Raw genomic sequence first — 72,089 nt, 5'->3', positions numbered from 1 at the left:
CTCTACCATGTATTAGTATGTCACAACAAGAAGCCTCCAACGCAAACTCACCAAACATTAAAGATGCTAGCTTGTCGGTCGTTGGAAGGCTAAAGTGTGGACTATCAGATTCTCCAGGGGCAACTAAACGAACGCCTATCTCAGCATGATTATTGGCTTCTAGTATTTCTCTAGATCATCGAAATGTTTTGACAAAAAGAACTATGTGTATCAAGCATGTGCATCAAGCCTTCAACACTAGATTCATCTAAAGCACCATTACCATTTTCACCCTTGTCTAAATCCTAAATCTTGTTCTTTATCTCATTCTGGGTAACATATATATAGAGTTTAGCATAGTTTGGGGTGTTTCCTTCCTTAGGCATAAGAGACTCCATTCGATGACAAACCTCACAATTTATTTTGTATATATTTGGGTCATTTACATCATTCACCGAACAGTCAACGGTAGTTCCCATGGAAATAAATGCAAAGAGGCAGTTGTATTGGTGTAATTTTTTATAAACTCTTTGCTACGTGGGAGGCCATTGTATCTCAGCAACTCAAATAGAAACAAGGGCAACTTTTTAGAAGGTGTAATATACACCTTACCACCCTTGCAACATGTGTTGTAAACTACCCGCCTTAGTGTGATTGCGGACTCCGACTTCACCCACTCATCGAACTAGAAGACTGTACCACACCTGGGACATCTGTAGTCTAGAAAGATCTCTTTTGGTACCCAACTGCAAATTTATTTTGCCTCGGTAACAATAGTGGATAAGCAACGCATCATAGGAGAATTTGCATGCATATCGGTAGGGGGCATACCTTTCAGCATCTTGGACTCCTCGGGCGTGAATACAATCCAGTCAGTGCCTAAGGGTGATCCAATGGCAGGCTCATTTCCCCTAAGTCTATCGACAATCGCCCTGCATCTCTTTCTATTACAGGCCATAATTTCTGGAGTAAGAACGGGCAAGAAACCATCGTCTACAAAAATAGAGGCCATGTCATAGGCAGGAATAGGAATCACGAGCGCATAAGAGGCACATCCATAAAACAAAAGAAACCTATTTCAGAAGAGGATCTCGTACATTTTATTTTGGGTAGGCCTAAGGATATGTAAGGCGACAACGGGTCAAAGAAAGATTGTTTCCGCCGAACAAAAGGTGGATGATGGCTACTTGAAGCAGCATTAAGACTAACAGAACGATGCAGAGGCATGATAGTCAGAGGAACGACATGAAGAATAACCACAGCACACTGCAACAGAAATATAAAACCATGAATGAAACAAAGAAGCGAAGTCAAACAGTGGCAGACACATAGAAGGAAAAAACAAAGAAGAAGCGCGGCAGGATGCACATTCCACCTTCTAAAAATACCTGATCTAAAACCGAGAAATATCTTTTTATCCACAGAGCTAGTAAAAAGCATCTGAAAAAACCAAACTGAGAAACAAAACCTAAGATGTGAAACCTTGGATTTTGGAAAACCGATAAAAACAACACTTTATTTTCTAACAGAAGGAGACACAATCTAATCAGGTAGACAAAATAGCAAGAGGACATAGAACCAGACCAAAAAGCAAAATCCAAGAAACAATATCCTATAAAGGGCATGGAATTGACATTTTTGACTACAATGAAAGGAAGAGGCAACCCAAAAATACACCTACGGGAAAAGAACAAGAATCATTTTTTGACTGCAATGAAAGAAAGGGGCATCCCAAAAATACACCTAAGACAAAAGCACAAGAATCATTTTTTGGGAGAAGTTTAAGAAAAGAAGGGGGAAATACAAAGGAGGTAGAAAAGGCCCATCAAGCAAAATCGAAGAAACATGCTTTTAAAAGCCCAAGAAGAATCAAACCATAACACCAAAGGCATAAGTTCCTATGAAGCCCATGCTAGTTTTTTTCTATAAGACAGGGGGAAGCCCAAAGGCCGAAGACCCAACCGAAGAAGAACTGATAAACAAGCAAGGCATCTATTATAGGGGCACGTGTGGGAAGGACGTTGAATTTGAAGTGGAAGGTTGACCTTTTTAATTCCGTAAAATGTAGAAGGTAGCAAGGCCCAAAGGCCAGGTATATGAACTATAAAAAGACTAAAGGTATCATCCCATCCAATACAAAGCATGCATGCAGACCTAAATAAGAAACCAAGAAAAGATAGCTAAAGAGACCGAAGAGAGGAAAACACATGCGAGTGTAGTAGGCCCCAATCATTTATCTCTGTGTTCGTAGAGGGATAGCCCAAGCGAAATAGCTCCCTCTCCAAGTGTCCAACGTGTCGAGTGGCAGAGACTGCAACTATTATGGAAGAACAAAGTGAGCTCCTATAGGACAAAATACAGTCATAATTATAGCCTAGAACTACAAACACATACAGACGCTGCAAAAAACTTATGGCCTCAAGGGAAGCCTATTCATAGGCATGGACAAAACTATTAGATTGATCTCTGACCGCGTGGGCCCAACGGCCCACCGGGCCTTGATCTATGCGCCCTGATCGGGGGCGCCCAACCCATTATGGTTGGTGGGCCCCTGTGACCCGCGCTATATAAAGGAAGGTGGGATGCCGGGGCACGAACTACGAGATTCGCTGCTGTCACACCCCTACCGACATACCTATCCGATCTAGGTTAAGCGCGGTGCTCACGGAAAGCTCCACCCACGCCTAACCCTCTTTCTCCGTCATCGCCGTCGCTACCGCACCGATGGAGACCGTGGGAGCTCATCCAGCTCAGGACAAGGTAAACCTACGGGCACTACTGTTGGCAATAAGCCACGGTGAGCGCAGCCTGCATGCTTGCGGGCGTGAGCTGGCCGCGTCGGGTCCGTGGCAGGTGTCCCTGTGTGTGTGTCTGGGCATAGGCTGGTTAGTGTACGACTTGCCGGATGGTCTGGCCATAGTCCGTGTATAGTCCGGCTAATTTACAGGCTGTGTGCGTGCGTGAGTGTGTGTGTCTGTTAGCTAGATAGCCAAGGATGTGACCGCGTCGCCCGCACTGGAAACGGCCGCGTTGTTCGCGTTGGAGCGCGACGGGTGCGCTGGCTGGGAGTGCGAGACGTGGAGAGCGAGTCTCGTGGTGGAGTTCGTGGCTCCATGCACGAGGGCGGACAACTCGGCAGGAGAACGCGTACGTGCGCGTAGAGCTCGCTGGAGTTGGTTTCGTAGGTGTTGCGTCTCTGTGAGGCTATAAGTGATGATGTACTGCTCTTGTGTGTGATGTGGGTTGAGTTCGAGCTCAAAGAAAAACGTTGTTGTTGCGGCAGGCGTTCGTGCGCCAAGGAAAACCACCGTGTCCTGTTCCTTCTTCTTCCCTCCTTCCTCCTCGGTACGAGCCAGAGAGAGAGAAGTGTGCAGAGAGACAGAGAGAGGTAGAGCTAGGACAAGGGCTCGGTTCCAACAACTACCGTGACTCATCTACCCTAGTCGATCCGCAGGATCTATCAATGGTATCTTGAGCCACTAGGGTAAGATGTGTTTCGGTCAAAGAAACCAAAGAGAAAAAAATTCCCTCCCCAGAAGCACCGAAGATGGCCTCGGGCCTCATCGGAAAAGAAGCGCCGCCGCAAGGCCGCGCCTGTTCCTCTCGATCCCCACACGCATCGGCAAGCCGAGGTGTGGGGAAGAAGAACCTACCTCCTCGGAGGCTAAAGAACGGATCAAGATCCAACAAGAAAACAAAGAAAGTAAACGGATCCGATCCGGAAAAGGCAAAAAAGGGGAGAGGAACATGCAAAGACACGGCATAGGCCGAAGGAAAAAGAAAAGGGCGCCGCAAACACGTCGTTCGACGGCGGTGCGCTTCCGCCAAGGGAAACGCACCACCGGCGAAGGGGTGGTCACGGCGCCATAGGCCTAAGGCCGCGGGACAAAGCAACATGGCCATGGAGCACCCTCTTGGCAGGGACAAAGGCACCCCTAACACACCACTTGACGGCGGCGCGCTCTCCCTCGGGAGAGGGCGCGCACCGGCAAGGGGAGTGAAGGGGGCCACCGCTGAAATGAAAAGACAATCGGCCGTGTGGGAGCTTAGCCCCACGCCGGCGGCCAGATCTAGCCACTCCCCGGGGGGCTGCAAGCCGCCGCGCGAGGGAAGGAAGGCGGGGCCCCAGAGAGGCATCCTCGGCGGGGCATCGATGCAGCCGCGCGTGGGAAGCCCTCGGCCGCCCCAAGAATCTTTTCGGCCTGCACCGGCCGCAAGGAAGAGGCCGAAGGCCAGAGGCGAGCGACGTGAGCTCCCCCCCCCCTCCAAAGCAACTCGCGGGAGGGAGGACCTTCGCCGCGCTCGACAGGAGGGTGTTAGACCTCACCGCCGGCGGCCGGCTCCTTTCCTGGCCACGGGCTGCTCGGGAGAGAAGGGGCGGGCGCCAGAGAAACGAGAAGCGAGCGGCTGAGGGGGCAAATGGAGTTAGGGTTTCGGCAGGGGATGGGCTCTAGCCCTTTTTGTTTCGCCGAAAGCTATGCCTGACCGTAGGATCTCATCCGACGGCCGAGGCTGAAACCCTAGGCCATGGCGGGCCTTCGGGCCGCAAGTGAGCGCCGCCAGCGCTAGGCCGGCCCAGGACGCCAGGAGGGGCGCCAGCGCCTGGCCGCTAGGACCGTTCGGCCGCTGGGGGTAGTGGGCCTCAGGCCGGCGGGAGGCGTCAAGGCGCCTGGTGGCGGGCCGAGGCCACAGGCCGGCCCGGCCGGCCATTTATTCATTTTGAAGGGTTTTTTAGTTTCTGTCTATTAAGGCAGATTCAAAGTTTTTTTTTCTAGGAATTTTTTCCTACGAAAACATGATTAGAAAAAGAAAAAGGAAATGTTGAAAGTTTCTGACAATTTACACAGAATTGTAATATTATTTTTCTGAAAAGAAAAATAAAAGGGTTTCTGAAAATAAAATAGTTTTTCAGAAAAAGAACGTTCATGATCTTTATAAAAGCATTAATAAAGATCACGAGTTTTATATAAAATAACAGAATTATTTTCTGTAAAATTAAAAGGCATATGAAATTTTAAACTCACGTTTTCCGCTGCTAAGTAAAATATGAAATGTGGTCATGCTATTATTCTCACCAACGTTGTTTAGTAACATGATCATGTTGCATATTGCAAAAGATGCATTTATTTCTATCAGTTGCCCAACGGTAATGTACATTAATTTGCATAGGCAATTGTATGATTACTTTAACCAACGTTATTTAATTCATATAATTGTCGTACTGACTTTGCTTATATGGTGATTTCAGGAGGTTTTCATCTGATGAGTTGCCTCAAGGACGTTCCTACACTCATAGGGGATAATTACTCTGAGTGGAGGAAGAAGGTTGACATGGCTTTGTGCATTGCTGAGGTGGACTGGGTTCTGGAGGAACCACAGCCAGCTGCTCCCTCAGAACCAGACAGAGATGCTGACGAGGATGATGAGAGTTGGGAGAAAAAGCAATGGGATTGTGGCAAAGAGGAGATGTCCTACTTCATACGTAACAGGTTATGGATAAATGCCAACAACAAATGTTTGGCATTTATTAAGAACACCATTGAGACCACCATTGTGGGCTCAATAGCAGAGTGCCCTACTGCAAAGGAGATGTTCAACAAGATAAAGAGTCAGTTTACTGGCTCTTCTAAGACCTATGTCATCCAGTTGATCAAACAACTGGTGACAGAGAGCTACAATGGAGGTGGCCATGGCATAAGGGAGCACATCCTTAGGATGAGCAACACGGCAGCCAAGCTTAAGCCCATGATGTGAATCTGGAGATCAAACCAGCTCTCCTTGTCCACCTGGTCATGGCTTCGCTGCCTAAAGAATTTGAGACCTTTGTAGTAAACTACAACATGCAACCTGAGACATGGGATATAGAAAAGGTCATCGCAATGTGCTCACAAGAAGAGGAGAGGATCAAGGCTTCACATGGTGGCTCCCTTAACTATGTAAAGAAAAAGAAAAAGGTTTTCCCACCTAACAAAGGTTCTCCCTCAAAGCCACAGGGCAAAGTTCAAGGCAAGACTCCCGCTCATTATCAGCCAAAGCCAATAACAGTAGACAAGGACACTTGTATGTACTGCAAGGAAAAAGGGCACTACAAGAAGGATTGTGCTGCTTGGCTAAAGATCTTCATGGTAAAGAGAGGTAAATATATTGTTTCCCTAGTAAATGAATCTCTGTATGTAAAGTTTTGAAAATCTACTTGGTGGATTGACGCAGGTGCAACATTTCATGTTGCAAACTCTTTACAGGGGTTCAGTTCGATGAGGACCATGTGCCAAAAAGAAAGAAGTATTGAAGTCGCAAATGGTGTCCAAGCAGAAGTTGAAGCTGTAGATGACGTCTCCTTGGAGCTAACCGAAGGATTCAAGCTTTTGCTTAGAGATGTACTTTTTGTGCCTTCATGTAATAGGAACTTAATAAGTGTTTCATGCTTAGACAAAGACAATTATCAATGTGTTTTTGGACATGGTAAATGTACCGTTTGGTACAATAATGATTATGTAGGCAATGGCTTTCTTCATGATGTGCTTTATTTGTTATCAATTCATGACAAAGTGAATTATGCAAATAATGTGAATGTTCAAAGTTCTTCGTCGAACAATGAACAAAAGAAAAGAAAGAGAACTCACGACCTCTCGAAACTATGGCACTGTCGATTGGGCCATATTTCCAGGGGGAGAATAGAAAGATTAATCAAAAGCGAAATTCTTCCAAAATTGGAGTTCTCTGACTTAGAACAATGCGTAGATAGCATTAAAGGAAAAAATGTAAAACAGATAAAGAAAGGTGCAAACCGAAGCACAGGAACACTGGAAATTATCCACACTGATATTTGTGGACCGTTTCCGGTGAAAAGTGTGGATGGTTATGATTCATTCATAACATTCACAGACGATTACTCCCGCTTAGGTTACATTTATCCAATCAAAGAAATAAATGAGGCATTGGATAAATCCAAGATATTCAAAGTTGAAGTTGAAAATCAGCTTGACAAAAAGATTAAGATTGTGAGGTCAGACCGTGGGGGGAGTACTATGGTCGACACACACCATATGGCCAAGTCCCTGGACCTTTTGCAAAGTTCTTGAAGGAGACTGGCATTGTCGCCCAGTATTCAATGCCGGGCGAGCCTCAGCAAAATGGAGTAGCTGAAAGGCGCAACCGTACCCTCATGGATATGGTGTGCAGCATGATGAGCTACTCCGACATGCCATTGGGATTGTGGATGGAGGCGCTTAAAACCGCCATTCACATTCTCAACGGAGTACCAAGCAAGTCGGTGCCCAAAACAGCGCACGAGCTATGGACAGGAAGAGTGCCATCCCTGCAACACTTCAGGGTGTGGGGATGTCCAGCTGAGGCCAAAATGTTTAATCCAAACATTGGAAAGTTAGATCCAAAGACAGTGAGTTGCCATTTCATTGGCTACCCTGATAGATCAAAAGGTTTTCGTTTCTACTGTCCTGACAGATACACAAAGTTTGTGGAAACGAGACATGTTGTCTTCTTAGAGGACGAAATGATGAGGGGGAGCATGGTAGCTCGAAAAATTGATCTTGAGGAGAAAAGGGTGCATGCACCCATTCCAATGATTCAAGAGCCATTTTTCTCGCTACCCGTTGTAACTCCAACGATGACAACTATGGGAGAAGACCCGGAACCTGTCCTTCAGGAGCCGACTGAACCCGTTGTTGATCATGAAAGGGAAGTGCAGCAAGAAATAGTAGAAAGTGTGCCAGATAATGAGGCACTTAGAAGGTCTAACAGAACAAGAAGACCTGCTATTTCTACTGATTATAAAGTCTATAACACAGAAATGGTTCATATGGAAGGTGATCCCACCACATACGAAGAAGCCATTAAAGCCCTCACTCATCAAAATGGCTAGAGGCAATGGAAGATGAGATGAAACCGATGAGTTCCAATAATGTTTGGGACTTAGAGATAATTCCTAAAGGAGCAAAGACAGTAGGCTGCAAATGGGTCTACAAAACAAAGTATGACTCTAATGGGAATGTAGATAAGTATAAAGCCCGACTTGTGGCAAAAGGATTCACGCAAAGAGAAGTGATAGACTACAATGAGACTTTTTCTCCAGTCTCTTGTAAGGATTCCTTCCGAATCATAATGGCACCAGTTGCTCATTTTGATTTAGAGCTGCATCAAATGGATGTAAGGACCGCATTTCTAAACGGAGATTTAGAAGAAGATGTCTACATGAAACAACCCAAGGGTTTTATCATGGAAGGCAAGGAAAATATGGGATGCCGCCTAAGGGAATCCATTTATGGGCTAAGGCAAGCCTCTAGACAGTGGTACATAAAGTTTAATGATACTATTAAAAGGTTTGGATTTCAAGAAAATGTCGAGGATAACTGCATTTATGCAAAGTTTAAACATGGGAAATATATTTTCCTAATCTTGTATGTGGATGATATCTTGCTTGCAAGCAATGGTATTAGTCTACTACAAGAGACAAAGAAGTTTTTATCCTCGAACTTCGACATGAAAGACCTTGGTGATGCATCATATGTTTTGGGCATTGAAATTCACCGAGACAGGAAAAATGGAGTCTTAGGACTCTCACAGAAAGCATATTTAGAGAAAGTTCTCCAAAAGTATAATATGCATAAGTGTAAAGCCACACCTGCTCCAATAGTCAAGGGCGATAGTTTTGGGAATCACCAATGTCCCAAGAATAAGTACGAGCTCGATGAAATGAAAACAATACTGTATACTTCGGCTGTTGGAAGTTTACAGTATGCACAAGTGTGCACATGCCCTGACTTGGCGTTTATCACCGGGGTACTCGGTAGATATCAAGCAAATCCAGGCCAAGAGCACTGGAAGATGGCAAAGAAAGCTTTGCGTTATGTGCAAGGCACAAAAGAAATCATGCTAACATACAGGAGATCTGAGTCCCTAGAGATAAAAGGGTACTCAGACGCAGATTTTGCGGGAGATAGAGATGATAGAAAATCCACGTCTGGGTACGTGTTCACTCTCGCAGGGGGAGCTATTTCATGGAAAAGCTCCAAATTACAGACCATAGTTGCATCGTCCACGATGCAAGCAGAGTTCATAGCATGCTTTGAAGCCACCGGGCAGGTGATATGGTTAAAGAAGTTTATACCCGACTTGAAAGTGGTAGATTGTATTCACAAGCCACTAAAGATATACTATGACAACCAGCCCGCAGTATTCTATGCTCACAACAACAAGTCTAGTAATGCTTCCAAGACAATAGATATAAAGTATTACGTTGTGAAAGATAAAATCCAGGATCAAACTATAAGTCTCGAGCATATAAGTACGAAGTATATGCTTGCGGATCCGCTAACGAAAGGCTTACCACCCAGTGTGTTCAAGGAACACTTAGCCGGCATGGGTTTGATGGAAAGCCTATGATTCCTGGATCATAAGAGGCCCAAAAGTAAATGAATTTGTTTCAAAACAAAAGTGTGTTGTAGCTGTATGATTCTATCGCCAATTAAGCTGTGACGATGAGACATGCTCTACATGCCTATATGTGATGGACCAAATAAAAGGTATAAAGTCAAAAGTAAAAGTCGAGATCAAGGGGGAGAATGTTAGATTCATCTCTCACTGCGTGGGCCCAACGGCCCACCGGGCCTTGATCTATGCGCCCTGATCGGGGGCGCCCAACCCATTATGGTTGGTGGGCCCCTGTGACCTGCGCTATATAAAGGAAGGTGGGGTGCCAGAGCACGAACTACGAGATTCGCTGCTGTCACACCCCTACCGACATACCTATCCGATCTAGGTTAAGCGCGGTGCTCACGGGAAGCTCCACCCACGCCTAAGCCTCTTTCTCCGTCACCGCCGTTGCTACCGCACCGATGGAGACCGGTGGGAGCTCATCCAGCTCAGGACAAGGTAAACCTACGGGCACTACCGTGACTCATCTACCCTAGTCGATCCGCAGGATCTATCAAAAACCACACGAGGCCGAGTTCCAAAAAAATCTCTTCGTGGAACTGGACTAGAACCATCCCCTAGAAGCTACAGTTCTACCCCGGCACAACGGACCCATCCTCAGCGATCTCAAAAAGATACGAAAGCATCGGAAAAGCACATTGAGCCTCCACGGCTTCCAATATGGGTATAACAACTGAAATAAGAGCACACATTCTGCTCACACGCAACAGAAGTCAAACAAGACTGGAAAATAACACGACCTCGAGAACGGCGAGACCATCAGTACATCAACAACCATGACAACATGCAAAAAGATAAATACATCTGAAGCCACAAACAATGTACATGGAGTGGAAAATGAGAGCAAACCTTGAGCAGCAGCAGCAGGTTGAAGATCTAGAAACAGAGCACTACTTCCAACCTATAAAAAAACACAAACATAATCATCAGAACATAGCAGGAAAAACAAAGCAGGTCCAGAGCACACCTATTCCATCAATGGCACTAAACAAATGCCGACCAACATAACGGCATCATAACAATTCTTTTAACCAAAGGAAATAACACTACTCACTATACTAAAACACCATCTACTTAGACATGCAGCAACAGAAGAAAAAACTCATCAATCAACCTCACACGGTGCGCTTTCACGCAAAGCAACAAACAAAAGCAACATAAACCCTCTACATAGATCCAAGGCAGTCTAGAAGAGAAAGTGGAGCACAAGACATGGTAGATATAGACAACTAAACATTGGAGAAAAGCAACACGCTATATTAGCAAGGAAAAGAAAGCCCGGACATGAACTGCAGAGGCAGCAAGCAAGTAAAATGGACAAATCATCTATCTTCTCAAACCTAATCTTTTGGGCTATCACTAAGTACCGCATCTCCCCACCATCCACAAATAGAAAGAAAGAGGCTAAGGAGCAGCACATTACCAAAATGACGAAGCGGAACTAGAACAGCAGCGAGCAAGCAAACGCGGAGGAACAGTCGACCAACCTGAGAACAACCCAAAACACAAATTGCACTCATATAATACGCTCACGAACAACATGAACCATACACAACTAACAAGAGGCAAAAATGCTAAATCAGAACAAACGACAGCAGACAACCATCCTTTCGAGCATTTCTCCAAATACCTTGACGGCATGTACCACACAAAAGCAGAAGAGTTGAGCACTAACCTGGAAAGCAACAACGGAATGACCCACGCTCCCAGGAAGGAGCCAACGGAAACATCTAGCAAACTGTGCATGAATGGAGAAAACGCAAACAGACCACTTCAGTGAAGAAGAGAAGGAACGACCGGAAAGAACCGAAAAAGGAGAGGAGGAAGAACCTCAACTAACACCATCCATGGTACAACGGGCGGCCATGGCGACAAGCCACAACACGAGTCATTCGAACTGGATGAAGCGGGGTGAAGAGGAAAGGACACAACAGTGTGGAAGGAGGACGACATCGAGCGAACGAAGCGAGCGTGCAGAGAATGAGAGACGGAAGAAGAAGGAAAGGGTCAAATCGAAGACAACAGGACCCCCATCCACCGCGACAGCACGGACAACTCTCACACACTGGCATCGGAACCCACCACATATGCATCGACACACGTCCTATCTGGGGCCAGGGGCCACTGTCAGCCCAACATGAGAGACAACGACAAACACACGCAGGGCACCCACCAGCGTGGGCACGACCGATGCACACGCCGCACCCACCCGCACGGTGGGCACATTAAAAACCCACATCCATTGGCCCTCACCTGTGTGGTGGGAACAGTAAAAAGCCACTAATGCACCCAGAAACAATAATAGGGATGGACTATGCAGCGGCGCCGCACCTTGACCGCTCCCGTGCAGCGGCTGGTGTACACATGCATACACATGCATTGCAAATCCATGATCCATTAGTATTACTATAAGTTAAGTATTGTCATCATTTAAAAAAATAAGTTAAGTATTGCCATAACGCGGCTACTCCCCTCTCTCTCTCCTATGCATGCATTCTCCTATGCATGCATGGGATGAAATCAACAAAGATTTCCATTAATATTTGAAATTTAAAAAGTTTTATCTACAAAACTGTTAATTCAATCGATGATCCGCTTTCACCATTGACTTTCTCGCGATGAGTTCTTCGAAACTAGATCACATGTCGACATGTTTCGTCAACTTTTTTTTCATTTATACTTGCCACATTTTTTGACTCACTTGCCATATTATTAACCACTTACTTGTGTGAGAAAAATAACTTGATTGACACTTTTTAATATTGTTTCGTACAAAGCCTTGTAGCAGTTTTCATCATACATGATATAAAAAAAATGTCATGGGTTGTGTTTGCCAATTTAAATATGCCAACTTGTCATGTTTACATACAACTTTGCCAGAAAACTATTTTGTGTGCTTGTTAGTTTAACTATGCCGAGTTGTCATATTTAGAAACGATGATCAAAAAAGATTTCTTTTGATCACCGGTTCTAAATATGTTGAGTTGTCATATTTTTGCCCGTAATCGCTTAAAAAAAAGTTGTTTGTGCTTGTCATTTTGATTATGTCGAGATGTAATATTTATACGCAATTTTAAAAAAATTGGCGTTAAGTTATTTTTATCAGACAAGTAAGTACTTACTAATATGATAAGTAAGTGTAACAAATGTGGTAAGTACGAGCAAAAAAAAGTTGTCAAAACATATCAAGATGGGATCTAGTTTTGAAGATTTCGTCGAAACAAAGTCAACGGCGAAAACGGATCATTGATCGAATTAACGGTTTAAGAGATAAAAGTTTTTGAATTCCGATCATTTAGAATAAACATGATGACATCATGTATGCATGCATGCATGACCCGCCGCACGGTATGTTGAGAATGTGACGCTTCTGGATAGAATTTTCCAACAATAATATGCAGACGGGCAACAGACCGGTGGCCCCAGTCCCACCATTTGGTCCACTGTCAGCATCATGTGCCATAGCACACGAGCGGCTGAGGAAATCCAACACGAACAGAGCAGGCACCCACCCCGGTCAAACCGCGGATGGATCGACGATGGGTCAAAGCCAGCGCACGCAAACAGGCTAGCCCAGTGACGCACGGGGCCAGTGAACGCGGTACCCAAGCAGCAGTGAGCAACGCTGAAAGGACCGCTATGTCGCCTAGAGGGGGGTGCATAGGCGTTTTAAAAACTTCTACCGATTTGGCTTTATACTAATGCGGAAATAAACTAAGAGGATACTTTTCAAGCACAAATCCTAAATATACTAGACTCAACTAGGTGCATCAACAGCTTATTCTACTAATATGAGCACAACAAGATTACTCACAAGCACAAGTAAGTTACACAAACTTAATTGAGCAATATCACAAGATATGTAAGAGTATGACACAAGTTAGCAATACACACTAAACACAAGATATATCAATAGTAGAAAGTATGAATTGCGGGATATAATGTGTAGGCCTAAATAATTAATCTTTACAGGGAAATAGCAACACAATATAATGAGGACGACAATATGTATTGAATATATGTTCAAGTAACCAAAGTAAACCACAAGTAAGAAGTTAGGATTAGGGATAACCGAAGTCACACAGATGATGATGTATCCCGATGTTCACTTCCTTGGAGGGAAGCTAGTCACCGTTAGAGAGGTGGATGTTAGCACGAAGGCTCACCCTATTCTCCTTGAGATATCACCACGAAGGAGATTCCCAACCACTAGTGGTAGACCTTGAGGCGGACTAAAAACCTTCACAAACTTTTCAGGAGACAAATCACAAGTTGATTCCTCACCGAAGAACACCTACCGCCTAGGAGTCTCCAACCTCCAAGCGTGACAATATCAAAGGGAAAATGCTCATGGGTTGCTCAAATCACATATTGCTTTGGTCAAAAGAGAGAGGAGTAGTGGATGTATGCTTGGATGAAATCTCTCTCAAGAACTCTCAGAAATCTCTTCGGGATTTATCACAAGAATGCTCATATCCCTCTCTCTCAAATCCCACCAAAAGCAACTAATGCTATGGAGGGATGGAAGAGGAGAGGAACAATGGAGGAGGTCAACAAATGAACCCTAGATCCATGGGATAGTGAAAAGAACGTGGATGTCGCCTAGAGGGGGGTGAATAGGCGCTTTAAAATAGTTAAGGTTTAGGCTTGAACAAATGCGGAATAAAACTAACGCTTAATATGTCAAGCACAAAACCTACAAACAACTAGGCTCACCTATGTGCACCAACAACTTATGCTAAGCAAGATAAACAACTAAGTGATAGCAAGATATATTATAATAAACAAAATGTCTATCACAAAGTAAAGTGCATAAGTAAAGGGTTCGGGTAAGAGATAACCGAGGCACGGGGAGACGATGATGTATCCCGAAGTTCACACCCTTGCGGATGCTAATCTCCGTTAGAGCGGTGTGGAGGCACAATGCTCCCCAAGATGCCACTAAGGCCACCGTAATCTCCTCACGCCCTCGCACAATGCAAGATGTCGTGATTCCACTAAGGGACCCTTGAGGGCGGTCACGGAACCCGTACAAATGGCAACCCTTGGGGGCGGTCACCGAACCCGTACAAATGGCAACCCTTGGGGGCGGTCACCGAACCCGTACACGTGGCAACCCTTGGGGGCGGTTACCGGTACCCGTACAAATTGCTCGGGGCAATCTCCACAACCTAATTGGAGACCCCGACGCTTCCCGGAGCTTCACACCACAATGATTGAGCTCCGAGACACCACCAAGCTTCTAGGACGCCAAAGCATCCACGAAGAACAATATCAAGGGTACTAAGTACCAAAGGTAGTAAGCTTCTCAACTTCTCACTTCCACGTATCACCGTGGAGAACTCGAACCGATGCAACTAATGCAATGGCAAGAACACACGAAGTGGTCAAGTCCCTCACACTCAAATCCCTCCGCAACAACAAAAGCTATGGAGAAATATGAGAGGAAGAACAAGGAGCTCACAAAGAACTCCAAGATCAAGATCCAAGGGGTTCCCCTCACATAGAGGAGAAAGTGATTGGTGGAGATGTGGATCTAGATCTCCTCTCTCTTTTCCCTCAAGAACAAGCAAGAATCATTGGAGGGATAGAGAGTAATCAAGCTCTAAGAATGTCAACAATGGAGATAGAACAAGAGCTCAACGGATGGATAAGACCAAGGGGGAAGAAGACCCCCTTTATATAGTGGGGGAAGGAATCAGACCGTTACCCCCACTTTCTGCCCGAGCTCCAGCGGTACTACCGCTGGCTGCAGCGGTACTACCGCTGGCACTCCAGCGGTACTACCGCTGGCTGCAGCGGTACTACCGCTGGCCCGAGCGGTACTACCGCTGGGCCCCTGGTAGTGCAACGGCACTACCACCGCCAAGAAAGTCTTCGCAAAAAGGTCCGTCCACGAACAACCGCTAGGCAGGCGGTACTAAGCTCCTGGAGCGGTACTACCGCTGACCAGGGGCGGTACTACCGCCAGCCAGCGATACTACCGCTAGGTCGAGCGGTACTACCGCTCGCCACTGAAACAGCCATAACTTTCGCATACGAGCTCCGAATCGAGCAAACCCAAGGTTGTTGGATTCAGGACGACAAGGGCTATCCAAAACATGCGGTTATGAATATGCCAAAGATATAGAGATGTGAGATCTCTATGAATGAAGAACCGGCAAAAACTCTAACATCGAAAACATCATAGTAGATGCATATGGACTCCGTTTTCGATGAACTCGAGCTTGTCACGAAGATGACCATAAGCTCTAAAACTCATAAAGAGAAACACCAAACAAGAACCAAGAAGTATGATGCAAGGATGCAAATGGTTTGAGCTCTCAACGAACGATACGATCAAGCTACTCACTTGAGAGCCCCCTTGATAGAACAGCAATCTATCCTAACCAGAAAACCTATCAAGGGCAAACCTATACCTTGCACCTCGTCCTCTTGAGCTAGATGATGATGATCTTGGCTTCCTCAAGATGGACCAACTTTCTTGATTGTGTTGGCTTGATGAAGACTAGTTGATTGCTCCCCCATACTCACTATGGGTGAGCCACTCTTCAGCATATCTTCACAAGTCCATTGCCACCACAATGGACGGCAAGCTTCAAGCATGCTATCTTCGTGCTGATCCACTTGAACTTGCACATCGCAATCTTGATGACGATCACAACTTGACGTCATACTCCATGGGTTGTATGAGATCTTCCCTTTGACGCAAGCCCATGGAAACACACCTAACCCCCACATAGAACTCTCACGAAGACCATGGGTTAGTACACAAACACGTAATGGACAATGCTTACCATACCATGGGATCACTTGATCCCTCTCGGTACATCTTGTACGCTTTGTGTGTTGATCATCTTGATTTACTCTTTGTCTGAGATCTTGATCAACCATTGATGATGATCACAACTTGATGTCATACTCCATGGGTTGTATGAGATCTTCCCTTTGACGCAAGCCCATGTAAACACACCTAACCCCCACATAGAACTCTCACGAAGACCATGGGTTAGTACACAAACACGTAATGGACAATGCTTACCATACCATGGGATCACTTGATCCCTCTCGGTACATCTTGTACGCTTTGTGTGTTGATCATCTTGATTTACTCTTTGTTTGAGATCTTGATCAACCATGTGTCTCTATGACCATTCTTTGGATAATACCTTGAATACCATCTTGGTCATCATATAAACTCCTTGAACCCAACAGATGGACTTCAAGAAGTGCCTATGGACAAATCCATACCATGGGATCACTTGATCCCTCTCGGTACATCTTGTACGCTTTGTGTGTTGATCATCTTGATTTACTCTTTGTCTGAGATCTTGATCAACCATGTGTCTCTATGACCATTCTTTGGATAATACCTTGAATACCATCTTGGTCATCATATAAACTCCTTGAACCCAACAGATGGACTTCAAGAAGTGCCTATGGACAAATCCTATAAATGTAACTTAAGGCAACCATTAGTCCATAGGAATTGTCATCAAGTACCAAAACCACATATGGAGATATATGCTCCAACAGATAGTTTTCCCCCAAATGGATTGGAGTTTTGAGGCTTGGCGGCAGAGGAGAGAGCTCAAAACAATGGGGAAATCTCAGATCCAAAGGCTCTGTCTCGTTGGGGAAGAAGGGGTACCTTATATAGTGCCCCACCAAATTTTCCCATTACGCATAGAAAAATGTAGCCCAGAACTTCCGCGCTCCCTATTGAGGCAGACAATGTAAAGTTTTTAGTTAGCCCGGAACTTTCCCCGGAACCTGCCCGGAACTTCTGGCCCCCGGAACTTTCGGGCTCCCTTTGGGTCAGATTTTTGCGAACTTTCTGTTTAGCCCAAAAAATTCCTGGAACCTTCCCGGAACTTCCAGCCCCCCAATAAATAGCCAGCATACCAATAGTGAAACATACGTAACTTTTACATACAAACTCCGATTTTGATGATCTTTGGCTCGTTTTATAGCTATTGGAAAGCTCCAGGTCCGCCCAAAGAGAAAAAACCCAATATCAAACAAAATGGATGATGCAATCAATGCAAATTTTTGATTATAGAATTTGGGGAGCCCTTTTTGGCTAACGGTTTTACTATGGAATATATGATAGGAGTGAAATTGTGTATAGAAGATGTTGTCTTGAGAAAGTGCATTACGAAACCCTTTTATCCCCTCTTAATAGTGCAGAATCCCTAAAAATTAAGAATCATAAAAGAGCTACACTACATAGTTACCGATAATCCATTCTTGAGTGCATATGTTTATTCGGTGATCATCACTCCACACCACTAACGTCAAAGGAACTAATACCTTTGAGTCGAGCCTTTCACTTGAGCTTGATGTTATTGTTTCTTCTTGGCTCAAGCTAAAGGCAAGACATTGATGGAGTCTTCAAGTAGCTCTCCCATACACGATGTGGAAAGCCTTGCTTTGTATTCATCTTCACTTGTCCATCATATGAACATCCACAAGCTTCAAGCATGTAATCCTTAGGGATGGTTATCTTGAACTTGCCCTTGTCAAACATGATCATGAACACTTGATGTCATCCTCTCATGGACACTTGGAATCTCTCTCTTGATGCGAGCCCATGAGAATTAGCTAACTCTCATAGACATAGACATCACATAGTATGGGTTAGTACACAAAGTGCAATTGACAATTACTTACCATACCACAAGATCACATGTGGTACATCATTTGCGCTTGTGTGATGACCAACTTTGAGTTAACTCTTTGATCCTCATCTTGTTCAACATTTATCTTTGATCCATGATTAATCTTGATGTCTTCAAGGCCCTATTGATTTCTTATTAGGCTTCATTGCTTTAAGAAATGATGACCAATATCTCAATTCACCATGACCATATCAAGTTTCTCCATGAATATCATATTGGATATAACTTGCTCGTCTTCACGATACAACATAGTTTCTTGAGAGGCACAATGAATTCTTTACTTGAATTACTTGCTTCAAGACATAATCATCCACGAGTCAACATATGAGCTCGTCATGATCCTATTTTCAATACATATGTAGAATTCTTCTCTTCAATTATTCTCTCAAGATCTTGATCCATCATGGTTCAAACCATAAGACAAAGCATGAGAATGTCTTAGATCCTCAATGAACTCCACATCGATCACATCTTGTTCATCACATGGAATTCATCTTGATCGTATCATATTTGATTCAATCATTGATCTCATCCTTGATGCATGCACAACAATATGTATATGACATTCATTTAGAATTCATTTGAACTCCTTCTTGCATATTAATGGAACAAACATACTTCAATTCATCCAATATTCTTCATGTATTGCAAATAGAACATTCCTTCAAATGTACTCCCTCCGTCCCAAAATAAGAGACTCAAAAATGACTCGGTTTTGACTAACTTTACTATAAAGTAGCATCCCTTTTGAGTCACTTATTTTGGGACGGAGGGAGTATAAATCAATGCAAACATTAGTCCATTAGGATTGTCATCAATTACCAAAACTACACATGGGGACTACATGCACTTTCAAACGCATGCGCGAAATACGGTAACGAACAACCCGCGGATAAAGAAATAGGTAGTGTGACCCGAGACACGATGCGGTATGGTTTTTTCATTCACCCCTCTCCGCACCCACCCTCCATACGTGGGACGGGACGCGGTCAAATCATGACGTAACCTAAGCCAACCCAGAAGCGGCAGGAATGCGGTCACGAAAGAGCGATACGACGAGGTCCAACCACAGCCATACCAGAAGTCCAGCTACACGAAAGAGCGAGGGGCAGAGGCCACACAACGCCCATGAAACGCTCAACGAGTGCACGCGGCGCGTCAGGACAAGCTGCCCGCGCACCCAAAAGAGGAAACCTAGCCAACTGGATCATGCCCGAGCCCACACGGCATCCCTGTCCACTATTCACCACACGGTCAAAACAGTTCCAGCGACGACCCAACGACCATCAGTGAAAGAAAGAACTCGTTGACCACGAACGGAAAAAATCAAAGCAAGACGTGGGAGCCTCAAGTGGCAAAGCCACATAGAGAGGAGTGTGGTCAATTGACCACACAGGTTTTTGGAAAATCCTTCGTACACAAGAAGAAATCATGTACTTTTTTATAAATTTAGAAAAAAACACATGTATATGACATCGTAGAATTGAAATGACATCACACACTTCTCATCCTGGCACCGCCACTCGGAGCCTCCTAGATGCGAGTTGGGCAATCTTATAGGTTTAAATTGTTGGATGCCCTAAAATCCACTCCATATTTCACGAGCAACACAAATGCTAAAACCAGCAACAGTTGGAGTTGTGAGCGGGGAGCAACCATGCTACCATCATGCACAATTCCGCGATGAGCGACGGTGATATCGGTGGAGCTGCTGCACTATAGCAGCGAGCGTCATCCTCGGCGGACAACCATGACGATTGCAGCTCAAGACGAAGCGACGTCGTAGCTGCGATTTTGCACGAGCTCACGAGGCGGCGCGAATCATGTAGCCGATAGTTATGTGTATGTGCCACCCGAGAGTATGTTTTTTTAATAAACCATAACTTTATTCATTAGAAATAATCAATACACCGTCCGTGAGGATAGGTACAATTTCACATAAAGGTTCCTCAAACCAATGTGAGGTCAAAGAAAATCTAGCTAATTCATGAGCTGCTTTATTTGCTTCTCTATTACAATGTTTGAATCTTGAAATAGTGAAGTCACAGGCGTAATGAAAACAATCATCAAAGATCATTATCATCACTCCCGTCGAGTGTCCTCCATCCTGCATTGTTTCAATCACCTATAGATTATCTGGGTTAATAATGAGGCGGTTACATCCCTCCCTTTGCACTAATGTGAGACCAAATTTGAGAGCTAGAGCCTCCGCAGTTAAAACATCCATGCAATAATCAATCTTCTTGTTTCCTCCAGCGATAAACATGCCTTTGTCATCTTGTAGCGACCCGACTCAAAACGAGTAAAGCCTCTGTGTATCTGTGCCATCCCTGGATCAGTATGCTGGCACACACAGTACATCAATGTATATATCAAAGTGCAATCACATGTAAATAACGTAAAATTGATATATACCTCAGAATCTCAGCGGAAACAGTCAAGGGAGTGGAGTCCCAATAAACACCAACGACAGGTTGAGTGCGGACCGTAACCCTGAATCATACTCTTACTCGTCGAAGAAAATATCTGCAACATAAGACGTTGCAGCCGTGTAGGTCAGCATATTGAATATGCCGGCAAGTCACAAAAAAGAGGGGTAAAAATATCATCTGTACTATATGCATATATGGCAGGTGGGGCTTGTAAGTTTTGAGCGAAAAGCCAGTTTTCTCCTACACATCAAGAGAGGGTTAAAGCAAAATATTACTACATTGTTGGTTGTTAACGAGATGGTTCCGCCGACCAATTCTCGTACCCGAGTTGTCAATAATTCCCACATCATTATTAAATTATGTTGAGAGTTTAGGAAAATTTCAATGCCTTCGGCTCAAGTTGTCCATGGCCGTGGACACTGCTAATCGATTAGGTTTGGGTACTCTGCAGAGTTTTGCACACGTTCCCCACAAGATTTGATCGCCTCCGTGTATGTCCTCGCACTTCAGGGTGTTTGAAGACCGGATGATCAAAACATGGTCTTTCAACGGGTCCCTCTGATCCTCTGTCGGTGCCCATCCAATCCTACCGTTCTTCTACATCTGCTAGCACCGCCTGTCCAGAGTCGCCACATTGTCCAACCAAGCCAGAGCCCATAATGACTTGTGGTTGTGCAGGTAAGCCTTGGGTCTTGAAAATATTCGTCCGTCTCTTTGAGCCTGGGTGAAGCTTTCCGCAAGATGTCATGGCGCTTCCCCATGCATCCCGGGTCGTCCACTGGTTTCTCCAGGGAGCCCATCTAAACCATCCTTCACCCAGAGGTATATTTCATTCTGAGGTCTTGCAAGTCTTGGAGTTCTTCAGGTCTTGATTATTAAGTTCTCACAACACTCATGGTAAACACTCAACCAAAACCCCGTCTACTAGGAGCATAGCATAATAACATCCCGACCAAAGTAACAAGGGGGTGGGTGCCTACCACATGATACTACATCAAGATTCCAAAATTTCCAAGTACCTACTTTGCATGCAATTGGGTGAAGAAAGGTAGAACTACAATGCATGTAAAAACGTAGGTAATGATATGATCAACGTGACTTGCCTGGTGAGGTTGATGAAGAAGAATTATCACTCTCGGAAAATACGTGATAGACCTATTCGTCACTCTCCGATGAAATCAAATAACAAACAACAATGAAAGTTGATGCAATCAAAACCATAAGAAAGATCGAATAAGAATCCAAAGAAAATTTCAAAGAAAACTAGGGAGTCTTCTACTACATCAAACACTAAATAGTTTTTGTTCTAACTGAAAAATAAAACACTAAAATAGTAAAATAACAGAGAATGAAATATAAATTTAACTAAGATAAAATAAAGTATTTTTCATAAAATTATTTTGAAATTATTTTCAAATGGGAGTAAACTAGTAGGGAAATCAATTGCAAGTTATTAGAGAACTTGAATTGATTTCATGATAACAAATAAAAATAAAATTTTATTTTTGTTGAAAACCTACTGTTATCTAACAGAAAACAGAATATAAACTTTCGCAAATATAAAAGAAACTAATTTAAAAACAAATATAGAAAAAGAAATAGCTATAATAAAATTGAAACTTAAACTACTAAAGATATGATCAATAGGAAACAGTAGCAAAAAGAATTAATTTAAAAGCTATTTTTAAACTCCCAGTATAAGCAAAACAAGCTTTAAATCAAATCTGTTCTAATTCAAATTTTATAAATACAAACAGAGACAAATTATATATTTTCGCAAACTACAAGAAAATTATGATCTAACACAAAAAGAATCAGCTTCATTGGACTCCTAGATTAAAAGATATAAGGGAAACAAAATTGAAATTGGTTCTGTTACGGAAATAAAAACAGAAAAAGAGAAAAACTATTCTAACGAACAGGGTACGTGGCAATCTCTGGTTGGCTTAGACATGTGCGTGATCAGACTTGTGCGTGATCAGTGAAATCTAACAAACGTCCGCACATTAGAAGAAAACGGTTCGGGCTCTAAGTGATCTATTAGTGGCCCTAGGATCAAGATCTAATGGTGCAAAAACAAAAATAAAAAAAACAAAGGAAGAGGGGTCTCCTCACCGTGGCTGACAGGGGCTGGGGAGCTCCGGTGGCTGCTCCGGTGAGGGGAGGGTGGTCGCCGGCGTGGGTGAGAGCGGCGGAGGAGGGGGTGGCGGAGGAGGGTGAGGTCGACTCCTGGAGGGGGGTGTGGTGCTCTTGTGGCGATGGGGAGCTCCTGGAGCGATGGCTTCCTGGCTTCGGCGTCCCTCGCACGAGAGTTTCAGCGGGGTGGGGAGAGGTGCAGGGGCGAGGGGGCGATGGGGTAGGGGTGGGGCGCCGTGGGGGTGAGGAGTGTGGTGGGGGTGGCGCTAGGTGCGACAAGGGCTCGGCAGGGGCGATCCAGGAGAGCTCCTGGTGGCTGTTCTTGACAGGGAAGAGGAAGATGGTGGGGAGGAGGCTACGGGCAGGGAGAGGGCGTGGTGATGGGGAAAATGGAACGAGGAGGATCGGGGCTTTAAATAGAGGGGCTCGGGAGGCGCCGGGATGGAAGGGAGAGGGAGATCGGGAAGGTGGAGGTTCTGTGTCTCCATTGTTATGGAAGTTCCTCGAGGTAGTACGTGAGGAAGAAGAAGGTCCTGTTGGGCCAGATTTGGAAAGGCTTTAATGGGCCAGGGCAAACTTTCCAATTAATAGAGATTTCTTTCCTATTTTCAAAAACCGGAAAGTAAACGATAAAAGGGAAACTAAATAAATTCGGAATATAGAGTTTCTATATACTAAAATTATCAGAAAAATAAAATCTAAATGATGGACATTTTTCCACGACCAAAATAAAAACTTTTAAAAAAATGTTTTTTCAGAAAAAACCCTAAAAGATTTATTTCTTTTTGCAAATATTTTCTCAATTAAATTTTGGTTTTCTTGGCTCAAAATATTTCAATAAATGCCCCTGGTTTTGGAGGGTCATGTTCCCCCTCTCTTTTTTGTTTGACGGAATATTATTTCCCGGCATTTCTTAAGTGGAGGAAAAATAGATTTGCAAATCAAAATCAAAAGAAATTCAAATGCCATCTACATTCAAATTATTTATAGTTGAAGAAGTCCTGCCATCTTCTCTCATTGATTTTAAATGGATGAATTTGAATTCAAAAGAAAAATGGAAAAGTCATTTTATTCCCTCTCATTCAAAAGTTTTAAAAAGTTTTATATTTCACTCAAGTTTCAATCACTCAAACAAACAAACAATCAATCTAATAATTATATTAACATTCCAAAATTTATAATTTTGGGATGTTACACATCTCTTAGAACCGCCCCCATCGTGCACTTAAGAAAGTCATGATCAAAAGAAGCGTCAACATTAAATTTAACAAACCCCGTGGGGGACATGACCAATCCCCCTTTTTCATCGAAGCCTTTGTGGACGATGCATTAACGTAGTTTGACATATGGGCTAGAACCCTCATTGAAATCTGTTGTGAATTCTGTGTTGTCTCCTTATACACCATTTTCCGTCTTTCCAACCATAGATACCATGCTGCAAAGAAATCCTTTCACGCACACTGTAATGACCCAAAATGCACAGTTCTTGATCTGGCAAAAGGAGCAAGTATGCCAACACCTCTTCTCCCTCACGATCTATCTTGCATGCTTTATTAATAATATCATCCATCCCTAACCTTTTCCAAACCTCCTTGGCTTTACTGCACAGGAAAAGTGTATGCTTTGTGTCTTCTAGACCCTCTGAACAAACAAGAGAAATGGGCGAGATCTTCATATGTCTATTTGCAAGCGTAGTCCGACATGGAAGTGTGCCATGAAGCGTACGCCATATAAAGATCTTGAATTTTGCATGACATGATCATTTCCATATAATACTCCAAATAGGGTTTTTTGTGGTTTGTCCCATCCCATTTGAATATTTTAATTTACTTCCACACTGGTGATCCCACTCCACAGAGTAGGCAGACCGAACCGAGAACATACCATTTTTAGTATAACTCCAATCCATGAAATTTGCATATCATATTGTGGGATTGGAGTCAAAAGAATCCTTGTGCATCAATGGGCCACAATGTTTGTCTCATGAGGTCTTCATCCCAACTATTCGAGAGAGGATTAATCCGGTCACCTACCTTAGACAATAGTTGTCCCCCCTTAGGCGTCACAATTTTCCTTGTGGCACAATTGGGAATTCATGCGTCTTCCCAAAATTAATATTATGCCCATTCCTCACATGCCAAATATATCCATGTTTTAAAGATTATGTACCTACCATAATACTTTGCGAGGTAAAAGACCATTCAACTCTATCGTAAGATTTGTGCTATCGAGTTTGATAGCACATAAGCCCTCTCTAACTTCTCTCTTATTCTTGATAGTATGAAAACACTCATAAGCCACTAAAATGTTATCCGTGATCAGTCTACCAGGCACGAATGCATTCTGCGTTGGGCTAATAATTTCTGGAAGAAAAGCTTTTAAACGAGAAGCCACCATTTTTGCAATACTTTTATACACCACATTACATATAATGATCGGCCTAAATTGGGTAACCTTCGTTGGATTATTAACCTTTGGGGTCATCATGATCGCAGTGTCAGTCCATCCCGCTGGAATCATGCATGTATTGATTGCTTGAAGGACCTCCTCAATTAGATCATCCCCTAACATCGGCCAAAACCTTTTATTGAAAATAGCGTGGAGACCATCTGGCCCTGGAGCTTTTTAAGTCCCTAATATCAAATGCTGCCTTACGAAAATCTCCAGCTGTATAAAGGGCACAAAGTGCATTGTTCATTTCAGTAGACACCTTCCTATGGACAAGGGACAAGACTTCTTGATTCGGATGTTGCACTTCCGAAGTGTAGAGCTGAGAGAAATGATTAGACACATGATCTTTTAACTCCTGATCTTCTTTCGAGACCCCCAAATGATCAAGTAGTTTCTTTATAATATTTCTTTTTTTTCCTAGACGTGGTTGCGTTATGGAAAAAGGAGGTATCACGATCCCCGTGCATCAACTAGTTTGCCCGCCCTCTTTGTAGCCAGAAAGTTTCCTCTTGATCCAGCGGGTTCTCAATTAGCACAATAATTTCCTTCCGACGACAACGGGATTACGGACTCAAAGGGCAACACCTTAATCCCTCTAATTCCTTTAATTTATCTGCTCTCCGCTTGGGGACTTTGAGGGTTTCCTAGTCCCACGAATGCAGATCGGCATGCACAACTCTCGTACGATCAGCAAGAGAGGGACCAATACCTGCTAGCTTTGCTTTCTCCCAAGACGCCTTGACAATTTCAGTTATTGTCTCTTCCTTTAGCCACCTAGCTTCAAATTGTTTCACACGCCCTTTTGGTCAACTGAAGATGTTGGCATCCATGTAATCCATGTCCAGGACCAGCGGACGATGATCAGAATGAATATGTTCTTCTTTAATTACCGCCACTCAAGGAAATTTATGTGCTCAACCTATATTGCAAACTGCACGATCAAGACGCTCACGAATATCACCACTTCTCCACGTGAAGGGGCCACCGATGTAACCTAGATCCTCCAACCCACAATCCATGAGACACTCATAGAACTCTCTCATCATTCCATTTGGTCTCAACATTCACGCCGTGCTTTTCTGAAGAATATAAAATTTCATTAAAATCCCCCAAAATCACCCACTGGTGATCGCCCTTGCTATGCAAATTGCGAATATCATTCCAACATAAATTGCATTCATTCCAATTCGGAGGACCGTAAAAACCCGTGAAGATCCATTATACAATATCTTCATGCATAAACAAAATATTGATAAAATGAGACGATAGATAGTTCAACTCAATTTTATTCAAAGTTTGTTAAAATAGAATAAGGCCACCGGCCCAACCATCACTTTCCACTACAAGCATAGACTCAAAGTTTAAGACACGACATAACTCACCAGCTTTACATTTATTCAAGTGAGACTCTGAAAAAAAAACTAAATCTACCCTTGTGCGTTCTTGAAGCTCCAAAAGCTCACGAACTGCCGTGTGGGAGAGCATACCACGGCAGTTCCACCCTAAGATTTTCATTTGTCCCCGCGGTCCTCCTCCTCGAAGGCCGCTAATGCGCCGTTATCATCTTTCTTCTCACCAACCGATTTCACCCCTTGCTGAACATATACTTCTTCTTTCTCCTCAGTCTCCTTTGGCACATTCTTCACGCCTCCCTTCACGTCCTACACTACTTCAACTCTATCCGTGCACACCGGTTTAGATCAAACAATTACATCTCCATATAGAATACGCTCATAGCTATAAGGGATTTCTCAAAAGAAAATTCTACGTCGCTTCCCGTTGGCCTAGCTTCAGGAAGGCGTCCCCTTTTTTTACCTAGGACCAGCTTGCTTGCATCCTCGTATTTCTCCGTTGTCCCTCTCTTACTCTCTTTCCTCCCTTTTTCCTTGGGTAGCTCTATACAGTTTTCTTCGCAGCACTAAACTGAAAATCCGTTACATAATTAGTGGTCTCACCACCTCCAGTTGCGAATCTGGCAGCCACTGCTCCACGCAGTGCCTCCACCACCCCACGATGGAAGAGGAGTTGGTCGGCACCAGTAGCAGCCATGGGCTTAAAAGTATGCCCAGCCAGCGACTGCTCCCCCTAGTACCGCTGGCCAGCCTTCGGCACGTGCGTCAAAGAAACACCAGCAATAGCATGCGTTGTGGGAGGAACCACCCCCGGGTGTTGCACGTCCTCCTAACCTTGCACCCGGCTGGCATCCGCTAGAGTCCTCAGGCCGAGGCCCTCCTGGCCTGCAAACTTGACAAATTGACCCGCGGACTGTTGAAGTATTTCATAAACTGGACCGCGTTTAAAAAAATTTTATGCAATTGATTTTTTTATGTGACGTCTGACAGTCAAGCATCACATTACAATGTGTGACGTCTTTGTCTTAGAGCATGATTAATAGTATAGCCAACTGCTGGATATAAGCCATCTTATAATCCATCTCAGAGCAAGTACAATAGAGCTGAGTCAGCTGGCTATAAGGAATAAACTAATATATTTTTATTTAGTTAGAGAAAAGAAAAGAGGAGAGAGAAAGTAAGCGGACTCTTAGCTAAGAGCCAACTCTAACACGTGTTCCTATGACTTTTGTGAGTATGAAAGGTGGACCATATAATAAAAAAGTAATACACTTTTGCAATGAACTATTGTATATGTTGACTATAAGATGGGCTATAGATGACATGACAATGGCTTATACCAGCAGCTGGCTATACTATTATACTTGCTCTTATAGCTAATTTGTACAATAGTTAGCTTTAAAAGAATACTACTTTATCATATATGGCTCACATTTCATTCTCATAAAGCACCTAAGAGCACGTGCTAGAGCTAGCTTTTCATGAAAAGTCCGCTTCTCTTCTCTCTTATCCAACTCAATAAAAATATAGTATTTTAATCCTTACAATCCGCTGACTATACCTTATTATACTTGCTCTTAGACGCCACATGGTATAGTATGGCGTTTATGCCTTAGGCGCCACACGATATATTGTGACGCCTATGCCTTAGGTGTCACTAGATCTTGAACGCCACACAACGTAGTATCGGAAGTGTAGTATGACGTTTAAGATAAAGGCGCTAAAAAAAGGATGAGATGGATGATTTTTTTTCACGAACTGTTTATTCTATGAATGAGTTTTATTCTTGGATCATTTTTTTTTTCATTTTGCCCACCTGGCTTAGCCAGCCGAGAGTATGTTCTCTGTTGTCTAAGCAAGGGACATAGACATTCGCTCTTTCCATGCGGGCGTGCGAGCCGAGATATGTGTATGTGCTATCCAAGATCCAACGGACAAAGGAAAACAAAGCATCGGCCATTGATGGTGAGATGTGGACCTTCCTTTAAAGATAACGGTGGAGTGGAGCTGTGCACACAACCACGGTGGAGTGTCGCAAGTACTCCTTCCATAAAGAAATACTTCCTTCGTCCCAAATTTTTTGTTTTAAATTTGTTTAAATATGAATATATCTAGTCACGTTTTAATATTTTGATACATTCATTTTTAGATAAACCTAAGACAAAAAAATTAAAACGAAGTAAGTAAAATTGTTTATAGCATTAAAATAGTGACTTGAACGCGCTTTTATATTTCTTTACAGATGAAGTATAAAACTGGCAGGGCTTTGCGCAACCACAGATATGTATCATCGAATTTCTTTGCTTCGAATGTCAGCATGAACTAATTATTTTTTTCCTGAACTTAACTGAATGTGCTCTTTCTTTTCTTTCTTTTTTTGTTTGACACTGAATGTGCTCTTTCTGAATGCGTGCATGCTTTGGTAAAAAAAAACATTGATATCCATTCCTCGTTCTCCTCATTATGTGTAGATCTCAATTCGTCTGCACTTCCATGGCGATGTTAAGACTCCATGGCGATGTTAACAAGGCTGACAAAAAATTATATGCACAGGCCTTCTCTATTAAAAAGTTCACATATTAGTGAGTGCTCTTGCACTGGTTGCACCATCGTCCGTATTTTGATTGGTAAGCTAATAACAAAGCAACAAGAAAATAGGATGTGCATTGTTTCCAGAAAATCGGCCCAAATTAAATTTCATGATTGCTCAAGAGAAGTAGCATTGTTGATTATTTGGCTGCCTAGCATTTTTCTTTGCTTTTACCAAATTGTGAAGTTACAAGCATTCTACTCCCTCCATTCCTAAATACTCCTTCCGTTTCAAAATTCTTGTCTTAGATTTGTCTAAATATAAATGTATCTAATCATATTTTAGTATTTAGGTACATTCATTTTTAGACAAACCTAAAACAAGAATTTTGGAACGAAGGGAGTATAAGACATTTTAAAGATTTCACTATGAACTACATACGGATGTATATAGATATATTTTAGAATATAAATTCACTTATTTTGCTTCGTATGTAGTCCAAAGTAGTCCATAGTGAATTCTCTAAAAAGGTCTTATACTCCCTCGTCCGAAAATATTTGTCATAATAATGAACGTATCTAGATGTATTTTAGTTTTAGATACATTCATTTTTATTCATTTATGCGACAAATAATTTCGAACGGATGGAGTATTTAAAAACGAAAGGAGTAATAAATAGACCTCCTTCAACATCGGCACAATAACAAATAGCGCACCAAGGCACGCCATTTCTCCTACGTAGTTCCTATTTAAGCTCATTCTCAAACACACAGCCAGCTGAACTGCATCATGTCTTGAACCGAGGAATTGGCTTAAATATTGCAGGGATTCCAAAAAATAATACTTCTTCCGTCCGGAATTACTTGTCACAGAAATGAATAAAATGAATGTTTTTTTCGAGAAAGCGCAAAGGACCTTTGGGTTTCATTATATTGAAAAGATAGAGTTTGTTACAATCCTCCTAGGAGGCAGGATACAAGCATTCTAATGCTACTTAGTGTACATCCCATGTCTGCGGTAGGATAACCCGAAGCCCTTTGGCTCCAGCCCGTGCCCATAAGGTAGCCTCCTCCTTGATTTTTGACATTAGTGCAGCAATGGAGGGCTGTGCCCTGTCAAACACGCAATCGTCGCGGTGCTTCCATACCATCCAGGGTAGGAGCAGGGTGATGGATGCCATCCCTTTCCGCTGTGGGTGGGGGGGTGTTGTGTCGCGCGCGGTTCCACCAGTCCAGCAGCGAGTCCTCCTGGTTGGGGCATCCTACTGGCAATCGAAACCATGCGAGGACCTCGTGCCAAATCTGTTGGGTGAATGGGCATGCAATGATGATGTGGTGGATAGTCTCAAAGGCCTGGTCACATAGAAGGCATCGCGGATGGTGCTGTAGGCCGCGACGGGCGAGGCGGTCTGCAGTCCAGCATCTGTCCTGCTGCGCAAGCCAGAGGAAGAACCTAACTTTTGGCGGCGTCCATGCGTTCCATATCATCTTCCAAGCAAGGTAGGTTACCGATCCATGGAACGTGGCCAGGTAGGCAGACCGTGCTGAGTACGCGCCCGTGGCAGTCCATTTCCATATCAGGCGGTCAGGTTCGTCGGTGAGGACGGTGTCCGCGATCATCTGCCAGAGCTGGAGAAACTGCCCCATCTCGTGTATGCCAAATATGCCCTGGATGTCGCGGGTCCAGCTATTTCCTTGTTGACCTTGTGCGACTGTCCTCTGCTTCCGCCGTCGCTTGGGGCAGCAGGCGTATACCAGTGGCGCGATCTCGCTGATTGATCGCCCCTGGATCCAGCGATCCTCCCAGAACAGGGCCATTTGCCCGTTTCCCAGCTCCATGGTCGTGGAGGCAAAGAACAGCGCACGCTCGGTGGCTGAGAACTGAAGGTCGAGCCCAGCCCATGCGCGATCTATGTCTGTTTGTGAAAACCATAGCCATCTCAGCCTTAATGCAAGCCCAGCACGCTCAAGGTCGCGTACGCCTAAGCCTCCAAGGGAGATAGGCCGGCATACGCGTCGCCAATTGACATGGCAGTGCCCTCCCTTAGCTTCGGCTCTTCCAGCCCATAGGAATCCTCTGTGTATCTTCTCGAGCTGCTTGATGACTTGCTTGGGCGGGGCGAGCACGAGTAGCTGGTGGATGGGGATTGCGGCGAGGGCTGACTTTACCAAGAGGCGGCCGGCGCGGTTTGTGAGGTGCGCCTTCCATGCCGGCAGTGCATCGGCAGTCCGGCTCACGACCGATTGCAGCTGCGCCGCAGTGGGTCGTCGCACCGTGAGCGGGATGCCGAGATATGTGATGGGCAGTTCTACGATTGGGCACCCCAGGTGAAGAACAATCGGTCCAGCCTCTTCTTGGTTGCAGCGTAAGAGTGTTGCGGAGCTCTTACCAAAATTGGCGTGCAGTCCTGACACTCGCCCAAACAGTAGCAGCATCTCCTTGACTGCAGTAATGTCGCATCGCACGGGGTGGCAGAATAGCATTACGTCGTCCGCGTAGAGGGACATCGCTGGGATGGCGCGACGTGGATGTAGCTGTTGTAGGATACCCAGATCAACAACGCGCTTGACCAGCCTTCCCGGCACATCGACGGCGAGGACGAACAGCTGCGGCGATAGCGGGTCACCTTGGCGAAGCCCGCGCCGGTGCCATATGGGAGGGCTAGGCTCCCCGTTGACGAGCACCCTAGTGCTTGACGTGGATAACAAGATTGCTAGCCACTCCAGGAATCTATCTCCGAACCCGAACGGGCGCAGCACCTCGAACAGAAAGGGCCAAGCTATGGAGTCGAAGGCGCACGCTAGGTCGAGTTTGAGCAGCACCCGTGGCGCTCCCAGCTGGTGCAGCATCCGGGCTGATTGCCTCACAAGGACAAAGTTGTCGTGGAGGCTGCGGCCGGGGATGAACGTGTTCTGGTTGCGGCTCACTAGGTCATTCAGCTTTGGCGCTAGTCGCAAGGACAGAACCTTGGCAAAGGTTTTCGCCACGAGGTGTATCAAGCTTATTGGGCGATAGTCGCCCAGGCTGCTCGCGTCGGGTCGCTTTGGAATCAGCGTGAGGAGGGCCTGGTTGAGCCGGCCAAACCCTCGCCCTCGCATCTCGCAGAGCTGCTAGAACACGGCGACGTAGTCGTGCTGGATAATATCCCAACAGGCGCGGATGAACTCGGCAGTGAATCCATCCGCGCGAGGCGCCTTCCGGGCCGGCAGTCGCTTCACGGCGTTCCAGATCTCGTCGGCCCCAAAGGGCGCGTCGAGGTCGAGCAGGTCGCGAGGCTCGATGAGCTGCTCCAGGTCTAGCGCGCAGTCGCGCTCCACCGACGTGCCCAACAGCGCGTCAAAGTGCTCGAAGGCCGCCTCCACCATATCCCTCTGGTCCGTAAGAATCCGATCATGAACGTTTAGGGTATGGATTCTGTTCTTCTGCCTGCGGTAGGTGCATTGTCGATGGAAGAACGAGGTGTTGGCGTCCCCGTCCTGGAGCATGATGATGCGCGACCGTTGGCGTGCGATGGAGCGCTCTAGGGAGGGCAGGCCGAGGTGGACCATTCTGAACTGCTTGTGCAGCCATTGCTCGCTGGGGGTGAGGATCCGGGTCTCTTGCACACCATCGAAGCGCAGGCACAGCTCCCTGGCTATCGCGAGCTTGTGTTTCACATTCCCGACGGAGCGCGCACTCCAGCTAGTCAGGCTGCGCGCTGTGGCTTGGAGGCGAAGCGCAAGGCGCCGGAATGGGTCGTCGTCGTGGACAGAGTGCCATGCAGCTTGCACCGTTTCCTGGAAGCCATCGAGGCGTAGCCAGAAGTCTTCAAAATGGAACCGTGGGCGTCCTTTTGGTAGTGGCGAACAATCCAGGAGCAGTGGGCTGTGGTCCGATATAACGGACGCAAGGCAGCGTAGGTGGCATTCTCCGTGCATGTCCTCCCAGTCGGATGTGCACAGCACACGGTCCAAGTGGACCAGGGTGGGCGGTGACTGCCCCCTGGACCAGGTATAACGCCGTCCGTTTAGGTAGATCTCCTTGAGTGCCAGGTCATTGATGAGTCGTCGGAAGCGGCCCATCATGCGCCTGTCAAGATTCCCATTGTTCTTGTCCTCGTCTTTGTATATGAGATTAAAATCCCCACATACCATCCATGGGCCATTGCAGCCTGCATGCACATCACGGAGCTCTTGCATGAACGCTATTTTTGCGCGTCGTCCTGTGGTCCGTATACCACGGTGATCCGCCATGGCGTCCCTGTCGCGGTAGAGAGCTTGGCGGAGACAGCGTTTGTGGTGAACAAAGGGGCTGTGATGGACACCACTTTGTTTTTCCACGCTAGGAGGATTCCTCCTCTCGACCCATCGGCGGGTAAGTACGTGTAATCATCGAACTCTGATCCCAACGCCTCGAGGACGGTCGACGAGCAGATCAATGCCATCTTCGTTTCTTGCAGACATACAACCAATGCATTCGTTGTGCCAAGGAGCGACCTAATGCTCGACCTACGCGCGCGGGCGTTCATGCCTCGCACATTTGCCACAACTATCTGAAGGCCGTGATCCATAGACACAAGATCGACGGGCCTTGAAGTGCGACGCGGCTAAGTCGCGACAGTGGCGACGATGGGGTCGGAGGGACTCGACGCTTCCTCGAAGGTAGATGGAATCTCCCGGTCCACCAAGGCAGCGATGGCTGCGAGCACAGTCAAGGGGATGGGCGTGGCGAAGACCCCATCATAGGCGCGCATCTCGGCCTGCGTGATCTTCTGGTCTAGCCCGATGATGCCGAGTGTGCGCAGGACTTGGACCTGCGCCCTTCTCTTCGCGGTCGGAGGAGCGGCTGCCTGTGCAGCTTTGGTGGCTGATCTGCCGCGGCGCTGGGTGGGGGAGAAGTTCAATGGGCGATGTCGTGGTCGCCTGTCGGGCGCGGGGAGAGCAGCGCTGAGGTGTTTGGTGGCGGCCGTGAGGAATTCCCCAAGAGTGAGCGCGCGAGGCCTCGTCTTCCGCACTCCTGTGCGACGCATCGTGACCGGAGGCGAAGCGAACTTGCCAGGCGTTGGGGTAGCCGACACGGGTGCAGGCTCGTCGTCGATCAGCTGCGGCGTGCATGGCGTCTCGGCCACAAAGTTGGGCTCCTGGCCCAGTAGTGCAAGGGGCCCGAGCGGAGGTGGGCCTGCTCCCGGGGTTGCTGCGTCTGGGCCTTCGCATGGGCCGTCCTCGTCAGGGTCAATACCGGCCGGAGTGGCGGTGGAGACACCGTTAGACTCGTCCTCCCGCGCCAGGCTGCGTGTGGGCCAGTCTGCAGAAGACTCCAAACCGGTAGCAGGGCGTGACCCAGGCGAATCGCCAGTTTGTCCCGACACAGGATCAATGCCAGGGGCGCAGATGGGTCCCGCTGGCTGGGTGTCCTGTACGTCGCTGCAGGGAGGGGGGTCCTCCTGATCCCGAGGTGCGCCCTGGTTGGTCACAGCGTTGCTGGGTCCAATGTGTCTGCACGACCCCGCGCTAGGCGACAGGTGGTTTGAATCGTCGTTGGTCCGGCCCGCAGTCGTGGGTGGGTTCTGGGCCAATGGGTGCTCGCCAGCTGGCGGTGCTTCTGATCCTGTCGGGCAGGGCGCTGTTGGCACGGCAGCTTTCGCAGGAGCGGCCACAGGGGGTGGCCCCTTTGGCTGCCAAACCCGCTTTCCCCCTTTTGGCAAAGCGACGAGGGTGCTGGGCCCCGCCACGCTGACTGGGCCAGCCGTCCATCTTGTTCCCTGCGTAGCGTACGGACGGCGGCGCTGCCGAGCGAGTGGATGGCCAGTTAGAGACGGCCACCTCGTCGGCTCGAAGCGCACGGCCTGCCGTGTGTCAACCGAGGGTGTTGATTGCCGTGCCATCTGCACGGCCGGCCGGCGGTGCATCGCTGCGGCGGCGCTTGCGGCCGCGACCAGGCCCTGGGCCAGTGGCTGGGTCGTTGCCCGTTCCAGCCCCTCCGCTGCCGTCGCCAGGGTCTGCGCTATCCCCCGCGCTACGGGCGACCACTCTGTCCACCTCGGAGCGAGAGAGCGCGACCGTGAAGGGGTAGATGAGCGTGCGGACGGAGGGCGCGACGGATGTGGAGCCGGAAGGGATGAGCTCAACGATCTCGAGTTCGCCGGAGCGGCGGATGAGGCTGGGGTCGTGGGCGCGGCCAGAGAGGCGGAACACGCCTAGGTCTGCGCGAGAACGCGTGTGTGGGTGGAGGCGCTCGATCCACACGCTGGGCCCGAGGATGTGCTCTGCCGTTGCGAGGTGCCAGGCATGGGCGGGAATACCGCGGAGCTCGAGCTCAACGCGATACTCGAACGCGCCGCAGCCGGCATGAGCGAGCTTGCTCCAGGGATGAAGCGTGAGGGTGAAGTGCAGTCCTCGCACGAAGTGTTCGCCGCGGAGTCGGTCCATGCAGTGCTGGGAGCCGAAGATGACGAGGAAATCCTCGGGGTGGTGGGAGTGGGCTGTGAAGTCCCCTTCCTCGAGCTGGACCGAGTGGTACATCTCGCCGGCGACGTCCTCCGGGGTCACCCGCGGCCTGGTTCCAGCGATGGTGGCCACCAGGGCGCGGGACAGCACCACCTCAGAACCAAAAAACAGGGACCCAGGATAAGAGAAATACCATTTTTTTCAAGATCAGGGCGCCGTGGAACTGAGCAGCCTATAGTCGAAAGGCCAGAAAATTCTATTCCGACTAAGTGCGTCACAGGAATGACCTATTCCTTTATTCATGAGCCAGATGATGGACATGAAGGGGAACATGGGCTTGTGGCCCGGACTCTAGGTATCTGAGCCTTTTATGATGAACGATGCACCATGCGAACTGATTTATGAGGAAGTTGGAGTCAGCTTGAGCGAGAAACCGCTCCAAAACCATCCCTCGGGCAAATGGCAAACCCTACAGTTCCAGTTTTACTGAATTGGAGGGACAGTCCCGGGGAGGCAGAGCGAGCCATGATGATGCGCGCTGGCGCAGGTCCAGCGGCCATCGGCGCTGCCGGAGTTGGGGCCGGAGGGGGTGGGGCTGCAGCTTGGCGTGCGGGAGCAGCACGCGGCGCGGCGGCGGGCAGAGGCACAGGCTTGGCGCGCAGGTGGGTCTCGCAGTCGCGGGAAACATGGCCGAGGATGAGGCACCGTCGGCATCTGACATCATTGGTGCAGTCCCTCACCCTGTGGTAGCGGTCTAGGCAACGGAAGCACAGGCCGGCAACCTCCTCTGGGGAGGGGCTGCGCGCGCGTGGCGGGCTCGGCGCAAGCGTACGACGAGGCCGATGGTGGTGTTTGCGCTGGGGATGCTGGAACCCGTCCGCGTCCAGAGTGACCTCGCGTCCGACGCGATGCACCTCGGAACGGGGTCCCAGGCGGTCCCTGGCGGGGAGCTTGCCCACAGCCGTCGCCGTGGCCGTCGCGGGGCCTGCCGCCTCTGGCGCGGCGGCAGCCAGTCGCAGCGGGGCCGCCGACGAGCGCGCGACCTCGCAGTACGAGCGTGCCGAGGAGGATTCCCCATCGGACTCGGCCCAGCGGCGCTCGCCAAGGGAGACGCGGTCACCGGAGCAGGGAGGGGAGGCGCAGGGAGACGCCATGGAAGTGGGGTGGGGCTTGGAGGAGCGCTGCCGGCGGGAATCGACGATGGCGTGGTGGGGGCGGGCTAACCTAGGCTAGGGAGGGGTGGGAGCGGAGCGGGGTGGGTGGGAGCGGAGCCATGGCACTTCACCAAGAAAGTGAATAAAATGAATGTATCTAAAACTAAAATACATCTAGACATCCATTCTTGTGACAAGTACTTCCGGAAGGAGGGAGTAATATAGACCAACAGTCAATTTTTTCAGGAGGATTTGAAAAACTTGCAAGCTCCAGGCTGAACCTAATCATGTCTTTAACGAGCAAGAGCTAACTGAAGCATCATCCAGGACACCAACTGAATCATCAACAGAAATGACAGGTTGTATAGATGACAGAATTACGAGCCGATGCTGCGAGCGCCTAGCGATTGCACCGTCGATTGATCTGTATTTCCATGGTGATTGTATAGATGTGTACAAGGGTAAAGCAAAGGTCTATACCCTGAAACATGCCTCCTATTGAGGAGGTGAGCATAGGATTATAGGAGATGACAAGCTCACAGATATTGTAATGTACACAACAACAAAATGACTGACCCAGTTGGGGTGTAACTCTGATACGACTAGGTGCCTAATAAAGAAAAACTAACAAAGCTTCGTCATTTGATACAGACACCAAGACGCCACCAAACTCCTGAATCATCAACAATCCATGGCAGTGAGAGACAGGCCTGGCTACTTGGGTATAAAGCTGTTGCCACTCCCCTCCATTACACCAGATGATGTATAGTCTAGCTCACTTTATTTTCTGACAACTAATGAACGCAACAACTGATTGCTAAATTGTTAAAAATGAACATAGTCAAACACTTTTAAGGAACATATTCATCCTCAGTAAAATTTGCATACAAGCGATGAAAACACTATCTTACCAAAAAATGTCCATTCATCCCAGCCGAGGATATCTCCCTAACAGTTCTTTGAAGAAACAACAGTAATAGAATTAACGTCCCATGATGTTCATGTCTAGCAAAATATTTCCATGGAGCCAGCAACTTGATTGACTATCCAAACAAACAACGCATCGAATTCAAAACTTCCAGAAATGTGGCATCTCCTTGTATGATCCCTGATCCCACCTATTCAACAAAGCTATCAGTCAAGCAAGCATGACAATGAGGTAGATGCATCTACACAAAAGATAGTCCAAAATAGATGCATCCCAGGGGTAGTTACCCGTCCCATATACTATCACGTGGTAGCATATATACTACTTTATCATTCTAAATATGTTTGCATGGTATATCTAAGATATTTGCTATACGAAGAAATTGCATGCGAGTCCATAGTTTATTCTATATTTTAAAAATACATTTGTAGGTGTAAAACAATATACTTCCCCCGCTCCTAAATATAAGTCTTTTTAAAGGTTTTACTAGGGGCTACATACAGATGTATATAGACATACTTTAGAGTATGGATTCACTAATTTTGCTCCGTATGTAGCCCCCTAGTGAAATCTTTAGAAAGACTTATATTTAGAAACGGAGGGAGTATATACTATAAAAACATTACATACTACTCCCTCCGTTTCAAAATTCTTGTCTTAGATTTTTCTAGATATGAATGCATCTAGATACTAAAACGTGACTAGATGCATCCACATCTAGACAAAACCAAGACAATAATTTTGGGACGGAGGGAGTACCTAAAAAGTAATCCCTCCGTTCCTAAATATAACTTTTTTTTAGAGATTTCGATATGTGGACTATATACGGAGCAAAATGAATGAATCTACACTCTAAAATATGTCTATATACATTTGTATATAATCTGTATTGAAATCTCTAAAAAAACTAATATATTTAGGAATACTGTCCAAATACTACATACTACACGTACATACTGTCCAAATATTCTTATATACTGTCCAAATATTCTTATATACTACATACTACACGTACATACTCTCAGTTTTAATGGATACTACATACAACATACTCCCTACGTCCCAAAATAAGTGTCGCTGCATTAGTACTAAATTTGTACTAACTTGGTACTACTAAATTTGCGACACTTATTTTGGGACCGAGGGAGTACAAAACTCACGTGAGGACAACTACCACTGATGGTAGGAAACATTATATATGTGGTCGGACCCTGGACCCTGCGCAAGCAAGAGCTACGTGCACCCGGCTGCCCTATTTTTAACCATATCTTTCATCTCATGTATCATTTTTTACCCATACTGATGAGGACATCCCAACCAATAACACTACACCAACCATCGATGGACCTATAACAAGAAGTCCTGCCAAACTTATATGTGACCAGGTGAACGCTAACTTAAGTTTATCTTATAAACTTGATGAAATGGTTGTGCCTTCATCTCCATGGTTGTTGGGTGAACTTAGGTACACAATGAAGGAATACAACAACATATGAGCTCATGAAGAAACAAGTTGAAGAAAACAAGTTTCAAGTGAATCTGTTTTCTGCAGATTTTTTGCCTCTGATCTTTGGCTGTGCCCCACCCATATGGAACAGAGACGAGGCCTTTGGGCTAAACCAACAGAAGCTCCTTGAAGTTTACTTTCCAACCCAAAATACCTCACATCATTTGAAGTTGTGTAGCTCAAGATATTCAAGTTTTGATGGAAGGTGTTCAGGCTGATAAACGCTTCACGAATTTCCAAGGAAATCTCCAATAAATAACTCACCAAGTTGACTACTCTTCACCCAAGGGAGGCATACGAATTCTGCACCATTTTGAACCCTTTTCACACCTAGCTAAGGGGGTTGTCCCTGCTATAAAACCCCATCTCCCCCATCTTGTTAGGGGCCTTTTATCAAACCAAAAACAGCTATAAGCTTTGCAGCCAAGACTGCTTGAGATCCGAGAGATCTTGCTACCTTTGCTCTTGTGAGTTCATTCGGATTCGCAAGGAGCCTCTGGTTCCCCTTACCTCATGCTCTACAGTTCCGGCCGTTTTGTGTGGGTTAGTCCCGGTTTGTGGTTCTGCAATTGTTCGGACAGCGGGTTGGAGTTCTTGTAGCTTCAGTCAGCCATCCCTAACGTACGGGTCGCATCCAACCTTGGCAGGTATAAAGCTAGTTATCCCCGCTGCTTGCAGCTAGTTACCCTCCCCGATTGGATCCTACGCCATGATGATCGGGCCACCCTCGGGCGTGAATCCCTCAACGGGTTTGTGCCTGTCATCTTGGTACCAGAGCTTTCGTTTACACGGTAGGATTTGCTATCATAGTTCATCTTGTTATCATCCCTTTAGATCGGTAGGTTTTGTTGCAAAAAAATTCTGTCCTATAGTCCAAAGCCTCACCAAAAATAAATCCCAAAACCTTGTTGGTGCTGAGATCTTGTTGTTGCATTCCTTGTATGTTTTTCATCTTTTAGATCTGCACCATGTTCATCGTTGTAGTAGTTTTCAGATTTCGTTGTGTTGCTTAGAAAGAGGAAAAAACAGAAAAACAAGAAAGAAAAGAAGTGCAAAAAAAAGAGAAAGAAAGTGTTGAGCAAGTTCCAAAAGTTTAGTTCCGTAGAAAATTTAAGAAAGTTTTGTGTGAGCTGTTTGCTTTTCAATCTTGGTGCAAGGTCTCATATTCCCATCAAAAATCTTGGTTTGCATCAACTTGATTTCAGCACAAGCCCTCTTTGTTTACCCCACCTAGAGCTCCGCCAAAAACCGAAGCTAGTTCTTTGATCCCTGTCTTTCAATCGCCTTAACACATCCGGGAGAACCGTGGTCTGTTTTGAACTCATAAGAACTTTGGTGAGTAAGAGGTGAAGTTGTGTGATTCCACAAAAAAAAAATCCTATCCCACTTTTTTTAGCCCTACTAACATGGCAGGATCTGGTTCGAGTGTTCATGGAGAAAATCAAGGAGGAGATGAGGTTCTGATCTCACGTGCAGAGTTTCAACAGGTGCAGAATGGCATCCTTCAACTTCAACAAACCATGAAGAGGATGCTCAATGAGCGTCCTCCCGCATGGGGCAATGGGGTTCCACACCGACAAGACCTTATTGACCCGCACGGCGAAGCTAGCGGTGAAAACTCCGTGGGAGGTGCTGCCCACAGAGGACATGAAGATGAGTATAGCAACTATGGCGGAGATCATTGGGAAGTTGAAGACGTCGGTGCTGCTACTCGAGGTCGTGGTGCTGCTGCTCATGGAGTGCCGCGCAGAGGACATGATAGAGGGCGAGGCCATGGTCCTCATGGACGCTACTTTGACCCACATGAGTGTACTGCTCGTGGTCATGGTGATGAGTTTGATGACTATGACGGTATTCCGTATCGTCGTGCTGCTGCATATGGTGATGATGGTCGTCGTCATGACCGTCGTGGTCAAGATGATCGTGATAATATTGCAAGAATAAAGTTGCAGGTTCCCAAGTTCACGGGAAAGGAAGATCCGGATGCATATTTTGACTGGGAAGAGCAATATGATCAGATTTTTCGCATCCACAATCTTGCTGATCCAAAAAGGGTAAACCTTGCTTGTGTTGAGTTTTCAGGTTATGCACTCACTTGGTGGAACCAACTACAAGAAAACCAGCTGATATTGGGTCGTCAACACATTGGTATATGGGAAGAAATGAAGCAAGCAATGAGGAGGTGGTTTGTTCCTTCACAATATCAAAGAGATCTCCGAAACAGATTGCAACGCCTCACCCAAGGTACTCGCACGGTGGATGAGTATTATAAAGAGATGGAATCGCTGCTGGTTCGTGCTCGTGTCCATGAAGATGAAGAGTCAAAGATGGCAAGATTTTTGCATGGTCTCAACAATGACATTTCTGATTTTGTGGAGATGTTTCCTTATAACACTCTATAAGATATTTTGGATCAAGCAAAGCGCACGGAGAGGAAGGTGCAGCGGAGTGGCCATAGACGTTCATCTCTGAACCGCACCACCACACCATGGCATAGGTCGCAGCCAAGTTCCTCTCATGGCGGTTCTCAGTTTTAGCAAACTCCTACTACCACACGGCGACCAGCAGCATCTTCGGCATCATCACCGGCTCCTCGCAATGGTGACAAACGTGTTGTTGTTGCTGCTGCAAGTACCAATAATTCCACAACTGTACCATCAACTCGTAGCTGAGATATTGAGTGTTGGAAGTGCAAAGGGCGTGGTCACATCGCTTCCGAGTGTCCAAACCAAAAAATCCTATTGATCAATGAACAAGGTGAATGGAAATCTGAGAGTGAACATGAAGATGATGGAACACAAACTGAGCATGAAGTTGGAGAAGGAGAGACACATTCTTGTGATATTCAGCCCGACATGGGGGATTGCTTTGTTTCCCGTCGTGTACTTAGTATTAATGCAGCTAGAGAAGAGAAAGGGCAGCAACATAATATTTTTCACACCCGTGGCACCATCAAGAACAAGGTTTGTAGTATTATTGTTGACAATGGCAGTTGCTATAACATTGCAAGTTCAGATTTGGTGGAGAGGTTGGGACTGAAACAAAGAAGACACCCAAGTCCCTACAAGATGCAATGGCTTAATGATTGTGGAACGCTGCGAGTAAGTAACATGGTCACCGTTCAGTTTTTCATTGGAAAGTATCAAGATCAAGTGGAACGTGATGTGGTGCCAATGCAAGCATGTCAATTGTTGCTGGGAAGACCTTGGTTGTTTGATCATGATGTGCAAATCAGCAGCCGTGCTAATCGTCTCTCGTTCCAATACAAGGGAGAACGCATATCCTTGCTCCCTTTGACACCCGAAGAAATATTGATGGATGATATGAAAAGGAAAGAGAGAGTGAGTGAGAAACACTTGAGTGAGATCCACCAACATAGTGAGCGAGAGAATCCAAAGCCAAATAACACCCCACAGCTTAAATTGACCAAGATATGGGGAAAACAGGGGTTAGTTATGATGGCTAGGAAAAGGGACATGAGGGAATTGAGAGAACCCAATTCCGTTTTCTTTGTACATTTGTACAAGGAAACTTTTCTTTCTACTAATGACTTACCCTGTACCACTCCTAGTGTTGTTGCTGAAATTTTGCAGAGGTATGAAGATGTTTTCCCCAAGGAGGTACCACCAGGGCTGCCACCAAAAAGAGGCATCGAACACCAAATTGATTTAGTCCCGGGTGCTCCTCTGGCAAACCATCCACCATACCGCACAAACCCAGAGGAAATCAAGGAGATTCAGTGACAAGTTCAAGATCTCCTAAGCAAGGGTCATGTAAGGGAAAGTCTCTCTCCTTGTGTTGTACCGGTTCTTTTAGTGCCTAAGAAAGATGGAGCTTCTCGAATGTGTATGGATTGTAGACCTATTAACAACATAACCGTGAGGTATAGGCATCCCATACCTAGACTTGATGATATGCTTGATGAACTTAGTGGCTCCACTATCTTTTCTAAAATTGACTTGCGAAGTGGCTACCACCAAATTAGAATGAGAGGGTGATGAGTGGAAAACTGCTTTCAAAACAAAATCTGGTTTGTATGAGTGGTTAGTCATGCCATTTGGATCGACAAATGCACCTAGTACATTCATGAGATTGATGAATCGTGTGCTTAGAACCTTCATTGGCAAGTTTGTGGTTGTTTACTTTGATAACATCCTCATTTATAGCAAAACTTTTGAAGAACTTGTTGAACATATCCGTTGTGTGCTTGCTGTCCTAAGGGAGGAGAAATTATATGCTAACAAGGAAAAGTGCACATTTTGCACCGACAAAGTTGTGTTTCTTGGCTTTGTTGTTTCAGGTCAAGGTGTGGAGGTAGATGAGGAGAAGGTCACAGCCATCCGTGAGTGGATGCCTCTACAAAATGTGAGCCAAGTACGAAGCTTTCTTGGCCTTGCTGGTTTCTACCGTCGATTTGTGAAGGATTTCAGCACCATTGCTGCCCCAATGAACGAGCTCACAAAGAAAGTACCCTTCAAGTGGGGTCTTGCACAAGAGAAGGCCTTTCAAGAGCTGAAAGATAAGTTGACAACCGCACCATTGTTGCTCTACCCGACTTTGATAAGACTTTTGAAATTGAATGTGATGCAAGTGGTGTTGGTATTGGAGTGCTAATGCAAGAAGGTAGGCCTATTGCATATTTCAGTGAGAAGCTAAGTGGTCCAACTCTCAATTATTCTGTTTATGACAAAGAATTATATGCACTTGTAAGATCTTTGGAGACATGACAACATTATTTGTGGCCTAAAGAATTTGTGATACATTCCGACCATGAATCTTTGAAGCATCTTAGAGGTCAACTAAAACTGAACCGTAGGCATGCAAAATGGAATGAATTCATAGAATATTTTCCCTATATTGTCAAGTACAAGAAAGGAAAAGATAATGTTGTTGCTGATGCCTTGTCTAGACGTCATATCTTACTTTCCCAACTAGATGCTAAAATTCTTGGACTGCAAAGTATAAAAGAATTATATGCTCAAGATACATATTTTGCTGAACCATATTCCAAATGCAATATGGGAAAAGGATGGGAAAAGTTTCATATGCATGATGGTTTCTTGTTTCGAGCTAACAAATTGTGCATTCCAGATTGCTCTGTTCGTTTACTATTATTACAGGAAGCACATGCTAGTGGTCTCATGGGACATTTTGGTGCCAAGAAAACTGAGAGTGTGCTGATTGACCATTTCTTTTGGCCAAAGATGAGACGTGATGTCGAACGCTATGTGCTGCGTTGTGAAATCTGCCGCAAAGCTAAGTCCCGTTTGAACCCTCGTGGACTTTATACTCCTTTATTTATCCCTAGTGTACCATGGGCAGATATTTCAATGGATTTTGTTCTTGGTTTACCACGTACTAAGAGAGGGAGTGATTCAGTTTTTGTGGTGGTTGATAGGTTTAGTAAGATGGCTCATTTTATCCCATGCCACAAGAGCGATGATGCTTCACACATTGCTGATTTGTTTTTCAGGGAAGTGGTGCGGCTAAATGGTGTACCTCAAACAATTGTTTCAGATCGTGACACCAAGTTTTTGAGCTATTTTTGAAAAACGTTGTGGGCAAAGCTGGGAACAAAGCTCCTGTTTTCAACCACATGTCACCCACAAACGGATGGACAAACTGAAGTTGTCAACCGCACACTATCCATGATGCTGAGAGCAGTTTTGAAGAAGAATCTGAAGATGTGGGAAGCCCCCACGTGGAGTTTGCGTACAACAGGGTGGTACATTCGACCACTAAATTTTGCCCTTTTGAAGTTGTTTATGGTTTCAAACCTGCTGCTTCCATAGACCTTTTGCCTTTGCCATTGCAGGAACGAACCAATCTTGATGCAAGTAAGCGTGCTGAATTTGTGAAGAAAATTCATGAGAAGACCAAAGAAAACATTGAGAAGATGACCGAGCAGTACGCAAAGAGAGCAAACAAAGGAAGAAAGAAGATGTTGTTTGAAGAAGGTGACTTGGTGTGGATACAACTAAGGAAGGATCGTTTCCGGATCAGCGCAAATGCAAGTTGCAGCCTCGTGGAGATGGCCCTTTCAAGGTTCTTGCGAAGATATAAATGACAATGCCTACAAGATTGATCTTCCAATGGATTATGGCGTTAGTCCAACTTTCAATGTGTCCGACCTCTCCCCATACTTTGGACCATCAGAGTCGAGGACGACTCCTTTTCAAGAGGGGGAGGATGAGATGAGGACATCCCAACCAAGAACAGTACACCAACAATCGATGGACCTCCAACAAGAAGTCGTGCAAAACTTATATGTGACCAGGTGAATGCTAACTTAAGTTTATCTTATAAACTTGATGAAATGGTTGTGCCTTCATCTCCATTGTTGTTGGGTGAACTTAGGTACACAATGAAGAAATCCAACAACATAAGAGCTCATGAAGAAACAAGTTGAAGAAAAAAAATTGAAGAAAAAAAATTCAAGTGATTCTGTTTTCTGCAGATTTTTTGCCTCTGATATTTGGCTGTGCCCCACCCATATGGAACAGAGACGGGCCTTTGGGCTATACCAAAGGAAGATCCTTGAAGTTTACTTTCCAACCCAAAAAACCTCACATCATTTGAAGTTGAAGGATAAGTCTCTGTACTAGGGTCTTTGTGGGGCTGCAGCACATGGTCCTTGTGGCTGTTAGGATAGAATCCTTGACCACCAAGGACTAGCAGTTAGGATAGCATCTTAGACTATGCTTGGCTGGCTAGCAGCCTATAAATATGTATCCCCAACCCCTCAGGTTGGTATGGCATTGTGTGATAAATAAACCAACGAAAATTGTCCAACTCTCCTAGTGTCATCTACAACTATCAATGCTCAGGCTGAAAAGTCTAACAAGTGATATCAGAGCCTCGTTGTCTTGTACCCTGAGTGCTCACCTCTCTTATCGGGAGCTGAGCAGCCCAAGCCGGTAACAGCAGTTGCTCCGACTGCCCCTGGTTACCTCCCTCCCTCCGGACTGTCAAGCAGCAGCTCGTCAGAAGCAGCCTCTTCTTCACGCAACAGCCCCCTGCAGCAAGCCATCGGGAGCTGAGCAGCCCAAGCCGGTAACAGCAGTTGCTCCGACTGCCACTGGTTACCTCCCTCCCTCCGGACTGTCGAGCAGCAGCTCGTCAGAAGCAGCCTCTTCTTCACGCAACAGCCCCCCTGCAGCAAGCCATGTCTGCAGGTCGCTCTGCTACCTCGAGCACGCGGCGCCGGCAGGAGGCCGAGGGCGCCGTGGCAGAGGAGCGTGAGCGAGCGGCTACAGCAGCCGCTGTTGCGGCAAGGGCATCGAGGCTGGCTGCGGCGGAGCTGGCAGCAGCCAGAGCGGAGGTAGAAGCAGCAGCAGTGGAGGCAGCACCTGAGGCTACGGCAGACGCCTAGGCACTCCGCGGCAGCTCCGGCAGCTCCAACAGCTCCGCGCCTGCGGACGACGGCGCCAACGCGGACCGCACCAATGTGGCGCGAGAGCTGACGGCGGAGTGGGCAGCCAAGCACGCCCGTGCACATCGCGATGGCGCTCCAGCTGGAGGTGCGCACGGCGATGGCGGCTGCGACGACGACCGGGACCGCGGCCTCTACGAGGTTCGGACTGTGGTCAGGGATGTTGGTCCCGGTGTTGGGTGGCCTACCCTCACCAAAACCGACTACGTCGAGTGGGCCGCGATCATGAAGATCAGGCTCCAGGTGCGGCATTTGTGGGAGGCGGTCCAGGACAACAACGTCGACCACCAAGAGGATCGACGGGCGATGGACGCCCTCATCGCCGCAGTCCCACCCGATATGCAGTTCTCGCTTTCCAACAAGCGGACTGCCAAGGAGGCTTGGGACGCCATCGCCGCGACACGCATCAGCAGCGACCATGCTCGCAAGTCCACACAGCAGACACTTCGTAAGGAGTGGGAGAGCCTGGCCTTCAAGCCAGGTGAGGACGTTGATGACTTTGCTCTCCGTCTCAACACTCTGCTGCAGAAGATGGTGAAGTTCGGCAATGCAACCTACACCGAGGAGAGAGCTGTCGAGAAGCTTTTTCGGTGCATCCCTGAGAAGTACAAGCAGATGGCTCGCTCGATTGAGTCTTCTTCCACGACGGGCGGCCGCAGGCGCGGCAAGCAGCGCAAGGCGCGAAGAGGCCCCCCGGGCAAGGCAAAAGGACGTGCCAAAGGTGACGCCCGCGGAGGCGCCAAGGACGGCGCCGCTAGCAAGCCAAGCCGGCACAGGACAACAGTTGCCACAACTATGGCCAGCTTGGCCATTGGGCCAATGAGTGTCGACACCCAAGACACGGCCAGGCTCACGTCGCACAGGCGGAGGAGGAGACGGGGCTCTGTTCATGGCGCATGCAAGCATCGAGCTACCTTCCGCGACACCAGCCGCAAAGGCTCTCCTCCACCTCGACGAGCCAAAAGCGCACGCTCTTCTCGGCGATGGATCCGGGAAGGACAAGACTGCGGGGTGGTGCCTCGATACCGGCGCCACCCACCACATGACCGGTCGAAGGGAATTCTTCGCCGAGCTCGACTCCGATACGCGAGGCTCAGTCAAGTTTGGGGATGCCTCTGTCGTGGACGGGAGAGCACCGGCTGCTCACATGTGTCTACTACATCCCCGCGCTAAGGAACTCGATCATCAGCTTGGGACAGCTGGATGAGAACGTCTCACACATGTTCATCGAGCATGGGGTCCTACGCATCTGGGATCGCCAACGTCGCCTTCTCTCCAAGGTACCCATAGGTGAAAATCGACTCTACATTTTTGACGTGCAGGTGGCACAACCCGTCTGCCTTGCTGCTCGTCGGGACGACGAGGCGTGGCAATGGCATGAGCGCTTTGGGCATCTTCATTTCAAGGCCCTGAAGCGCCTAAGTGCAAAGGAGATGGTGCGAGGCCTGCCATGCCTCGACCATGTGGAGCAGTTCTGCGACATCTGCGTGTTGACGAAGCAGAGGCGACTCCCCTTTCCCCAGCAGGCGAGTTTCCGGGCCAAGGAGAGGCTAGAGCTCGTGCACGGAGATCTGTGCGGCCCGATGACGCCAGCCGCACCAGGAGGTCGACGACCTCTCTCGCTACATATGGGTGATGGTCCTCGGCAGCAAGGGAGAGGCAGCGGACGCCATCAGGCACGCAGGTTGTTGCGGAGGCGGAGAGCAGCCGCAAACTACGCATGCTACGCACTGACAACGGCGGCGAATTCACGGCGGCTGAATTCGCGTCGTACAACGCTGATGAGGGCATCCAGCGCCACTACGCGTCGTACAGCCCGCAGCAGAACGGTGTCATCGAGCGGCGCAACCAGACGGTTGTGGGGATGGCTCGGGCTCTCCTCAAGCAGAGAGGGATGCCGGCTGTTTTCTAGGGAGAGGCGGTGCTGATGGCCGTCTACATCCTCAATCGCTCGCCTACTAAGGCACTCGACGGCAGGACGCTGTACGAGGCCTGGCATGGGTGGAAGCCGGCGGTCTCCCACTTGCGGGTCTTTGGCTGCCTTGCGTTCGCCAAGGAGCTCAGCCACATCGGCAAGCTCGACGACAGGAGTACTCCGGGAGTTTTCATCGGCTACGCGGAGGGCTCAAAGGCCTATAGCATCCTCGACCCAAAGACACAGCGTGTGCGCACGGCGCGAGACGTCGTGTTCAACGAAGGGCGAGGGTGGAAATGGGACAAGGCGGTGGACGACGGCTCAACGCCGACGTATGACGACTTCATTGTTGAGTACGTCCACTTCAAGGAAGTCGGGGAAGCAAGCAGCTCCTCTTCGCCGAGCATGTCGACCCCAACCCCCCAAAACTCCATCGATCCTGGTGCCTGCTACGTCGATGGCACCACAACCGGCGACGCCACATACTCCAGCCCCTGCAGTCACCCCTCCGGGCTTGTCTTCATCAGCACCAGCTCACGTCGAGCACAGCCCGGTGAAGTTCGCTTCCCCGCTCACTCACGACGAGGAGCGCGTCGACGCGTATCATGGCGGCGAACCGCTGCGGTATCATAAGATGGATAATCTACACGGCGACCAACCGCTGCGGTATCATACGATGGATAATCTACCCGGCGACCAGCCGGTGCCGGGACTGGTGCCACGCGACCTGGAGGCGCAGCTACAACTCGCGTGTGAGGACGGCGAACCTTGGTCCTTTGCAGAGGCCGAGAAAGTCGCGGCATGGCGTCGAGCAGGACCGCACCTAGGAGCTCGCTGACCTCCCTCGTGGTCACCGCGCAATCACCCTTAAGTGGGTGTTCAAGCTGAAGAGGGATGGAGCCAGCGCCATCATCAAGCACGAGGCTCGCTTGGTGGCCCGAGGCTTTTTGCAGTAGGAAGGAGTCGACTTCGACGACGCTTTCGCTCTCGTGGCACGGATGGAGTCCGTGCGACTTTTCCTTGCGCTAGCTGCCAAGGAGGGCTGGCGTGTCCATCACATGGATGTCAAGTCGGCATTCCTTAACGGCGACTTGAAGGAGGAAGTCTACGTGCATCAGCCGCCAGGATTTGCGATCCCCGGCCAGGAAGGCAAGGTACTCCGCCTGCGTAAGGCTCTCTATGGCCTACGGCAGACACCTAGGGCGTGGAACGCCAAGCTGGACTCCACGCTAAAGAAGATGGGCTTCGAGCAAAGGCCGCATGAGGCGGCCGTCTACCGACGGGGCAGTGGAGGAAATGCCCTGCTGGTGGGCGTCTATGTTGACGACCTGGTGATCACCGGCATCAAGGATGCAGAGGTGGCGGCGTTCAAGGAAGAAATGAAGGCCACCTTCCAGATGAGTGATCCGGGGCTCCTCTCCTTCTATCTAGGGATCGAGGTGCACCAGGATCACTCCGAGATCGCGCTTCGACAGAGGCTGAAACTGAGCCGCGACAGCACAACGGAGGAAGTGGACGCTACGCAGTACCGATGCCTCGTGGGGAGCCTTCGCTACCTCGCCCACACACGGCCGGACCTGGCATTCTCCGTCGGCTACGTTAGTCGGTTCATGGAGCGACCAACGACGGAGCACTATCAGGCAGTGAAGAGGATCATCCGCTACGTGGCGGGGACCCTCGACCACGGCCTCCACTACCCTAGGTGTCCGGGGGCGGGACACTTTGTCGGGTACAGCGATAGCGACCACGCCGGTGACATCGACACCAGCAAGAGCACGAGCGAGATCCTCTTCTTCCTCGGCAAGTGTCTCATGAGCTGGCAGACGGTCAAGCAACAGGTGGTGGCCCTGTCCAGCTACGAGGCCAAGTACATAGCGGCCTCCACCGCCTGCACTCAGGCGCTCTGGCTCGCTCGACTGCTTGGTGATCTCCTCGTCCGAGACACCAGAACGGTGCAGCTCCTGGTGGACAGCAAGTCCGCCCTGTCCCTGGCAAAGAACCCCGTTTTCTATAAACGGAGCAAGCACATCCGACTGAGGTATCACTTCATCCGAAGCTGTTTGGATGAAGGGAGCATCGAGGCGAGCTACATCAACACCATGGACCAGCTCGCAAACCTGCTTACCAAGCCTCTTGGGAGAATCAAGTTCCTCGAACTCTGCTCCAGGATCGGGATGATTCGACTCTCCCACAAGACGACGTACAAGACTTAGGGGGAGAATGATGGATAAGTCTCTACTAGGGTCTTTGTGGGGCTGGAGCACATGGTCCTTCGTGGTGGTGCAACACATGGTCCTTGTGGTTGCTAGGATAGAATCCTTGACCACCAAGGACTGGCAGTTAGGATAACATCTTAGACTAGCATCTTAGCATTATCTTAGACTAGCATCTTAGCATATGCTTGGCTGGCTAGCAGCCCATAAATATGTGTCCCCAACCCCTCAGGTTGGTATGGCATTGTGTGAGAAATAAACCAACGAAAATTGTCCCAACTCTCCTAGTGTCATCTACAACTATCAATGCTCAGGCTGAAAGGTCTAACAGAAGTTGTGTAGCTCAAGATATTCAAGTTTTGGTGGAAGGTGTTCAGGCTGATAAATGCTTCGCGAATTTCCAAGGAGCTCTCCAATAACTCACCAAGTTGACTACTCTTCACCCAAGGGAGGCATACGAATTCTGCACCATTTTGAACCCTTTTCACACCTAGCTGAGGGGGGTTGTCCCTGCTATAAAACCCCATCTCCCCCATCTTGTTAGGGGCCTTTTGTCAAACCAAAAACAGCTATAAGCTTTGCAGCCAAGACTGCTTGAGATCCGAGAGATCTTGATACCTTTGCTCTTGTGAGTTCATTCGGATTCGCGAGAAGGAGCCTCTGGTTCCCCCTACCTCGTGCTCTACAGTTCCGACCGTTTTGTGTGGGTTAGTCCCAATTTGTGGTTCTGCCATTGTTCGAACAACGGGTTGGAGTTCTTGTAGCTTCGGTCAGCCATCCCCAACGTACGGGTCGCATCCAACCTTGGCAGGTATAAAGCTAGTTATCCCCACTGCTTGCAGCTAGTTACCCTCCCTGATTGGATCCTACGCCGTGAAGATCGGGCCACCCTCGGCGTGAATCCCTCACCGGGTTTGTGCCTATCACATACCTTCCCCAAAAAAGTACTCCATCAATTTCAAAAAGGATCGGGTGCATCTTAGCAATAACTCACATACCAAGGAAGAGTTAAGAGGCGTTGTTTAGCCTTCATGCATTGGCTCATGGAGCCGCTGCTATGCATTGATTCATTGTGCCTCGATTTCATAGCACACATTGTAATGTGGGGCAAAATGGAAAAAAAATAAGACATGATCTACTATGAAATGGAGGGAGTATGAATTTTTAGAAGAAATTGTCCTGGAACTGCACTATCCAACTACATGGCCAGAGTTGTGATGATTTTGTTGCACAAGAAAAGCATGGGAATTCTGAACCGCGGGATGTCCTTCAGTCATTATCCTACATAACAAACATTTAAATATATTTGGAAGACCAACTGTTCATATTTGCACTGCAAGTTCAAAACAGAAACGAGTGCATATTTCCTGCCATTGATGTGACAGTATGAAATATCATATTTGCAGTAAGATTGTCTTTTTCAAGAAAATTGTCTGCCTAGAAAAATACCTTCAGCATACTGTAGCACCAAATGTAGAACTCATGCATTAACAGGGTCTCTAGAAGCTAGGCCATCTTTCATGCTACTATTGCATACTCCATCCCCTCAATGAAGTTGACCATCCACACAAGTTAGAGTAGGCTTTGCGGCAACTTCACCATTGATGTCATCTGATGTTTCAAGCACCGAAACTGTTATGCCTGCTTCATTAGAGCTCTCAACTATAGCACCCACTTCAATTGTTGCAACCTTAACTTCACTCTTGTCACTTCCAATAGAATTTGTTTCATCCAATGATCTCTCTGCTGATACTACAAGATCAACTGCAGAATGACGGTTGTCTTTAATAACAGCAGCAGCATTACTAGTTAAACCGCCAACAAATGTTTTATTTTTAGCTGTATAGGCATCTATTGATCTTTCATCTACCAGAACTTGCAAACATTTAACTTCTAGTGAGCTTTGCGTATCACCACCATCAGCAAGAATAGTTTTGAACTCATGGTTATCAGGCTTTCGACCCATAGTGACTAAAGGAACTTCAGTATTAGCAGGAACTACACAAGACTTCTGATCTTCTTGAGTAGTATCAAAGCGGACAGAGATGGAATTGGGGCTGAAAATAGATTCAGGTCTCTCTTTTACAATAACAGCATCAATAGAATGTAAACTAGGTGGGCAATTTTCACATTTCCCAAGCTCATTAGATGAACATGGACATTGATCCAATGTCACTGGAATAGCCGATGAACCTGCAGAACTGGAACTAGATTTATCTTCAGGCTTCTCTTCTGCAACAATTTTATCAGCAACCAATGTCAAATCTGTTTCTGCGTATTTCATTTTTTCTGTAATGTCAGCTTCAGCCTTGCAAGGCATGTCATCTTCACTTGTATGCAAATTAACACCAGCTATGGAAACTGGAGAAATAGTTTCTTTAGTTTTTTTGTCAGAAACAGGAGGAAGGTTAGATGCCAAGCCTGAAGAGCTCTCAATCAAAGCACAAGTGACATGATCCTTGGTTTCAGGATAACCACCCACAGCAAATTCTTGAGAAACATGAACAGGTGTAAGGGATCCACTTGCTTCCCCAAACGTTTGAGAAGCTGTCTTGTCAAATTCAACGGCGTTAACTGCATGAATAGGGAGCAATGTTGAAATATAAAACTACAGAACTACAATACTCCTAACAGGGAAATCAGGGAAAAACTATTCTCAAAATAGTTTGGATTTTGACCTGTCCCAGAAGTGGTTTGTCGATTCACTAGAGCTGTTGGCAGCAAGCACTTCTCCAGAAGACCAGTACCATGGATAATCAAGAGATTAAAAGACTTCGTTTTTTGCTTCTTCATAGGGCCAACAGGCTTAAAACCAAAAACTGTAGTCCAGGTCTTCTGCATTTCGGGTATGGCAGGTATTACTAGTCTTCGAACATTGAGAGAGCAAAGGGCCTACAGAAGAATCAGCCCCAAAACATGTTAGAAATTTATGTGAAAACAAAACAATGCAAACAGAGGTATATCCAGTTATCCAGAGAAGGACTTCCTCAGCTGATAAACACAAAGCTTAAAGCCTTAAACTTGGCTTCGTAATTAAGCAGTAAGTATGAAAATCCAATATAATCCCTTCATCCAACAACTAAAACTCAATACACTTATGCTTTTTCTAAAATACCTCCTGTCGCTCATTAAAACTAAGATAAATTAATGCAATTCCATAATGCTGTCTCTGTTACAGGGTCACCATTATGCAACAGTGCTACAAGGATGCACACCTATAACCACCTATAACTAGGTCGCGGAACCTTACCGGGAGAAGCTTCTACCTTCCATTAGGTCATAACCAACGCAGGGCGCCAGGTTGATTTCCTGGTAGATAGGCAATTGGGCCATCGAAGCCTGGAGTCTGTGATGGCATCGATGCAAAAAAAGGTGTCGGGCGCTTGTTTTTTTTCATGTGGGATAAAAAGCTGTGTGCAGCGGCCGGCTTTGCTAGCGCCCGTGATTATCGTCTACAATTGACACAGAGGGTGCTCAGATGATTTTTATTTTTATTTTTACGATGTTTATTCTTTTTCTAAGTGCCTGTACAAGCGTTTAGCATTGAAGATGGCCTTGGTAGCTTAGGAGCTAGCAACTGTGCAGTTATGAGTCCAATCCTAGTCACATTTCCTTTTTTTCTGTCCTTTTTCTTCATATTTAAAGTTCAAAACAACTCAACGCAGCTCAAAAAAGCATACTCCCATCAATAAAAACAATTCCTGGTTGCAAGAAGTAACTGCCTCTTACGTTCTGGATTTTCTAAAAATGTTCAGGATTTTCAATAATTGTTCTTCAAATTCGAAAAATGTTTTTGCTTAAAAAATATCATGATCTTGAAATCCAAACCTTGACTATAATGTACATTTTGCAGAACAACTATGTGTAGCAGTTAGTTCAGCGCATAGCAGGTATAATAGGTAAGAGATGAAAGGTCACATATTGAAAGTATAAGTTACAAATACATGCTGGCCGCATAACTAGATGAACAAATCAATCGAAAAAATACTACTGTTGTTTACAAAAAATACAGGGACAAATATACAAGAGTATCATTAGCCTGCTATAACAGGGTAGAATTTTTTACGGAGACAATCGATGCAAGTGCACAAGGAATTTTTTTTGGGGGGGGGGGGGGGGGGGGGGGGGCTCCGCATGTCCATATGTACATGGATGTGCAACAAAGATCAGAAACAAATGTCAAACTAAATTACCGATTCAATTGCATTGAGCAGTCGATGGCACATCCCTTGGCCCCGATACATGCCCCTCGTGCCTATGAATGGCATTTCTGCTAAATCAGTTCCATGAATCCTGATTCATGTCGAAGAGACAAATTAAGCACTTTAGGGCTGTGAAATAACATTGATAAATGCAGAACGTCAAAAAATCATGTATGAGTACAGGTTGGTCTCGGTGCCTCAAGAATGGCCTATGAATAAATATGTTCGTTCTTGGAAAATCAGATGTCCAATTGCAATCCAAACTTCAATACTACCTCTGATCCATATTAATTGTCGCTGATTTAATAACATGGATCGGAGGGAGTAACAATGAGTGATTAACTTCTCATCCTAAACACAACATCTCAGGACATGCATGTAGTAGGAAAAATATTAAGTTGAATAATCATGACAGAACTGAAATAACATAAAATGGGGATGGCTAAGGCTCCGATAATATCACAGAAGGCTATTAATCGAACAAACTGTAACAGTGTATGCATATAAAAAATTACCTGACAGTTGCTGCAGATATAACTTCTTCTCCACGCTCCAGGATAAATGTATAGAAGTCACTAAAATTTAAACGATTGAAATCCGACCTGCCATATCATATTACAGGATAAATGACAACCTTAAGAAAGAATGGCCTAGGATGCTCCCAAAAAAATTCCACTGTAAGAGCAGCTACTTCTGGGAAATCATATATATTCATACATATAGCCACAAAGGTTCAGTTCATTCACCTTCCATCGTTAAAATGAATCATTCACTTTTTCTCAGGGTGAACAAGCGCAACAAAGATATACTTACCCACAATTGTATACAACATTGTGAATTATATTAATCCCACTTCTCTCATCAATACGTGGCAAAAAACACTCATTCATAACTGAGAAAGCAACAGCTGTCTTTGAGTTGCAGTGTACCAATTCTGCTTTCCTTTTCATGGGTGCAGCCTCACTATCAGCAAAACAGCGAACCAGACTCCAGGAAAATCCGGCTTCTATATTATTCTTGAACCCAAGAAGCCTTTTTAGTCGTTTATAAACCTGTGTTGTTTCGAAGAACAGAATATAGCCTTAGTGCCCATGCATTTTGATAATCAGAATGAACACAAGAATCTAAATAGTAACAAATACAAGATTTTCAGCTAGGCAGTACATCAAATAATCGAGATGTATCATGTGATCAATAAGTATAAGTTCTCCGAATTGATGTGATACGAAAAAAAAAAACAGAGCGACAGAGATATATGGATATATTACGTTTGAGTTGTGAACTTGATGAGATTTGTCAATATCGTGCTTTTATAGAACCTCTGGAGAGTGAATTTGACTGAACATACACGATAACAAAGTAACAATGAGCAGATAATGACAACGATTACGACAAGCAATTCTACATGCCAGCCAGGAAGATTCAAAATGATAAGAACAATCAGTTAAGCCATATAAAACTTAAGGGCCTGTTTGGGACTGCTCTGCTCCAGAAAAATCTGCTCCGCTCTAGAAAATGCAAGCCAAGCGGGATAGCTCCACGATATACCACTCCACAAAAAACTAGAATCTGGGGTGCAACTCTTTGTTTTTTGTGAAGCTCTCTAGGAGGTGCTCCATAAAATTGTAGAAGCTGGAGTTGGAAGAAAATTACCCACCACTGCCACCAGTAAGTGGATACCCCTTCGTTTCTCCCCTCTCATCCAATCAATAGATCCTTTCCACCAAAATTTTCATTTCTGAAGCTGGAGCTAGATGAAAGCAAAACATTTTCTTTGAAAGAGTTGCAACTCCTGTATGAAACTGCTCCAAAGTGAATTTGGTGGAGCGGAATTGATTTTGATGGAGCAAAGCAGTCCCAAACAGGCCCTAAAATGCACCACTTTAGAGATTCAAATGTTGGAAACACATATAAAGAGGTGGTGTGTGCAACCGCAACGACATATTCTGGAGACAGTACAAGTTGTGGGTATGGCAGAGAGCATAACATGCACCAGGTTCACAGGTATACGCTCTGGTAAAATAGCCAAAAACATCAATTCAACAAAAGTAGCCCAAATCATCATTTCACTGAAGTAATGGACACACAATTAGGCCAACATGTGAACATTCCAGCACCTCAAGCTTCAATGTGGCATATTCCCAGCATACAGAATTAGCCTAAAGTGATCTTTAGTTGCCACCAAAGAAAAGAGAAAGGGTATTATGAGGGGCTAAGAAATGTGAACAAGCTAATACAGGTTGGTTGAAGATTTTATTTTTCTATATACTGAGATACAAGACGTACTTCAGCTTTGACTTGGCCAAATTATCAGTAAAATTGGTTTTTGGTTCAGTCAGGTCTCAACCTAGAACCTGTAACATAACTTTATTGATTTCTTTAATGGAAACTGGCAAGAGCTGGATGCCTTGCTCCCTTCCACTGAAAAAACTGTAACCCACTGAAGCCTGTGAAAAGTAATGCTAAGTGTGCTAGCCATAATTAGCATAAGCAAGAAGGCAAATGTTGCCCTGGCAGAATGGAAAGGCACAACAAGTGATCAATTAACAAACTGGTCCAGGCACATATCAAGTAATTATTGCCAAAAAACAAGAACAGAAAACAATTATGTATATTTCATACCTTTCTACATCCTGGGCTGCAGAAGTGATCAATGGAGGCACCGGGTGGGGTAGAAACGGAGTCCCTCTCAGTTCCAGGTGTACAAATCTGGTGATCTGAAAAACAACAATGTGTAAGAAATTGCCGGAGTGCACAAACTTGTGTGTGTGAGCGCGTGCAACCAAGCACGTGTGTGTTGAAAGGGCTGAGCCATACATTTTCTTGAGCATTGCAAGCAAGAAAGCAACTCAGTGAAAGACGATGTCATTTCTTCAGCAGAGCTGCAGAATTTGCATATACAGCTACGACAATACCAATCTCCAGAAGGCATCTGTAAAGGCATTTAGCACAAATATATAAAAAACAGCATAAAAGCATGTGACAACAAACAAAGAGACATTCCAAGAAAAAAACTAAGTAAAACAAATAAATCAGCATAACGTCCTAGCAAGCAACTCTTTTAAAAGTGGTGGGGCTCAAATCAACTGGAAGGCTTATAAGTGATAGCCCAAATGTTCAGATAATTGTTAACCCAAATACTTGTATGCTCACCTCGATTCCTAAACAAGCCACATGAAAAGTTGAAGTACAGCGATCGCAGCAGAGCAAGTCACCGCCATCACCACAAATACCACAAGTATCATCATCAGGATCATCAGCAGGATCTATCTTGTAAAATCCCTTCTTTTCATGTTGTGATTGCTTATCCCATGCATCAAGTAAGCATTGCAACAATGGAACCCTGCCATCTTCTAGGAAGATGTTTGCATAAGGCTCATGATCTTTTGAACCAGCATGAAGTTCAAACTTAGCAGCTGTGAGAATCTTGGAACAGCATCCACAGTAAATACCATTCCTGGTAATTCTACCATCTAATATTGCCTGAGTTCCTTTTTTGTTCATGTATTTGACCTTCGCATCTTGTGAAACCACCCCCAGATCTATCATCCACGATAAAACCGTCCTTTTCCATTTATATGGAACATAGTTACCCATGCCTTCCATATTACGAGCACTACCACGGACAAGAAGTGCACATCCCTGATGCTTGGCATTTACCTTCTCTTTGTTGTTCTGATACTTGTTTATAGAACTTATACTAGCAGCGGTACCTTTTGAGTTCCTGCTTCTGTTGTTCCCTCCCTTTTTCTCAGCAGAATATTCTTTTTTGACCTTTCTTTTCCGCACAATTCTCTGTAGTATTGCTAGATCCTCTTTTGATATGGCATCAAAGGAAGCATCTGCAACACCTGGTTGACCTGTATGGTTCTCATCCTGTGAACTTTTCACGTGCTCTTGGAACACTGCATAAGCCTTTGTGATTGACCAATAGCTACTACCTTGTGGAGAAACATACACAGAATCTTCATAATCTTTATCCTTCCGGGGCCTTAGATCAATTGTCCATCCATTATCTAATAGTATACCCTTTATCTGATCCCGGAGTTTCTGCTTAAGTGCACTACGAGGTCCTCCCCTTGGTTTCTTCATCATGACATGCTTCTTGGGAGCAGAATCAGATGTGCCCTGCAGATCAGTGACTTCCAATTTTACTTTCTTGGATAAATTCTCTGGTGAACCTTTATGCTCAAGTAATCGCTTCTTGTCATTTTTGTGTTCACCAAGTTCATTTTTCTCATCTTTAAGGCTTGGTGAGGGCTGATGATTGCCTTGTGAGGAGACCTTCAGCTGCACCTTTGAACTTTTCTGTTTCACTGTATGGCCTGAAGAAACTCCCACTACGCTTGGATCGCTTCTCCTCAATATGACAGAGGAGACCAGTTTTCCTGTAACTTTCTTCCTACCATTTAAATCCCGCATTTGGGACTCAATGAGAACACTGCTTTTATCCTTATCCTGTTTATAGCCAGTAAAGGTCTCTTCATCCACCCTACTGTTCCTCGATGGAATCTTGCCAGCAACAGCTTTTAAATCCACCATACAGTTCTTAGCCGCCACCTTCTCATCGCCACTTCCTGTGTCCATCTTACTGGTCTTCATCAAATTCTTACCATCACTGGTCTCCCCATCCAACTTAATGTTCTTGGGAAGAAAGTTTTCATCAGTGTTTTCGCTGACCATCTTATTGTTCTTCAGAAGAAGCTTTAAAACACCAGTCTTCGTCGGAATCTTGCCACCCCCGGCCTCCACCTTAACATTCTTTGGCAGAGTATTGCCATCACTGGTATCCCCATCAACATTCGACTTCTCCGGTGGAATCTTGCTATTGCTGGTTTCCCTGAGCACCTTATTGTTCTTCGGCAGGATCTTCAAAAGACCACTTTTTCCTTGAACCCTTATAACTTCTCCTTGGACAGACCCAGCCAAGCTACCCTTGTCAGTGTTCAGTGGCATGTGTTTCTCATGTTTCAGTGATCCTACTGGCGTCCTCTTGACATCCAAAATTGAGGCCTGCTCCTTGAACTTTGTCTTCATCTCCGGTATGTGTTTCTCATGTTTCAGTGATCCTACTGGCCTCCTCTTGACATCCAAACTTGAGGCCTGCTCCTTGAACTTTGCCTTCATCTCCTCCTTGACCTTTGAGCCAATGGTTGCCTTCATCTCCACCCCACATTTCTCATCAACTCGTCCAGCCCTTACTTCGGGCTTCTCGAACCGCCATTTTGGGAACCCTGGACGCAGCATTTTCCCTACAGTTACATCCTTTGATGCACTTCCACCGTTTCCAACAGCACCAACTTTGGCATCCTCGATTTTGCTCCTCTTGCGGTCAGGCTGTGAGCTACTCCTGCTGTTCTTATCACCCTGAGTAGACTTAACCATGTGGACCTTGTCAGAACTAAGAGGCACCACCTTCTCCTCTGACAGGTCATCATCTTTTTGGCTGCTGGTACTGTTAAGTTCATCTCCCTTGTTCTTTTCTGAACCATCGCTTTGAGTAGTCTTGGCCCCAGGAAGCTCAGAAGTAAGAAGCGCCACTTTCTCCACTGATTGATCACCGTTGCCTAAGAAGGCATTTGGCTCGTCAGACTTGGGCCGCGTCAAGAGGCAGTATTCGTCCGCTTCAGAATCGCTGGACTCCAGCAGCAGCTGTCTCTGTCTCTTCCGCCCTTTCGGCGCCACCACATCCCCCGAGCCACCATGTTGCCGGTCCGAACCCATCTAAAACCTCCTGAAACCGATCCGAGAGCTCAAACTTGTCGCTCGAAATCCATTGCCCAACGCTCCACCCTGGATCGAAAACCACGTCAGAAAATATTTCAGCACCGAAGCTATCCGCGATAAACCCTCGATCGAAATACCGCCCAAAATTGGAAAGGGACGTTCCGGATCGGAATTCAGCGTGATGGGGCTAACCTGGATCGGAGCGGGGGGCGGGGAGCGGAAGCGAGAGAGGGGTTGTATTGCGGCGGCGACGGATTAGGGTTTCAGGATGGCGAGGGGAGAAGGGGTGCGGGGGGAGAAGGGGAAGACGACGAGGCGATGCGCCGGGGTTGTCTGGCTGGCCGGTTCACCTGGTTCTCGCTCTCGCCGTCGGAAGTCCGGCTGGGTCTGCGGATTAATATTGAGTTCAGAGAGGGTGTTCGATACTAAATTCGATTGTGTCGTTGTCTAACGTCGTGTTTCTTTAAAAAGTCCTACGACTTTTTTTTAATCTCAACTAAAAAGTCTCTATTCCCTATCCGTTTCTTTTCAGAAACTAAACAGGGTCTAAAGGTCACTAAATGATATGCAAAAAGATCATATTACCTCCGGTAATGTACTAAAATTTATTAAATGACATGCTAAAAGTAGGGGCACTGTTGGAAAAAATGTCAAAAAAGTCCCAAAAAGTCTCTCTCATAGGGACTTCTTCCTTTAGTCCCAAACACCCCCTTTTAGTCCCTAAAAGTCCCTCATGTTTCTTTCACATGGGACTAAAAGGGACTTTTTTAGTCCCTAGAGCAAAAAGTCCGTGTAAAGAAACACCACCTAAGGCTGGTTGTAATGGGGGAGTACTCCCTCCGCCTGAAAAATATTGTCACTGAGGCATTTTTCAGAAAAACCCTTCACGTTTGCCCGTCCGAACCCGTGCTCCCCCTCCATCTTCCTCCACACACGAGTGGAAGACCAACTCTATCTTCGCCGCCGCGCAGCTCCTCGTACCACCGCGCCGCGCCGCCTCCCAAGCTCCACGGCGCAGCTCCTCTGCACCACCGTTTCGCGCTCGCCCGCAGCTCCCTATGTTGCACAACAAAATTCTCCCATTTCCCACCAGTGACGACGATCAGCATTTTGGACGACTAACCCTAACCTAGTGAGCAGCCACGGCGTGTCGGCAGCGCCGTGCCCAGCTTCTCACCATTGGTAGACTCCACCACGTCCATAATTACTCGAGCTCGACTCCTCCACGTCGAACGCCGCCTTGCTCACACCGTCGGACGCCGCCTCGACTCCTCCAGGTCGGACATCGCCTCGACTCCTCCACGTCGGATGCCGCCTCGCTCTCACCGTCGGACGCCGTCTCGCCCTCTCCACCGGTGAGTTCCTCAGCTCTCTCTGCTCTTCGCTCTGCCGGTCAATTGTGGCTACAATCAATTCTCGGTGGAGTACTGTCAATTGTCAGTGCAAACTTCAAGTTGTAGCTACAATCAAGAGTATATAGTGCTAAACTTCAATTCTAGTGTATCATGTTCGTGTAGATCTTTGCTATGGACCGGACAACTATCCTGTTTTTACGAGACAGCTAACTGAAGTTTAGCTTCAACTTCAATTCTAGTGTATCGTGTTGATGAAGATCTGAAGTTTTCTATGGTCCATAGCTCTGGTGCTTCTAAGTTCAAATTCTACACACAACTAACTGAAGTTTTGTTATGGTCCATTGTGGCTACTGAATTTTGACACAGCTATGTATTGTACCTATTGTTTCAGAAGTGTCATGATTCAGTAGTGCACACACACAAAATTAGAAGTGTCTTGTTTCAGATATGTTGTTTAGAGGGAGTATAGTTACTGCAGTGGCCATGTTGCCTTTCAGCCTAAGAGGCCTTTTGGGGTGTAGCAGCCAGTATGCATGTCTTTTGTGGAGTAGCTTGTCCTGCCCACACTGCAACATTGCAAATCTTCTTTCAAAAGTGGTAACAATAGAAGAATACTTAGCCATGAAGATCTTGGTGTTATCCTGCATTTAGATGTAGTATAGTTATTGTAGATGCTACTGAATGTAATCATTCAAGCCAGTTACTTATAAATTTGCTGTGAAATGAACATTACAATGAATAAGCACAATGATAAGGAGAAGAAGAATTCCAATAATTTGGTATAATTTGACCACAAACATTTTATAATGAAACATTATTTATGACAACAACAAGAAAGCAGGACTATGTCCCGCGCCCAAGTTACACTTGGTTTAATTTTCCATTGATTTTTGTCTTATCTATTGCTAGTATTGCCTGATAATTCTATCGCTTTCTTTCTGGAAAAAGTTGCATTGTTGTTACTGTTTCAGATCGGATCTCTACAGCTAGCTTAATTAAGCCAGCAACTACAGGTCCTACTACATCTCCTCAATTTAATTTTGGCTGAAAAATTTATTCTGGAGTAATTGTGTACACTGACTTGGTTGAAAACAATTAGTGAGCAAATAGTGTAGTTACATGATTAGTTGTCTGATTAGTTAATGAACTTGAGCAAATAGTGTACCTACATCTTTAGCACATACTCATTGTATCTCTAGAATCCAGGTGCATCGTTTCTAGAGGTCACAAATTCTGAAAATTTCTAGATTGTCAAGACAAACTTGTGTTGTGTTAAATTTGACGAAATCATGCACACACAGACGGTTAGCCTCTCACACGGTGTGGGCAGAGCTATGAACAAAAGCATTGACAATGGCAACTTGCATGGGTTCAATCTCTCTTTATGTTGACTGTAACAAAGACTCACTGTTGATTGTACTAATTGAACAAAGTTGGAGGTTACATTGTGTTAAAGATCTCCTACTTTAGTGATCAAAAATTAGTAAAGCACGACAGCGATCTACTCTCCGATGGCGAGTGCAGTGTTGCTTGTCCAGAACCCGAACCGTTACAGCGTTACATTATGTTGATTGTATCACACTTGAAAATCATGGATAGAGTAGATTACTGCATGATTTAGTGTAAAATAAAACACAATTTAATGTTCAATATTTGAGGTGCGTGTTCAACTTGTTCCTGCATGTATGGTATACTCCAAGTTAATCAACATGACATTGAATGTTTCAAGTCCAATATTGGATACGAAGATGCAAATCCTGAACTAAAAAGTGAGGAACTGAATGCTTGGGTTCAGGCGCATGTTCAGTATGCAGCATCAATCATTATACAAATCAGTATGCGGCTTGGTGGCGATGAGGACAACATCAGGAGGAGCAAGGCTTGGCAACGGTGAGGACGGCGGACGCCGATGGGGCTCCAACTACTGATGCTGTTGTTGGCGAAGAACGGGGAGTCAGCCGCTGGCGGAGCTAGAGGCAGAGAAGTAGCATGGGCATGGACGATAGAGGACAGGTTCGAGCGCTCCTGTTCCACGTGATCGAAATCCATGCGTGCGCGGGAGCTCGAGGAGGGAGAGCTCCAGCGGATCATGGCAGGAAGTCCCGGCGACGCACGTACTGGATCTTGGCTGGAGGGGATCGCGGCGGCGTACTTCCTAGCCGGAGGCGACAGAGCAGTTCCTGGGCGGTAGTGGGGGCGTAGTTCTTGGACGACGACGGCGGAACAGTTCCTGTACAGCGGTGACGGAGCAGGTTTTGGGCAGCGGGGAAAGAGCAGATCTTGGGCAGTGGGTGCCCCTGGCGACGCACGGGTAAAGGGCAGAGGAGGAAGATGGATACATGGGCCTGTTTGTACTATTTTTAACATTAGGAGGGGTTTTTGCAAAATTGCCATTACACTGTGCTCTGGACATTCTTTTCCGGACGAAGGGAGTATCATGCATATGATATTAGTGTATGATACCACATCCGTAATCCATAGTATCATATGTTAGTATCATAGGGTAGTTCATTTATTGACATGCAAGACACATAGTAGCACATCATTTAATATGATAAGGTACCATGATATGATACTCAACTCTATCTTTCTTCATTTAATTCTATGTCACCTCGTCGAAATTGTCTAGTTGGCATGCATGATACTACCTATGATACTCCCATTATGGGCAGCGTAATGCACATAGGACCCTGTCGAATACTAGATGAATCCTGTGTCGGTTGTGTGTCGAGGTTTCCGACTTCCTCCTCTTTATCAACGAGTATTTTTTTACAAGTAAACATGCACTGCAACGCACGAATAACCATATACAGGAAATTCTCTGCTCATGATTAGCAAAATTCACACGTCCAAGGTAATCAACGGGATAAACTTCTCCATAGAGAACATATGAAACATATGGGATACTTATTTTTCGTATACACACTTTGTCCTGGAACGAACACCTATGGGACCTCGGGATCCCTTGTGGTTCGGCAAGGAGACGAATGCACCAAGAGCAGACCGAGAGGTCAGGGCACGATCGGTTTATCCAGGTTCGGGCCGCTCGGAGGCGTAAAATCCTACTTCTGCTTTGTGTTTATTAATATGATGTAAAGGTGATGAACTGCTGAGTGCGTCTTCGCTGACTGGCTAACCCCCCCCCCCCTATGTGCATGCCTAGGGCCTCCTTCTATAGGTCAAAGGGGTCACCAATAGTGGCAGCACAGGGTTCTCACGGGGTGCACAGTGGAACAGTGCACCCACAAGTCGCATAGTGTATTACAGTGCTTCTGTCCGAGGGATGGGACAGGGGTGCGTCCCATCGACAGTGTTTTCCCAGGTACCGCTCGACACACGTCGTGCGAACTGACACGTATCGAGTGGCTAGGGGCAGCTGGCTGTTGCGCTGGCACAACGGCGCGTCGAGGCCCTGTCGGGGGTGAAATGCACTGGAGTGTTGGTAGCTCTCCCAGCAAGGGTCTTGTCGTGGCTTTGTTGGCTTCCCCCGGCAAAGGGGCTTGGCGGGGGCGATGTCTTCGGTCTTCTGGCACGAGGCTTTGGGTGCCTTCGTGGTGACGGCGCAGTACTTCGGAAAGTCCTCTTGCCGGGTTGTTGTCTTGCCGGGGGCTCTGCAAGCCCCCGCTCCAATCCTTATCGGGGCTTTGCTGGCCTCCCCTGACAAAAAGGGCTTGCCGGGGGTGGCGTCTTCGTGTCGATCTAGGTGATTTTTTAGGTCTTCGGCTCTGCTTCCCGTCGTCCCTAGCAGGGCCTACCGCGGGCAGGGCTACTAGTGTCTCTGCACAAGTCATGGGCGCTAAAGGCCCATTCTTTAGTGCACCGATAGGAGCCCCGAGCCTAGGCCATACACATGTGCGAGGTATTGTTGGGCTAGGGCCAAACTATGCACAGGCACGCGCGGCCGAGATTCGAGGCGTTGTTGGGCTTTTTCTTCGGCTGTCATGTTTTCGTTGCGCGCCTGATGACCCACAAGTATAGGGGATAAATCATAGTCCTTTCGATAAGTAAGAGTGTCGAACCCAACGAGGAGCAGAAGGCTCTCATAAACGGTTTTCAGCAAGGTAATAACTGCAAGCACTGAAAGTAGCGGTAACAAATGATGGTGTAGTGAGGTGAAACGTAGCAAGCGAGAAGTAACAAGTAACAAGCATTAGCAATGGTGCAACAAGTGGCCCAATCCCTTTTGTAGCAAGGGACAAGCCTGAACAAAGTCTTATAGGAGGGAAAACGCTCCTGAGGACACACGGGAATTTCTGTCATGCTAGTTTCGTCATGTTCATGTGATTCACGTTCGTTACTTTGATAGTTTGATATGTGGGTGGACCTGCGCTTGGGTACTACCCTTACTTGGACAAGCATCTCACTTATGATTAACCCCTCTCGCAAGCATCCGCAACTACGAAAGAAGAATTAAGACAACGTCTAACCATAGCATTAAACTAGTGGATCCAAATCAGCCCCTTACGAAGCAACACATAGACTGGGGTTTAAGCTACTGTCACTCCAGCAACCCATCATCTACTTACTACTAGAGGAAGTGTTATGGTGAAGTGTTATGTAGTCGACGTTCACATAACACCACTAGAGGAAAAGACAACATACAACATATCAAAATACCGAACGAATACCAAATTCACATGACTATTATTAGCATGACTTATCCCATGTCCTCAAAACAAAAGTAACTACTCACAAAGCATAATCATAATCATGATCAGAGGTGTAATGAATAGCATCAAGGATCTGAACATAAACTCTTCCACCAAGTAATCCAACTAGCATCAACTACAAAGAATAATCAACACTACTAGCAACCTTACAAGTACCAATCGGAGTCGTGAGACGGAGATTGGTTACAAGAGATGAACTAGGGATTGGAGAGGAGATGGTGCTGATGAAGATGTTGATGAAGATGCCTCCCCTCCGACGAGAGGAGTGTTGGTGATGACGATGACGACGATTTCCCCCTCCGGGAGGGAAGTTTCCCTAGTAGGATCGTCCTGCCGGAGCTCTAGATTGGATCTGCTCAAGTTCCGCCTCGTGGCGGTGGCGAAACCACGAAAAAGCTCCCTCTTAATTTTTTCTGGAATGAAACCCTTCATATAGCAAAAGAGGGGGGCCAGTGGGCCATCAGGGAGCCCACAAGCCCTGTAGCCGCCACCAGGGGGTGGCGGCTACCAGGCTTGTGGCGCCCTGGTAGCTCCCCTCTGGTACTTCTTTCGCCCAGTATTTTTTATATAATCCCAAAAAAATCCACGTAAATTTTCAGGGCATTTGGAGCTGTGCAGAATAGAGGACTCATATTTGCTCCTTTTCCAGTCCAGAATTCCAGCTGCCTGAATTCTCCCTCTTCGAATAAACCTTGCAAAATAAGAGAGAAAAGGCATAAATATGGTATCACAAAGTAATATAACAGCCCATAAAGCAATAAATATCAACATGAAAGCATGATGCAAAATGGACGTATCAACTCCCCCAAGCTTAGACCTCGCTTGTCCTCAAGCGAAAACCAAGTTCCATAAACATGTCCACATGTTTAGGGACGAAGGTGTCGATAAAACATAATACGGACATGAGGGCATCATGATCACACATAGAACAACAATACATCATAAAGATTCTTATGGGAAAGTAACAGTTCATTCACAAAGCAAACTATGAAGCAAAAAACCTTACCGAGAAGTAACCAACAACAGTCCAAAGTCATTGAAGCAATTGCAATTTATCATAACATCAGAAAGAGTCAAATAAGAGCTTGTAAGGCAAACCCACATACTCAATCATCTCTTTTATTTTCCACAATTGTTACAACTCATGTGGTACTCATGGTGTCAAAGTTTCAGCTGGACAGAGAGGAAGATAGGGGCTTATAGTTTTGCCTCCCAACCATTTACCTCAAGGGTAAAGTCAACAATAATAAAGCATAGGTACTCAACTGCAAGTTGATATATGAATATAGATCTTTCCCAAGCATGTGACGGTAGCCAAGACAAAGGCAAAAATAAGGAATTGGTGAAGATCACCATGACTCTTACAAGGGCAAAAAGTAAAGGTACAAGATAGGCCCTTCGCAGAGGGAAGCAGAGGTTGTCATGCGCTTTTGAGGTTTGAATGTGTGTCCTCTTAATGCGGAGGAACGTCACTTTATATTGCCTCCTGTGATAAAGAACTTTATTATGCAGTCTGTCGCTTTTATGTCTTCCTCATCACAGGTTCGTACAAAACTTATTTTCCACACACTAATAGATCATACATATTAGAGAGCAATTTTTATTGCTTGCACCGATGACAACTTACTTGAAGGATCTTATTCAATCCATAGGTAGGTATGGTGGACTTCATGGCAAAACTGGGTTGAAGGTTTATGGATGCACAAGTAGTATATCTACTTGGTGCGGGAGTTTTGGCTACTATGGGGTGGAAGAAATTGTCACATGCTAAGGGATCTCTAATCATATAACATTGTTCGGAACCAAGCAAACACAATTCATTATGTTGTCTTCCTTGTCCAACATCAACTCCTAAGCATGTAATAGTTTGGTGAGTGCTCACAATTGTAAAAAGTGTCTAAGATGATATATTTATATGTGAACCTCTCTTTCCTTATTACTTCTTATTAATTGCAACAATGACTGAGGTCTATGTTGATTTATTCTCAAGAAGTTTCAATCATCATAAGTGTCATATGTGAAGCTATCACTTTCCATAAGATCATCTCATGATCTTTCATGCTACCGTTCTTTTCATACTTTTGATCACAACACAAAGCAAAGCCTGTGACTAAGATACTCTTTATTATATAGCTCACGAGCTCGAATACATCGGGGGAGAGACAGAAGCAAAAGACTCAAACTAAACACTAAAGACTTATACCTCTAAGAGAAGAAATAAAAACTGAAAAGGAAAGAACTAGAACAAAGGTAAAAGCAAAAGATATAAAGGTGATACGATACCAGGGCAACTCCCCCAAGCTTGGCAAAAGCCAAGGGGATTGCCCATACCAATGCTTAGTTGTCTTCCTTTGGTGGTGATGGTGGTGGAGTTGTTGTAGTAGTATGATCCTCCGTCTTCCAAGGCATAGGTGCTCCATCATGGCAGGATGAACGAGTCGCCAGAATCCTCAAATCTGCAGCCAGCCTTATTGATTTAAATCTATACTCATACTCACAGTTTTGGTTCTGCATGTCATAGATCTGGCCCTGAAGTTGGTCAACCCTGTCATAGAGCCTCGAGAGGTGTTTCCCAATGTCAATGACATCGATCTTGTGATTGCTAGTGAACTCCATGATAATCATGTGGTTGGCGTTGAGTCCACGCTCCACCATCCCTTGGCACTTGAAGACTTATTGCTCCATTGCTTCGAGCCTCGTCTCCACGCTTCCGGTCTTCTTAGGCCCCTCAACATCACGGATGTGCAACATCCCCTCGCTCATCTTGATAGATTGAGGGTGTTTTAGCACTTCCGTGAGGTAGGGATTGATGACCTTCTCGAAGATCTTGTCCTTAGGAGCGTTTGGGGAAGTCATGATGATCTAGATCTCACACAGAAATAGGCTCGAAATGAAAACACAGGAAAATTGCGCGATACGGAGATCAAAACCCTCGGGCGTATATATAATGATTTTTCTGGACCAGAAGGAGTTCTCCGTAGGACAACGGAGTCCGGGAGGCACACGAGGTGCCCACAAGCCCTCTAGCCGCCGCCAGGGGGGTAGGTGGCGGCTACCAAGCTTGTGGCCTCCTCGTGCGCTCTCCGGACTGCTTTTTATTTTTCTAATTTTCCAAAAATTCCAAAACGGAGGAAATTTCCTATTGGAAAAGTTTCGGAGTCCAATTACTTACCGAAACAGATACCTCTTCGTTTTCAGGGTCTGAAACAGGCTGAGAAACATCCCTTATGTACTCCTGTGGAGTTATGATATTGGTCTCAACATTTATGGGAGTACCGGAGATATAATGCTTGATTCTTTGCCCATTTACCACTCTAGGAAAATTTCCTTCCGTGTTACTGATTTTGATGGCACCGGAACGATATACTTCCTCGATAACGTAAGGACCTTCCCATTTAGAGAGAAGCTTACCTGCGAAGAATCTTAAGCGAGAATTGTATAGCAGGACATAATCACCTACATTCAACTCTCGTTTCTGTATTCGTTTATCGTGCCATCTCTTAACTTTTTCCTTGAACAACTTGGCATTCTCGTATGCCTGGGCCCTCCATTCATATAATGAGCTGATATCAAACAACCGCTTCTCACCGGCAAGTTTGAAATCGAAGTTGAGCTCTTTGATTGCCCAATAAGCTTTGTGTTCCAGCTCAAGAGGTAAATGACAGGCCTTACCGTAAACCATTTTATACGGCGACATGCCCATGGGATTCTTATAAGCAGTCCTATAAGCCCATAGTGCATCGTCTAGTTTGCTAGACCAATTCTTTCGAGATCTATTGACAGTCTTTTGTAGGATCAATTTGATCTCCCTATTACTCAACTCCACTTGACCACTAGAGTGAGGATGATAAGGAGATGCAACTCTATGGTTGACATCATACTTAGCGAGCATCTTGCGGAAAACACCATGAATGAAGTGTGAACCGCCATCAGTCATCAAATATCTAGGGACTCCAAATCTTGGGAAAATGACTTCTTTAAGCATATTAATAGAGATGTGGTGATCAGCATTTTTAGTGGGGATAGCTTCTACCCACTTAGTGACGTAGTCCACAGCAACTAAGATGTGAGTGTACCCATTGGAAATAGGGAAGGGTCCCATATAATCAAAGCCCCAGACATCAAATGGTTTAATGACAAGTGAATAGTTCATAGGCATTTCTTGACGTTTACTGATGTTCCCTATTCTTTGGCATTCGTCACAAGACAAGACAAACTTACGTGCATCCTTGAAGAGAGTGGGCCAATAGAAACCTGATTGCAATACCTTATGAGCGGTTTTATCTCCAGCATGGTGTCCTCCGTAGGCTTCGGAATGACACTTCTGCAAGATCTGTCCCTGTTCATGTTCAGGCACACAACGTCTAATAACACCATCTACTCCTTCCTTATAAAGGTGAGGATCATCCCAAAAGTAGTGTCTCAAATCAAAGAAGAATTTCTTCTTTTGCTGATAGGTGAAACTGGGTGATATGTATTTGGCTACGATATAATTTGCGTAATCAGCATACCACGGTACACTATGTGAAGTGCGGATGACATTTAGCTGCTCATCAGGGAAGCTGTCATCAATAGGTAGTGGGTCATCAAGGACATTCTCTAGCCTGGACAAGTTATCTGCTATAGGGTTATTAGCACCCTTTCGGTCAACGACGTGCAAATCAAATTCCTGTAGCAGGAGAACCCATCTGATCAGCCTAGGCTTAGCGTCCTTCTTCTCCATAAGGTACTTAATAGCAGCATGATCAGAGTGAATAGTGACTTTGGAATCAACTATATAAGATCTGAACTTTTCACATGCAAACACGACTGCTAAAAACTCCTTTTCCGTAGTGGCATAGTTTCTCTGGGCACCGTCTAAAGTTTTACTAGCGTAGTGAATAACATTCAACTTCTTGTCAACTCTTTGTCCTAGAACAGCACCAACAGCATAATCACTAGCGTCGCACATGATTTCAAAGGGCAAGTTCCAGTCAGGTGGTTGAACAATAGGTGCAGTTATCAAGGCCTTCTTAAGTATTTCGAAAGCTTCCTCACAATCCTCATCAAAAACAAAAGGAACATCCTTCTGCAAGAGGTTGGTAAGAGGCCTAGAAATCTTAGAGAAGTCTTTAGTGAACCTTCTATAGAAACCAGCATGACCTAGGAAACTTCGTATACCTCTGATATTTGTGGGGCAAGGCATTTTCTCAATTGCATGAACCTTAGCCTTATCAACTTCAATGCCTCTTTCAGAAATTTTGTGTCCTAAGACGATGCCTTCATTAACCATAAAGTGGCACTTCTCCCAATTCAAGACGAGGTTGGTATCTTTGCATCTCTGTAAGACTCGATCAAGGTTGCTGAGGCAATCATCAAAGGAAGACCCGTAAACGGAGAAGTCATCCATGAAAACCTCGACAATCTTTTCACAAAAGTCAGAGAATATTGCCATCATACATCTTTGAAAGGTGGCAGGCGCATTGCATAAGCCAAAAGGCATACGTCTATAAGCAAAGGTACCGAAGGGGCAGGTGAAAGTTGTTTTCTCCTGATCAGATTGTGCAA

The 72,089-nt window shown here is 46.1% G+C and overlaps 2 protein-coding genes and 1 pseudogene across 4 annotated transcripts; 2 read left to right on the top strand and 1 right to left on the bottom strand.

Annotated features, from left to right (window-relative positions):
* Positions 1 to 37,357: 37,357 nt before the first annotated feature.
* LOC123426104 lies at positions 37,358 to 60,911 on the bottom strand. Of its 3 annotated transcripts, XR_006622017.1 has the most exons (11): positions 60,710 to 60,911; positions 57,944 to 60,583; positions 57,608 to 57,722; positions 57,413 to 57,507; positions 55,604 to 55,842; positions 55,306 to 55,392; positions 54,782 to 54,881; positions 53,267 to 53,480; positions 52,038 to 53,162; positions 42,233 to 42,319; positions 37,358 to 37,711 (listed from the first exon to the last, which is right to left on the bottom strand). XR_006622017.1 is itself a non-coding variant. In XM_045109883.1 (9 exons), exons 2-9 carry the CDS (start codon positions 60,512 to 60,514, stop codon positions 52,135 to 52,137), a joined length of 4,449 nt encoding a protein of 1,482 aa, XP_044965818.1. In that variant the 5' UTR covers positions 60,515 to 60,583; positions 60,710 to 60,911; the 3' UTR covers positions 51,929 to 52,134. The 3 variants fall into 3 exon arrangements, 1 of the variants encoding a protein (XP_044965818.1); XR_006622016.1 differs by lacking the exon at positions 42,233 to 42,319; XM_045109883.1 differs by lacking the exons at positions 37,358 to 37,711; positions 42,233 to 42,319 and having other exon boundaries at positions 51,929 to 53,162.
* LOC123426105 lies at positions 38,376 to 41,571 on the top strand. The gene has a single exon (XM_045109884.1). The coding sequence runs from the start codon at positions 40,435 to 40,437 to the stop codon at positions 41,428 to 41,430; it is 996 nt and encodes a 331-aa protein (XP_044965819.1). The 5' UTR covers positions 38,376 to 40,434; the 3' UTR covers positions 41,431 to 41,571.
* LOC123426553 lies at positions 41,566 to 42,771 on the top strand (annotated as a pseudogene).
* Positions 60,912 to 72,089: the final 11,178 nt, after the last annotated feature.

The sequence above is a fragment of the Hordeum vulgare genome, chromosome 2H (assembly GCF_904849725.1).
Source record: "Hordeum vulgare subsp. vulgare chromosome 2H, MorexV3_pseudomolecules_assembly, whole genome shotgun sequence".
Lineage (NCBI taxonomy): Eukaryota > Viridiplantae > Streptophyta > Magnoliopsida > Poales > Poaceae > Hordeum > Hordeum vulgare.
Note: the sequence above shows the minus strand (reverse complement) of the source record. Positions and strands in the feature narration are given on the sequence as shown.

What these genes read in the sequence shown, in the direction of transcription:
- LOC123426104 (XM_045109883.1), bottom strand. Translation starts at nt 60,514, where the DNA reads ATGGGTTCGGACCGGCAACATGGTGGCTCGGGGGATGTGGTGGCGCCG. An exon ending in ATATCTGCAGCAACTGTCAG is followed by an intron (nt 54,882 to 55,305) that starts GTAATTTTTTAT and finishes GACATGAATCAG; the next exon opens with GATTCATGGAACTGATTTAG. An exon ending in TGCTCAATGCAATTGAATCG is followed by an intron (nt 53,481 to 54,781) that starts GTAATTTAGTTT and finishes ATTCTTCTGTAG; the next exon opens with GCCCTTTGCTCTCTCAATGT.
- LOC123426105 (XM_045109884.1), top strand. Translation starts at nt 40,435, where the DNA reads ATGGCAGGATCTGGTTCGAGTGTTCATGGAGAAAATCAAGGAGGAGAT.